Source organism: Piliocolobus tephrosceles, chromosome 5, assembly GCF_002776525.5.
Source record: "Piliocolobus tephrosceles isolate RC106 chromosome 5, ASM277652v3, whole genome shotgun sequence".
Lineage (NCBI taxonomy): Eukaryota > Metazoa > Chordata > Mammalia > Primates > Cercopithecidae > Piliocolobus > Piliocolobus tephrosceles.
The window spans coordinates 15662175-15734263 of NC_045438.1; positions in this window are offsets into that span (position 1 = coordinate 15662175).

A 72089-nucleotide genomic window follows, 5' to 3' on the forward strand; every position below is an offset into this window, starting at 1 on the left:
TCTATTCAACAATCCTGGGTTTTTTTCATTTAGTTCTTACACAGTTTTAACTTTCATTATTGTCATGACAAATAAGGTCAATAACTTATTGGTCATTTAATATTCTTTTTAATGAAGTGTCTTTAATATTATTCACATTTATTATTTATTTATTTATTACTATCCTTTTTTAAATTAATGGTAGGGTTCATATATATATTCTGGGTGCATGTTCTTTCGTGAATAAATGTATTGCAGATAGCTTCTCATAGAAGATAACTTCTGTGGTAGGAAGTATTAAGAGTGTCTTATCACTCTTTTATGAGTGTCTTTTTGTTGTTGTTGTATTAAATTACTATAGTCATATGAATAATAGGTGCTGAGTAAATTTTAAATGAGATATATGTGAAGGAAAAGCAATTGTAGACTCCAAAAATCAACAGTGTAATTTTAAAAATTCCGAGCAAAGGAATATTTATATCAGTTACTACATTGGAGACCATGAATAGAGGCTAATATCAGGAGCCTTTGGTATTATTTATGCACAAATCTTAGCTTTTCTTTGTTTTTGTTGTTGCTTACTGTCATTACCAAGGGTTTTTTTTTTTGTTTGGTCTGTTTTTTTTTTTTACTTTTATTTTAGGTTAAGAGGGTCACTTGCAGGTTTGTTACATGGGTAAATTTCATGTTGCTGAGGTTTGGTATACAGACGATCCCATCATCCAGTAGAGAGCATAATACCCACAATACATGATAGTTTTTCAACCTACACCTTCATCCCTCTAGTAGTCCCTAGTGTTTTGTGGTTGCCAGTTTTATGTTCATGTTTACCTAAAGTTTAGTTTCTGCTTGTAAGTAAGAACAGGTATTTGGATTTCTGTCCCTGAGTTAATTCACTTAGGATAATCACCTCCAGCTCCATCCATATTGCTGCAAAAGACATGACTTCATTCCTTTGTATGGCTGTGTAGTATTTCATGGTGTATATGTATCACATTTTCTTTATTCAGTCCACTGTTGATGGACATTTAGGTTGATTCCATGTTTTTGTTATTGTGAGTAGTGCTGTGATAAACACATAAGTGCATGTCTTTTTTTTTTGCAGAATGATTTTTTTTCGTGAGTATATACCCAATAGTAGGAATTCTGGGTCTAATGGTAGTTCTGTTTGAAGTTCTTCAAGAAGTCTCCACACTGCTTTCCACAGTGCCTGAACTAATTTACATTTTCATCAGTACTTATTTTTGAATTTTTAATAGTAGCCTTTCTGACTGGTGTGAGATGGTATGTAATTGTGATTTTCATTTGCATTTCTCTAATCATTAGTGATGTTGAGCATTTGAAAAATATATTTGTTGGCCACATGTTTATCTTTTTTGGAGAAGTGTATATTCAGGTTCTTTACCCATTTTTAATTTGTTTTTGTATGTTGAATTGTTTAAGTTGCTTATAGATTATTAAACCTTTGTTGGATGCATGGTTGTGAACAATTTCTCCCATTCTGTAGGTTGTTTGTTTACCATTTTGGTAGTTTATTTTGCTGTGCAGAAGCTCTTTAGTTACTTTGGTCCCAGTTGTCTATTTTTGGTTTTGTAGCAATTGCTATTGGGGATTTGGTCATAAATTTCTTGCCAACGTTGATATCCAGAATGATATCTCCTAGGTTTTCTTCAAGGATTTTTATAGTTTCAGGTTTTACATTCAAATTTGTAGCCTATCTTGGCCTAATTTTTGTATATGGTACAAGGAAGAGGTTTAGTTTCAACCTTTTGCATATGGCTAGCCAGTTATCTCAGCACCATTTATTGAATAGGGAGTCCTTTCTCCATTGCTGGTTATTGTCAACTTTGTTGAAGATCAGATGGTTGTAGGTGTGCAGCTTTATATCTGAATTCTCTATCGTGTTCCATTGGTCTATGTCTGTTTTTGTACTGTACCATGCTGTTTTGGGTATTGTAGCCTTGTAGTGTAGCTTGAAATAAGGTAGGGTAATGTCTCTGGCTTTATTCTTTTTGCTTGGGATTACTTTGGTGATGCAGGCTCTTTTTTGGTTCCATGTGGACTTTAGAATAGTTTTGTTCTAATTCTGTGAATAACATTTTACTAATCTGATAGGAATGCACTGAATCTGTACATTGCTTTGGGCAGAATGGCCATTTTAACCATATCGATTTCTCCTATCCATGAGCAGAGAATAATTTTCCATTTGTTTGTGTTATCTCTGATTTTTCAGCGGTGTTCCATACTTTTTTTTTTTTGAGACAGACAAATCAAGAACTCAATCCTATTTAAAAAATCGCACACACACACACAAAATACCTAGAAATACAGCTAACAAAAGAAGGGAAAAGACTTTACAATAAAAATTACAGGCTGGGCTCAGTGGCTCACACCTGTAATCCCAGTACTTTGGGACGCCAAGGCAGGTGGATCACTGTCTTCCAGGCTGGTGTGCAGTGGCATGATTTTGGCTCACTGCAACTTCTGCCTTCTGGGTTCAAGCGATTCTCTTGCCTCAGCCTCCCAAGTAGCTGGAACTAGAGGTGCTTGCCACCACACCCAGCTAATTTTTGTATTTTTAATAGAGATGGAGTTTCACCATGTTGGCCAGGCTGGCCTCGAACTCCTGACCTCAAGTGAACCACCTGTCTTGGCATCCCAAAGTACTGGGATTACAGGTGTGAGCCACTGAGCCCAGCCTATAATTTTTATTGTAAAGTCTTTTCACCTCCTTTGTTAGCTGTATTTCTAGTTATTTGTGTGTGTGTGTGTGTGTGTGTGTGTGTGTGTGTGTGTGATTTTTCAAATAGCATTGCATTCTTGATTTGGCTCTCTGCTTGGATGTTATTGGTGTATGGAAATGCTAGATTTCTGTACATTAAATTTGTAATCTGAAACTTCACTGATGTGTATCAATTCTAGGAGCCTTTGGGCAGTGACTATGGGGTTAGGTATAGAATCATATCATTTGCAAAGAGAGATAGTTTGACTTTCTCTCTTCGTATTTGGATGGTTTTTCTTTCTTTCTCTTGCCCAATTGCTCTGGCTAGGACTTCCAGTACTATGTTGAATAGGAATGGTGAGAGTGGGCATCTTTGTCTTGTTCCAGTTCTCAAAGGGAATGCTTCTAGCTCTTGCCCATTCAGCATGATGTGGGCTATGGGTTTGTCATAGATGGCTCTTATTATTTTGAGCACTGTGAGCAGGCAGAGCAGGGCAGGGTCCCTGGAAGGGGCTGGCAGAAAGGGAGGTGCACAGATCAGACTTGCCTCAGTATGTTTTTTTTATGCCTAGTTCGTTGAGGGTTATTAATATGAAGCAATGTTGAATTTTATTAGAAAGACTTTTCTGCATCTGTTAAGATGATCATGTGGTTGTTGTTTTTAATTCTGTTTATGTAGTAAAGCATATTTACTGATTTGCATATGTTAAGTCAGCCTTGCATCCCAGGAATAACATTTACTTGATCATGGTGAATTATATTTTTGATGTGTTGCTGGATTTGGTTTGTGAGGATTTTTGCATCTATGTTCATGAGGGACATTGGTCTGCTATTTTCTTTTCTAGTCGCTTCTCTGCCAGGTTTGAGTGTCAGAGTGACACTGACTTTACAGAGTGAGTTAGGGAGGAATCCCTACTCCTCAATTTTTTGGAATAATTTTAGTAGGATTGGTATTAGCTCTTCTTCGTAAGTCTGGTAGGATTCGGCTGTAAATCTGTCTGGTCCAGGGCATTTTTTGATTGGAAAGGTTTTGTTACTGATTCAGCGTTGGAACTTGTTAGTCATCTGTTCAGAATTTTCATTTCTTTCTGGCTTAATATTAGAATATTGTGTATTTCCAGGAATTTATCCATTTTTTCTAGGTTTTCTAGTTTGTGTGCATAGAAGTGTTTGCGACAGTCTCTGAGAAATTTTTAGATATCTTTGGGGTTGGTTGTAATGCCACCTTTTTCATTTCTGATTGCACTTCTTTGGATCTTCTCTCTTTTTTCATTGTTAATCTGGATAGCAGTCTATCAGTGACGTTTATTCTTTTGACAAAACAAATTTTGATTTTGTTGGTCTTTTGCATGGATTTTTGTGGTCTCAATTTTCTTTAGTTCAACTATGATTTTGGATATTTATTTTCTTCCACTGTCCTTGGGGTTGGTTCACTCTTATATTTCTGCTTCCTCTAAGTGCAATGTTAGGTTGTTAATTTTAGATTTTTATGACTTCTGGATGTAAGCATTTCACACTATAAACTTTCTGTTATCACTGCTTTCACTGTGCCCCCAAAATTCTGGTACATTGGTGTCTTTGTTTTCATTAGATTCAAAGAATTTTTTGACTTCTGCCTTAATTGTTTTCTTTACCCAAAAATTATTCAGAGGCAGGCTGATTAATGTCTATGTAACTGAATGGTTTTGAGAGATCTTTTTGGTGTTGATTTCTATTTTTATTGTGCTGTGGTCCAAGAGTGTGGTTGGGATAGTGTTATTTTTTTGAATTTGTTGAGACTAGCTTTATATTCAAGCATGTAGTTAATCTTAGAGTATGTGCTGTGTGCAGATGAGAACACTGCATATTCCATTGTTGTTGAGTGGAGTTTCCTTGACTGTCAATTAGGTCCAATTGTTTAAGTGTTGGATTTAGGTCCTGAATGTCTTTTTCTGCCTCAGTGATCTGTCTAATGCTGTCAGTTGGGTGTTGAAGTCGTTACTATCATATGGTTATCCACGTCTCTTTATAGGTCTGTAAGAACTTGTTGGGTGCAAATATATTTGGGATAGTTAAGTCTTTTTGTTGAATTGAACACTTTATCATTTTGTAATGACCTCTTTGATTATTATTGGTTTAAAGTCTGTTTTATCTGATATAAATAACAACCCAGCTCTCTTTCTTTTTCCATTTGCCTGATAGATCTTTCTCCATTCCTTTATTTTGAGCCTATGGTTGTTGTTAATGCATGAGGTGTGTCTCTTGAAGACAGTAGACAGTTGAGTCTTACTTTGTTTTTAAATCTAACTTGCTATTCTGTGCCTTTTAAGTGGGGTGTTTAGCCCATTTGCATTCAAGGTCAATATTAATATGCAAGGACTTGATCCTGTCATATTGTTATCTGATTGTTATGTAGACTTGATTTTACAGTTGCTTTCTAGTGTCAATGGGCTGTGTACTTAAGTGTGTTTTTGTATTGACAGGTACTGTTCTTTTATTTCCATGTTTAGCATAGCCTATAGACCTTTTGTAAGGTCTAGCAATAACAAATTCCTTTAGTGTTTGCTTGTCTAAGAAGGATTTTCTTTCTCCTTCACTTATGAAGCTTACTTTGGCAAGATAAAGAAAAACTTGGTTGAAATTACTTTTGTATAATGATACTGAAAATAGGCCTCTCAATCTCTTCTGGCTTCTAAGGTTTCTGCTTAAAGGTCTGTTATTCTCCTGCTGGGGTTCCCTTTTTAAGTTACCTGCCCCTTCCCTGTAGTTGCCCTCAGATTTTTTTCTTTCATATTGACCTTGAAGAATCTAATTATTATGTATCTTGGGAATAGTCATCTTTAATAGTATCTTACAGGGGTTCTCTGAATTTCTTGAATTTGCATGTTGACCTCTCTAGCAAGATTGGGGAAATTTTCGGACTAAGCCCTCACATGTGTTTTCCAAGCTGTTTACTTTCTTTTCTTTCATGAATGCTAATGACTTGTAGGTTTTGTCTCTACATAACGTCATATTTTTGGGGGTTTTGTTCCTTCTTGAAATTATTTTTAATTTTTTTATGCCTGTGTTTACTTGAAGAAGTGGTTTTTAAGTTCTAAGATTCTTTCCTCAGGTTGGTCCATTTCATTGTTAATGCTTCCAATTGTATCATGAAATTCCTGGAGTAAGTTTTTCAATTCTAGCACATCAGTTTTGCTCTGTTATGTCATCTTCCAACTCTGGAATTGTTTTACTGTTTTCCTTGGATTGGGTTTCAACATTTTCCTGCATTTCATTGAGTTTCCTTGCCATCCAGATTCTGAATTCTATATCTATCATTTCAGCTCTTTCATTCTGGTTAAGACCATTGTTGTAGAGCTAGTGCAATCATGTGGAGGTAAGAAGACATTCTGCCTCTTAGTTTTGCCAAAATTCTTACACTGATTCTTTCTCATTTGTGAGGGCTGATGTTTCTATAACCTTTGAAGTTCTTGTGCTTTGATTGGAGGTTTTGTTTTTATTTTCTTTATTGTCTTTGAGAATTTGACTGTGGTATAAGTTGAATTTAGTCTATTGGCTTTGTTTCTAGATGTTTTAAGAGTGACAAGACTCATCTTGACTCTCCTGGGCTGCATGTTCTAACCCTGAGAGGTTAGTACTGGGTCCTAGCTTTGTCCTCTGGCCTCTCAAAGTCGAGCACCAGCTGTGCTGGGGAGACTGAGATGCTTCCAGGCCACTGGCAATAGCACTCCATCAGGAGCCACTGGCAACAGCACTCTGGTAGGGCAGCAGTGCTCCAGGAGGGTGGCAGGGGTGCTACAGGTGAAAGAGCTCCAGCAGGGGTCATCATTAGTAGTGCTCTATGGGGTAGTGGGGTCACCAGCAAAAGCGCTTTGGTGGTGGCCGTTGGCAAAGGCACTCTGCCAGGGCAGCTCAGGCTGCACTGTGAGCAGGCAGAGCTGGGCAGGGACCCTGGAAGGGGCTGGCAGAAAGGGAGGTGCACAGATCAGACTTTCCTCAGTCCTCTGGGATAGACAGCCTTGCTGTCTCCAGGTCCAGCATTTGGCAAAAGTCAGAGACACCTAGAAGAGTATGGAGAGTCTTGGGGTATGGGAAACCATGGCTGTGTTCCACTACAGCCATCATCATACTAAATTCTGTAGGCAGACACAAGCTCTGACTCTGTTGACCTTCCAGGCAGCGCCCCTTGCCAATTGAAAGGTCCATAGAGATAGTGAGGTTTCCTGAAGGCTTGTGACAAGGATTCTGGAGGCTTGTGACAAGAAAGGGCTGTTCCACACTTATTTCACACACAATTTTCTTAGGAGCCATTTAGTGCCAAGAACAACTCCAGGCACTTAGCAACCCTGTGCAGCGTTCTCCCACTTCAGCCCTGGTGTCTGTGTCATCTCTCTGTCCTCTCTCAATGCATTTTCTCAAAATATCTGTTAGGCATATGCCAATCTACTAGATAGTCTGGTTTCTGTTCATGTGAGAACCTCTTCCTGATTGCATCTAGTTGACCTCTTAAGAGTATCTTTTGATAAATAATCACTTTTCATTTTAATATAGTTTACATTGTCCACTTTACCCCTTTTGTGCTAGGTATACTTGTATTCTGTTTAAGGAGTTTTTGCCTATTTCACATTCATATAAATATACTACCATTCTAGAAGAAACCTTTAGGAGCTTTAATGCTATCCTTTTCATATTTATGTGTACAAATATGCTGGGAATGGTTTTGGTGCATAATGTAAGATAGGGATTAGACTCATTTTGCAGTCATATAATTATATCAGTGATCCAGAATAGCTTATTATTAAAAAGCCATACTGTCCATAATTTAGTTTCACATTTGATTAAATTAAAAAGTATGAGCCGTTTCTGGATTTCCTCTTATATCATATTAGTTTATTTATCTGTCATTGCATCAATAGAGCACTCTCTTAGTTGTTGCCTTAATAATTAATACAACATATCATGTGTTGTATCTCGTTACCAGCTTTGTTTTCATTTTTCACAGTTATCTTATATGTTATTGGCACTTTGCATTTCATGTGAACATTTGAATCAGCAAGAGAGAATTTGTATGATTGCTAACCTGGTGTGAGCTTAGAGAAGTGTTATTCTTAGAGCTTCCTGGTAATATTTTCCCTTCGGAAGTAATTCTTGTCAGAAGTAATAGATAGGATTTTATCCTATATATATACAGGCTGATATTCAGCCAAAGACTCAGTTGGGCCAACATGAAATTACTGGATGTCTTCCTCTGTGTAACCTCTGAAATTTCCCTCACAGATTCTAGACTTTCCAGCCCTCTCAAACTCCTTCTTCTATCTCCTTACTTCAGTGGGATTGCCAAGCCCTGTTTGGGATCCTTCTCTGTCTGATGCATCTTGAAAATTGATTCTTGGCCCAAGGCCTAAGCAATGGCACAGCTTACATCATGTGTTTCCTTTCTCACAAGGATCACAGTCAGAGCTGCCTGTTTCCTAATGTGGGAAAATAGTTGTTTTTATATTTCACCTATTTCTAGATGTTAATGATGACAGATTAATTCTGGACCAGCTCATTACTTCTGAGCCAAAAGTAGAATTCTAAATGTATTTATATTAAGTTTGCGCAACACATATTTATTATCTGTTGTCTTATCTGATTCATGTTTTTAGAAGTGCACTAACAGTCAACAGAGAATTACATTCTTTTGTAGTTTTAGTAAATTTGTTCCAGAGCAAGGCAGAAGTGCAATGTTTACAATTCGAAACATCAGTATGAATTCAGTCCATCTTGGTGATTGTGCATTTGACAACAATCAGTGTATCAATTCTTAATTCCCCTTCAGGTGAAAGAGAATTTTCCTTTTTCTAAATAAATTTCTAAATGAACCTATAGCCTTCAATGCAGAATAGTAAATTGGGTAGATTGTTGTAAACATAAAGCCTGTAAAGTATTTATATTAGAAATCAAACCCAAATATCTTATAGAAACACAATATAATTCTATAATGTATATCCCATGTTAATCAGTTTACCTAAATTTGAAATTTTACTAAGATATTAAAATTGAATGTGTGTTTTTCATGCATGTGCCTAGTGAATGTTTGCATTTATAGTAAGTTAAAAAATCAACTACCCTTTGATATTGAATAACTGTCACAGCAATAGATTAGCCTTTTGTATATGTCCATAAATTCAAAGTTTCAGTATTAGAGTTAAAAAAAATCCTTTATTTTACTTATTTTGTGAGTTTACTCAATGAATATAATAATTAATATATAAACTAACAACTTTGAATAGATTATTTCTAAAAAAGATTTCCTCATGAGAAAAATTTCCTTAATTGTGTGAGCTCTAGCTAATTTCATGTGTGAGTGCTGATGTAAAATTCATTGTTTTAAAAATTAGATATGTGTAAAAACAGGGTGTATTGAAACAAGCCAAGGAATTTTTATGTTGATTTTTTATTTTCCAAGTTGCATGAACATTTAAAGACATTACAGACTGGTTTAAGAAAAATCTACAGTTTAAATAATATTATTAAATAGCTTAGCTAAAAAGAACTACAGCTTTTTGACCAGTCCTTTAAAAATACATTGTTCATATGTTGTGCTTATATGTGGCAAGAATATTGTGCTATTTTGAAGAGATTCCAAAATGGGGAAAATGGGAGCTATATTTATTATCCATTTTCTCCAGCAAAACAATGAAGGCTTCTCCAGCAAAACAATGAAGGCTTCTTTCACATCTTTGAGCCTTTGCTATTTCACTGAAATATATATATATGTATGTACACACACACATATATATATTCTTTAATCTACTGTATGCTTAAATACAATATTAGAGATAATTTAATAAACATTTAATTAGATCACAAAGTGTAGAAGTATTAAAACAATATTAACAGACTTGCTTAACCATCTTTTAGATTTGTATGATCATTTGAGAAATTTTATTTGCCACTATTAAATAACCAATTTGCCTAAATAATGTAAGTTACATGAAGAAGCTACTCATGTTTCTCATATTGTTGATAATCTATATTCTCCACATATGTCTAAATTATTTGTACCAATAAAAAATAAACCTGATTCTTATTATATATAATTTGGCAGAATTCAATAGCATATGGAGGTATCTTGTGAAACATAGGCCTTTAACACAGAGGCTTACAGCTCAAAAACTGCACTGTGCAAACATTAATACAGCCTGCCATTTGCCAAGGGAAATACTTTTGTGAGCCTCATTAATTTAATTGGTCCCTGTCATCTAGTTAAAAAGGAGAAAAGAAGAGCTTTTTCTGACAAAACCAAAGATGGTTAAAAGTCCTATTAGATTGTGTAGCACTTCAGAAATTTTCGAGTTAGGAAGGAAATTGAATTGAGAACATTTAATTCAGCGTTTTGTAACACCTGCCTCCCCATTTTCACTCCCCCCAATCTCTCATATGGTGAATCATAAAATTTCTAACTCAAAAGGAGTCAGAATTCTTAAATATTAAGAGCTTGCACTAATTAATCTCTTCTTTTTAATTGCATATAAACGTATTTTATCTCATGAGGTATAATTGCAAGATTGTATCAATTCCACTGTGAATGTTCTAACATCTCTCCAAGCTCGTAGCCTGAAAATCAACATGGACATCCATCTGCCTCCCAGAGCTGGATGTTTTGGAGATTCAAAATTGTTTCCTTCTTCACTCAGTCTCTATTCCCAGCAGCGTAGTTCTAAATGTCACCTTGCACCCCTTCTCCATCTTGATATGGAAAAGGCAAGACAACCTAATCAACCAGTTATTTCCCTGCTCCTGGCTCCCACTTAGGTAATGCCACAAGTCTTTTGGAGATGAGACGGGATTGTTTCCTTGACCTTAACCCCCTTTGTGGGCGGGAACTGGAGTGACTCGTTTCACTCAGCCCACTGCTGGCCTCTCCTTGTAAGAGGGAGCATGCAAGTAAGCAGGTGTGTGAACTGGAGGAAATGAATTCTGGAACCAGCTGGTCACTCCTCTCTGGTGGAAGCAGGCTCTTTGTGGGTCCTGCAGCAGGGTCCAAGCCCCTGCCCTCTTGGCACCTGGGTTCTTGTCTAGTGTCCAGGAAGAATCAGGTCACATGAATGGATTGAAGTGTAGTATATGCAGAGGATTTTATTGGGCAGTGGAAGTGGTTCTCAGTGAGAAGGGAGTTGGAAAGGGGATGGTGTGGGAAGAAGGTGATCTTTCCCCAAAGCTGCACCATCTAAAGTTGGCCGCATGTATCCATTGTCTCTGACGCTCAGCCGCTTCTATTCCCACCACTCAGCTCCTTGTATTCCTGACACTCAGATGCTTTTATCCCCAATGCTCAGCTGCTTGTGTTACTTTGCCAGCTGAAGTCTTTTTATGGGCACAGGATAGGGGTGTGGCAGGCCAGAAAGGCCACATTTAGATGGAAAGATGGGGTCAGTTCTTTTCACTTAGGGCTATGGTTCCAGGCTGAATGGTGGGGTTTAGCTGGGAGCTCAGCTGTTCTGTATCAGAAACAGTTGTTTGGATGCTTCCAGGAAGGCCCTTCTAGGTTTTGTTCCTGGGAAAGAGCCACAATGAGTGTTCTGCTCAGTGTTTGCCACTCTACTTGTAGAGCATAAAAATCCTTCCAAGGGAATACGGGACTACTTTGGCTTCATCTCTCCTCCAGACCCTAGCTTCCTGAAAGACACTGAAGGCTATGTCCAGTGCATGAGAGTGTTCTTTTTAGGCTCTCTTCTAATCTGATTTTGAATCATCATCCTTCTTGGTTTTTTTCAACATGCCTGCCACTAACTCCTGGAGTAGGGGTCAGCAAACTACAGCCTTTGGCCCAAATTCTGACTTCTGTCTATCTTTGTATAGCCCACAAGCTAAGCATGATTTTTGCATTTGCTAATGGTTAACACAAAATTAAATGGTGAATAATGTATCACACATGAAAATGATATAAAATTCAAATTTCAGAGTCCATCCACAAACTTCTGTGGAAGCACAGCCATGCTCATCTGTTTAGGTTTTGTCTGTGGCTCCTTACCTGTTGTAATCGCAGTTGAGTAATTATCAAAGAGATGATGTGGCCCATAGTAGCTAACATCTTTCCTATCAGGCCCTTTCAGAAAAAGTTTGCCAAACTCTGTCCTAGAATATTACCCAAACACAGATGTCGGGACTTTATATTATTTCAGGCAAGTCCCTTAGGACATTAAAGTTTTGGCCTTTAGAACCAAGAGTTCCCTAATGAGCCAACTAGAGATTGTATTTGCACACAGATCTAGACCTCCAAATTCTCCTAATAGAAGTACCTCTACTGTAATGTCCTCACACACCACTGCACCTCTCCCCTTAACCTCATCAGGTAGGTGGTTGTGGCTCAGCAGCCAGCACCAGCCAAAAAGCGTATTCAGCACTAACAGTTGTGTCTTCTTGTGATAGCTTATTAAACCTTCAGTGCTTTGGTTTCTCCATCCATAAAAATGAAGTCTTGAAATAAATGGTGTCTGTGTTTTTTCTTGTTCCAATATTCCAATTTTATGATTGTATTGACCATGAAAAACAACTTTTAAAATTTAAAATTTCAAACCAGTTGTTGAGTTCAAGTTGGAAACATTTGATAGAAAAAGATAATTTTGTCTCAGTTAAGCATCTCATACTGTGATAATTGTGTTTTATTTCTAAAATACTCCTTTCATTCCAAACTGCCTGGAGCACTTCAGCATGAAACATTAGTCTCTGGAAAGTCCACCAGCCTGAAACCCAACATAGCTTATACCAGAGCCTCATAAGCTTGCTCCTCAATTATTTTATACCTCCCTCACTGATAATGCTTTCTATAGAGGGTAGGTGATACAATTGAACTTGTTCACGTACACAGTCTGTTCCCTGACTCCATTAAGCCAAAATTTGTATTCTACTTTCTAACTTAGTTAAAATATGTAGCAAATTTAGCAATGCTATTTTGGTTAACTGCCCTAATCCAGGGAACACTGGCAGCTCCTCTGGGTCACCAGAGAGGTCTCCTTTGCATTGTAAATGTTTTTTTCCTAACTGAAAATGCAGTTTCATTGGACATTCAAGTTGTACCAGGCTACCTGTGGATTTTAGATGTAGTAAACTACTGCTCCTATATTTTAAAGGACAGTGTTGAGTCATCCTTTAACACATTGTCACCTGCAAGTTGTTCCTTTGCTTTACTTAAGAGCCTTTGCTGAAAATATACTTGTATGAGCAATTATCAGGGTCTTTTTTGATTCAGCAAGTGGTCTTTCTACCGTAGATTATACTTTCCAATAGACTGGCTGTGCCTTATTTTCTCTCTTGTTTGTAACCAAAAGTTGGCTTAGTCATTCAGATCTTCCTTTGTTGATTAGCTGTAGATGTATTGATTCCTCTTGAATTATTCAAATGGGTTTTCTTTTTTGTATAAAGCACACCAATAGTAGGAAAGTTCAGTTCAACATCAAAGACCTACTGCTGCCCCTTTAAGGACACTCTCTTTAGGATCCCTGTATTCACTCTTCTCTGCAGGTGTGGCTGCACCTGCACCTTAATTGTTCAGAGTACTTGGGTGACTATTTTCAATGTGATCTCTAGGAAAAGCAATTGCACCACCAACCTTGATAATTTCTCCCATGATTTTATAATCCTTGCAACTAGGGAAAGTTTAGTTTTTTCTACACATTTAGTTAAAGACAACATTTTGTTTTCTTACTCTATACAAATTGTATCTAGAAAACTGGGCAACATCATGGTTTTTATAAAACAGATATGACTTGAACCACTCCCAATCAGTTAAGCAACAAATGCAGAATAAATATTGATTGTTAAGCAACAATTAACAACAAATGCAGAATAAATATTGATTGTTTCTATGCATTTCTCTTAGGCATTATTTGAAGAACAGTTATACTTGATAGTCATTATAGAAAATCTAAAAACGCAGACAACCTTTCTCTCTGTTGACAATTAAGGCTGAATGGCTTTGAATGGCCAGACATCTGCTCTGTGCTGTTTTTACTTTACTTTCATTTCCTGGAAATTCACTTACAACATCTCTGTTAAATCCCTAAGAAATGGTCCCTTAGTCATAAGTATGGCTCTTCTGTAAACAAGACACAGGTGGAATTGATGAAGAATTCCTGTTTTCCCATCTGCTATATAAATTTAAGATTTTAAAGGTTTGATATGGAGAATGCAGAGCTCTCTATGGGCCACTTGGAATTAAAATGGCATGATAGGGAATTCAGACAAAGAACTAGGGCTCAAATATTTCCTGTTAAAAGTATCTCAACTGAAATCTACTTGTTCACTTACTGCTGTCTCCTTACATTTATCATGTGAGTTGTTAGGAACTTGGAATGGGATTACTGTGGAAAGAGTGGAGGAAACTGACTTGAAACTTTTTCTGAAGTTCTTTCTTCCATTTAGATGTGGACCTGGTAGCCTGTGGAGCTAATGACATTATTTAAAGTCCACTAAAGAAAGCTCTATACTTGCCCCAGATTACAAAAAGTTTCTATGGCATGATGCAGGGAAGGGAGCCACACAGAACCCAGTAAACTTCCTACATCAAGGAGAGGGAACCAAGATCCAGAGAGACCAAGAAGGCTAGAGTTTTCAGAACAAGATACAGGAAAGAAAAGGGTTGTACAGAAAAGGAATCAGCACATGTGTGGGATAAAACTGCTCAAGGCCCAATAAAACTCTGTAAAAGGATTAGTGGGAATAGTAACTGGTGCTCACACAAGGCTGGGAATAGTGCCTCTTTCCACCTGCCATGGAAAATTCATCATTTACATGGCTTGAGTAAAGTGCTAGGGTCTTGTGTTAGAAGAGGGATGTGACTAGCCCTAGAGTAAACTTTGCTCTGATCTTACTAAACAAATCTTAAAGGCAAGATCCAAAAGAAGAAAACAATTCTTAGAGTTATATTTCATATGTTCAAAAAGTTAGAGACATAGTAGATACAACAAAGATCAAAATTGAAGCTCCAGAAATAAAAACTACAATGTGTAAGGTGAAAAACACACTGGATGAGATTAACTGGAGATTAGATGAAAAATAATTTTTAAAATATATGCAAAGCATCAGTGAGCTGTGGGACAATTTTGAAGAAAATATGTAAGTGAAATTTGACTCTTCAAAGGGAAAGGAGACAAAAATTATTTAAAGAATTAGTAGTGGTAAAAATTTCAAAATTTGAGCCACAAAGTTACACATAAAAGAAAAAAAAAAATCATGGTAATACTATCACTAAGCAAAGTAAAACTTGAGAGATGACATTAACACCAGAAAAATATTTAATAACAAAAAATTACCAATGAGAAAGAAGTATTTCAAAATGATATAAGGATCAATTCATTAAGAATATGTAACAATCCGAAACTTCTTAGCCTCTGTTTAATCTACTTTTGCATCTTCAAAATACATGAAGAAAAATATGGTAGAACTGTGAGGGAAGTATTCAAATTGATGATTCTATTTAGGGACTTCAGTATATCTCTCAATAATTGATAGAACATGTAGACAAAACATCAGAAAGAATACAGAAGAAATGAACAATACTATCAACCTAATAATAGATAATTAATATTTATAGAACTCAACTGAAAAACAGTAGAATACACATTTTTTTTCAAGTGCTTGTTCACCAAGATATGTAATATTCTTGGCCATAAATCAGATTACAATACAATTTAAAAGACTTCAAGTGATACAGATTATTTTCTCTGACTGCAATGGAGTTAAATTAGATATAAATCACCAAGGAATCTCTCAAAAATGATCAAATATTTGGAAATTAAAAAATACACTTTTAAATGACTTATGATCTAAGAAGAAATCAAAAAGGAAATAAAAAATAGTTTATATTGAATGAAAATATAAACATGGTATAAGAAAATTTGTGGCATTCCAGTAAAGCTGGGCTTATGCTAAAAGTTACAGCATGAGATACCTATATTAGAAAAAAAGCAGTGTCAGATCAATAACTTCAGCTTCCACCCTCAAAAACTAGAAAAAAGGGCAGATTAAATACAACATAAGCAGAGGAAAGGAAATAATAAAGATAACAGCAATGATAAATGAAATACCAAACAGAAACATAATAGAGAAAATCAATGAAACCTAAAGGTGGTTCTTTGAGAAAATCAATACAATTGATAAACCTCTAGCCAGAATGGTCACGAGAAAAAAAAAGAGAAGGCACAAATTGCCAATACCAGGAATAAGAGAGATTCTAAAAGTACTAAATGGGTAATAAAATATCATAAACACATTTATTTCAATAAATTTGAAAATTTGGATGTAATAAATTCCTTCAAGTACATACATTACCCAATTTCACCCCTTAAGAAATAAATTGTTCAGATAGCTATATATATTGAAGAAATTAAATTTGTAGTTAAAACCATTTTCCCAAGGAAACTTACAGGCACAGATAGTTTCATGGGTAAATTCAATCAAATATTTAAAGAAGAAATAATACTAAATCTGCATACATTTTTCCAGAAAATCGATGAGGAAAGAATATTTCCAACTTATTCTGTGCAACCTGCAGTGTCCTAATATGAAAACTAGGACAAAAATATTACGAAAGAAGAAAAATACAGACCCGTCTTTCTTATGAACATATGATGTAAATGTTTGAACAGCATTTTGGCGAATTGAGTCATGCAATATTTAGAAAGAATGACATATTACCACCAAGTGGGATTCATTCCAGAATGCAAGGATGCTTTACCATTCCAAAATCAACCAATTTAATTTCACCGTATGTATCAGTTTTCTAATGTTGCATAACACATTACCACACATTTAGCCATTTAAAGCAACACCCATTTATTAGTATGTATTCTGTAGGTCAGAAGTTCAGTGTGATGTAGCTGAGTCCCTTGGTCAGTATATTACAAGGATGAAATAAAGGTGTTGGGTGGTTTGAGTGTTTTTTTGGAGGGTCTGGGGAAAAATCTGCTTTCATGTTCATTTTCATCAGCAGAATTCAGTGTGTTGTGGTTGTAGGTCAGAGGTCCCCATTTTACTCTGACTGTCAATTGCAGGGCTGCCATCAGCTTCTAGAGGTGATTCATACTTTTTAATATGTGGCTCCTTCTATCTTCGAGCCAGCAACAGTGCATGAAATCCTTCTCATGCTTCAAATCTCTGATTTGCTCTTCTGCAATTAGTTGGAAGAAACTCTCTGCTTTTAATGAGCTCATGTGATAATCTCTCTTTTTTTGTGTGTGTGTGAGATGGAGTCTCACTCTGTCACCAGGCTGGAGAGCAGTGGTGTGATCTTGGCTCACTGCAACCTCCCCTTCCCGGGTTCAAGCGATTCTGCTGCTTCAGCCTCCCAAGTAGCTGGGATTACAGGCATGCACAACAAAGCTCAGCTAATTTTTGTAATTTTAGTAGAGACGGGGTTTCACCATGCTGGCCAGGATGGTCTCGATCCCCTGACCTCTTGATTGGCCCACCTTGGCCTCCCAAAGTGCTGGGATTACAGGCATGAGTCACCATGCCCAGCCCTCTCTTTCCTTTTTTTTTTTGAGACGGAGTCTTGCTCTGTCACCCAGGCTGGAGTTCAGTGGTGCAATCTGGGCTCACTGCAAGCTCCGCCTCCCAGGTTCACACCATTCTCTTGCCTCAGCCTCCCAAGTAGCTGGGACTACAGGCGCCCGCCAGCATGCCCAGCTAGTTTTTTGTATTTTTTTTTTTTTTTTTTGTAGAGAGGGGGTTTCACCATGTTAGCCTGGATGGTCTTGATCTCCTGACCTCGTGATCCGCCCGTCTCGGCCTCCCAAAGTGCTGGGATTACAGGCGTGAGCCACCGTGCCTGGCCCCAGCCCTCTCTTTCTTAAAGTCAAAAGTGCCATGTAAAATGTCCTAATCAGGGCAGTAAAATCCATCACGCCCACCATATTCTCAGTTCTACAGATTATGCAGGGCCTATATCCTGGGGAGGCAGGGGGAATCTTGGGGAACATAATCACATCCTGCCACTATCACCATACTAATAAACTGTAAGAGAAAAATCATGATTCCTACAATAGATGGAGAAAATGCTTTTTTCCAAATCAAACATCCATTGCTGATAAAAATTCTTAAATAAAAATAAAAGAGAATTTACTCGAACGGATAGAAGGCCTCTATAGCATTCTATTTAATAGTAAAAGAGCGAAAGCTTTTCTTCTGTTATGGACTGAACTGTGTTCTCCCGCTCTAATCCCCAGTAGCTCAAAATGTGGCTGTATTTTGATGTAGGGCCTTTAAAGAGGTAATCAAGTTAAAAAGAGGCTGTTAAGGTGTGCCCTAATCCAGCTGGACTGGCGTCCTTACAAGACGAGGAGGTTAGGACATGGAAGGGACACCAGGGATGCATGCAGACAAAGAAAAGAGCACATGAGAATGCAATGAGAAGGTGGCTGTCTGCACGCTGAGGCGAGAGGCCTCAGAGGAAATCAAGCCTCTATCTTGGACTTTTGGCCTCCAAAACTGTGAGAAATAAGTTTCTGTTGTTTATGCTACCCAGTTTGTGGTATTTTGTTATGGTGGTCCTAGCAGACTATTATACCCTTTAAGACAGGAACAAGATAAGCATGTCTGTTCTTGCCATTTCTAGTCAACCTATACTGGCAGTTCTAGCCAACATGACCATGCAAGAAAAATTAAAAAAAAAAAAAACATGAAAAAAAGTGTGACCAATTCTATCCAATGTTACCAAAAATGAGAGAAAGAAGTAAAATCCTATTTATTTATGTACAATTTTATTTATGTGACATCTAGATAAACTGAAAAAAAAAAACCTATAAAAATCTGGAACTAATAAGTGATTTTAGCAAAGTTGCAATAAACAAGATTAATATACTGAAACTAATTCTATTTCTTTATACTAGCAATACAAACTTGGTAAAAAATTTAAAATGCCATTTATAATAGCATGAAAAAATATTAACTACTTTAGGAATAAATCTGACAAAAGTTTTAAAATAATGTATACACTGGAAACTTTCGATAAGATATTATTGGAAAAAATTACAAAACACACCACAAAAGAGTATGTGTATGTGTGTGTGTGTGTTTGTGTTTTCTTTTTCCTTATGTCAGGAGACAATATTGTTAGGATGCCATTTTTTTTTTTTCCAATTTGAGCTATAGATGCTGTGCAATTTCAATCAAATATCCACAGAACATTTTGTAGAAATGCACAAGCAGATTCTAAAGTTTTTATAGAAATACCAATAAACTAGAATGGCAAAAACTACTTTGAAAAAGCAAATAAACAAGTATAAAGTTGGAAGATACAAACTAGCTGACCTACCTTGTTCCCTGTCCCAAGGCCAATGTCACTTGTCTTAAAATTTTGTTATGGAAATACCCCATTTCTGGTAGCAATTTTTTGTTTCAGGTATCTATTAGCATAAAATAAACTGTCTCAAAGCTTAGTGGCTTAAAACAATAATATTTTATTATTTCTCATGATTCTGTGGGTGAATCTTTCAGTATAGTGGTTGTTTGAGGCCGCTGTAGTGGCTGGAAGCTTGGTTTGGGCTGGAGCATTAAAGAGAACCTCCTTAGGTGTCTGGGTTGTGGCATGGACTGTTGGCTGGGGAACCCTGATTCTCTTCTGTGTTGCTTTTCTCTTTTCCAAGTAGTCTCACTTTTCAGATGTCTAGCCTCAGCTTCATACCATGGTGGCTGGTTTCTAAAAAAACAAATATGTTTCCAGGACTCTTATGGACTAATCACTTTACATGGATCAAAACTAGTCAACCGGTTAGTCTAAGACAAGAAGTGGACTTCGTTGATGGAAGTAGCAGGCATATGCAAGAATGGGAGGAATCAGCCTTCTCTGCAGACCATCTATTCCTAACCCTTTATCAACGTGATCCAAATAGAACACCTATTTTCTACCTCACCTTACCACTGCATGACCGTGGTGGTATTTTTTATTTATTCTCAGCCCAAACTGTACCTCCTCTTCTGTAATTGCTATTTGCTATCCTATTGTGTTACTATAATCACATTCCTGTTTGAAGAATTTCCCACCTTCTTTATTGTGACCCTGTTCTTTCAGCTTCCCTTGCAACTAAGGTATGACTACATCGCTTAGGGTCTGTCAAGTGAATGAACTTACCTCAAACTTTAAAGACAGAGTTGATATAACTCTGACCAACTTTCCCTACAAGGAGTGGATGATGAATCGATATTAATTGTCTTGGAAGGTAACGTTGGTGATGCTAGGTGCAGCATACATGAACATCTAAATATATAAGTGTTACAAGCTGCTTGCCAGTATTGGCAATATGTCCTCATCAGACCAACCCTTTGGTGTGTCTGGGCATTATGTCTGGCTGGATGGCCATAAACCTGATTTTCCAGTCCTCCCAGTGACTCTGGACTGCCTGTTAGCATTCTCATAGTTTTATTCTTCTTAAAGGAGTCAATGGTACCTCCGAACATGGATCCCCTCCATCCTATTCAAAGGTGCTCCCATAACCCAGTTTGCTAGGACAGAAAAACAAGTTAATCAGTATGTTTCCTTTTTCTTCTCCCTTCATATCTAATTATTCAGTGTCTTAGGTTGAGTTACCTAGAAACAGAACTAGAGACAGGGATTCAAGTGCACATGCTTTACTGAGGGAATCTTTACGGGTGGGGGTGTAGCAGGATCGGAAAGAGGGAAAAAGCTGAGTAAGGTTGCGCTCTTAGGTCAAGCTTGTCTTTGGTCTGATCTAGGAGTGAGCTATGAATATAAATCTCAGTTCAGGATTATTCTCTGTGTTGCCAAAGGTAGGGTGGCCAAATGTCCTGGTTTTCCCAGTCCTTTCTGGGTATTAACCCTGAAATTTCCATGTTGCAGAAAACTTTCCAGTCCTGGGAAAGCTGGGATAATTGGTCACCGCAGCACACATTTGTACCCCTGTACCACTCAGCTATTGACTATGGGCAACCACCTATCCAAGGATGGGGCATATCACTTCCTGGGAGAAGCAGATCCCATCAGTTAAGGGCAATTCTCAGGATAGGGGTTACAGCTGTGAGTCATTAGCAGAAAAAGCCAACAGCAGCTGGAAGATGGGTCTTGGCTCTATGAGAGAAATTCAAGCAGGGAACCAACGTAGCATCTACAGCAATCAATGGTGATATTAACCCTTTTCCTGTCTGCTGCGAGAATAATTGCTGGCAGTGCTTGCAGCTGCCACATTTACCCCAAGATGACTTTGCCACGAAATATCTTGCTTTTATTATTATTTTTGCATTGCTTTAGTATATTGACTTTGGAAACAAAAGATATCATTCTATTTACACCATTCTGGTTTTAGTAGTAGTACTTCCATTTACAAAATATAGTCATTCTTGATTGCCGAAAATGTTAAATCCTAGAAAATGTGGCATTCCTATGCAAGATGTTAACGTGGTTCTCAGTTGTTGGCCAAAGATTCATTTGATGAATTTATTTTTTCTGAAGTAGACAATTCTGATGATTCAGGTGATTCTGATGTTAGTTCTCTTTAGAAATAACTCCAAGAACAGTTTTTATATTTTACTTTCACATTGAAAATCCATCAGGGCCGGGTGCAGTGTTTCACGCCTGCAATTCCAGCACTTTGGGAAGTTGAGGTGGGTGGATTACTAGAGGTCAGGAGTTCAAGACCAGCCTGGCCGGCATGGCAAAACCCTGTTTCTACTAAAAATACAAAATTAGCCGGGCGTGGTGGTGGACGCCTGTAGTCCCAGCTACTTGGGAGGCTGAGGCTGGAGAATAGCTTGAACCCAGGAGGCAGAGTTGCAGTGAGTGAGATTGTGCCATTGTGCTCCAGCCTGTGCAACAGAGTGAGACTCTGTCTCAAAAAAAAAAAAAAAAAAATCAATCAGTTTGCTTCATCCTCAATAAGTGTGTTTATGTAAAATTAAATGAGCACTGGCAGTGAACTGCACTTTTTTTTCTAAACAGTTAATTTTCCCAACAAAAGATACCTCTTAACAGTTAACTTTTCTCCATCTCTACAGTCTCTACCTTTGTCTACATCTCCATCATTTACCACTGGAAATACTGATATTGCTTTTTAACAGACTCTCCAAGGAAGATTGGGCCGATATTGACAACCACAGAAGGCCAAAACTGTGCTTTCTAGCAAATGACAGTCTTTTTGTTTACATCTCAACTTTCTCATCTAAGAAACAAAGAAAACAATGATGCTGAAATTACTTTCCCTCTTGGGAGTTTGCCCTGGCCAAATTCCACTCATGGGGCCAAGGCACCCGTCTTCCAGCTGCTGTGGGTGTTGGCTGCTATTGACTCACAGCTATAACCTCTGTCCTGAGAATTACCCTTAACTAATGGGATCTGCTTCTTTCAGGAAGTGGTATGCCCCATTCGTGGGATGGGGAGGGGGTTGGCTGCCCATAGCCAGTAGCTGACTGATACAAGGCTACAAATGCTTGCTGGGATGACCAGCTGTCCTAGCTTTCCCATGTATGTCTGCACATGTTAGACATACATACTCCATGCATATAGGCACCTTTTTAGACATATTCCATGCCCACTATTTAAGGTCCATGGTCCACACTGATGGATTTTATAATCTAGCCACCATTTGTTTATTAAGATCACATAGATTAACGTGAGAGAAAAATGGTATCTACAAGAAATGATGTGGGTAGAATGTGAGCTCATGAGTAGCCATTCCTGTGTCATTCAGCACTTTTTCCCTAGATTGTAGAAATACTCCAGGAAAAGTAGGTAATTAATGAATGCTTCTTGAGAGCTGATGACTGGCTGAATCAAGGGCATATTTGGCATCTTTGAGGACATAAAAGATCGTCATACAGATGCCAGCACATACGTTTCCCGTGCATTGGGGTGCTAGCTTATTTCAAAGTGGCTAAATATTAATTGATTCTGGAGGCTCGCATCATATTCACAGGAGTCATGGCAGCTCTAGTGGAGAAATACTGGCCTTGAGAGTAGCTCACTGCCATGTGCCAGTCCACGGAAGCGAAACTCAGTCTATGTCTCTGGATCTAAGTGTAAGTTCCCAGAGGTAAAGCCAACTTGACCTAAAGATGCTGACTTCTGGAACAAGATAGTTCATTATCAAACAAGAAATTCCAAAACAACTGGAAAGATACCTCATAAGATAATGCAGAATAACAAAGTGATTACATCTTGGCTTCTATCATCCGTGGTGTTGGTTCAAATGCCTGATTTGTTATTTTTCCGGCCATAAGATGTGACCTGTATTGGTGCTCCATCTGCATTGCCTTCTAATATTATTCTGTCTTAGTTCTTCATCCAAGTGTGGAAATGGTGGAAGTACCTACATTATATGGATTCTGTGAAGTTTAAATGAGTTTCTCTATTTGAAAAGTTAAGGACAACATCTGTCATATAATGTCATATCCAGCAAAATATAATGTCATACCATATCATACTGCTAAATGTTAGTTGTTATCAAAGCCATGATTAAAACATTAAGCAACCCGCAATGGCAAAGCTGCCCACAAAGAATCTTCCAGATTATGCTGACTACTTAGTCCCCTTCTTCACTGAGGTTATAAACAGGGAAATGATATCGTGAAACTTCACTACAATTCAATAAAAGAATGTACTGTGAGTGGGGTGATGAGGTGCAGGAAATGCCACTATATGGCATCTTGGCATTCTGAGTATTTTAAGAAGGAAATAGACAACATCATGTAAACACAGAGGTTACCTTCTGGCCTTTCTCCTCTGAAGCAGACCGTAAAAGAATGATCTGATCTACCTTCCATGATAGTAGGTCCTAAGACCCTTGTGTTCTCTATACATGGAGGAAAGGAATGAAGACTCAGAGAAGAGATGCCAAGAAGAATCTGAACAAACTGGTCCTCTAAGCCCACCCCCCAAGTTTATTGCTTTCAGAGTCTACTCTTTGGCAGTCAACCAAACTTCTGCATGACTGTTCACAGACATAAGGTGTTTCCCTGGTCTTCATTTCTGAAAGATCCCTTGCCACATAAAACTTTTATTAAATAGATTTGTTATGCTTTTCTCTTGTTAATCTGTATTTTTGCTATAGGGGTCTAGGTCATGAACCTAGAAATGGGTAAAGATATGTATGTTTTTCTTCTCTATAGAGGCATGCTAAATAATAAAGAAGTTTATAAGAGCTTTCTTCCCAGGAAATAAATTTCTTTTTGAAAAGAGTATTAACTTTTAATAAAACAATTATGAAAATAACTCAGCCAACATAGAAGAGTTAAGTTAAAAATAGAAAAAGAAAAGGAAATATCTTTCTAAATCATTTCACTCAGAAAATGAAATTGCCAATATCTGGTGAACTTGATTTCAGATATAGCTCTAAGCTTACATACAGTTGAAGGCTTGATAGATGAAATACTTTTACAAAAATTACACATAATATACATGATTCTTAAAATAACATTTCAAATGTAATTCTACTTGAATTTAAAGTGGATAATAGACTAAATAGGCACTGACTAAAAGAACTTACATATTACTGAAATAAAAGAGATCATTAGCCTCTGAGAGAGCTCTCAGAAGCTAAGGTGATAAATTAAAAGCTTGACGTTATCATGTTATTGTAGCCATATGAATCCAGTTTGTTCAATAAGTATTGATCTAAAATGGAGTAAGAAGAGGAAATGTGCACACTGCATTTTCCTCTCATCACTGATCGTGAATGCTGTCTGGCTTTTGTTTAGTCTTTCTGTTTTGTTTTGTTTATTAGTGCATTCAATTTTTAGTATCAGTCCCTTTTATGATATTTCTTAAAAAAAGATAATTTGTATTTCGTGTTTTCTTTGGCTGAATATCATATTCAAGATTATATTCTCCAAAATTGTTCATCGGTATAGTGTACTCTGAATTTTTAAATGTTGCCTTTTATTTTTAAATATAATTTGGTTGGTGTAAATGTCTCAAGTCTCTTTCTTTATGAGCCATTTTTGTACAGTGATTCATATAATTCTTGGTTAATGGAGTTCAGAACTTTTCTAGATTATATTGGTGCTAATTTTTTTTGTGTCATTCCCTCCCCAGTACTGACTATACAAATTTGTACAGATTTTTCTCTTTTTGTACCAGAAAAGTTCCCTACTTTTACATTCATGATACTTCTATGTATTACTTGTAAACTTGTCTTCTTAATGTTCAATCACCTCATTGAAAATTATATTTATGTTCATTTCCATTTCAAATCATCTACTTCTCACTTTACTGTATTCTTGACACATTCATTATATATTTTTTCTTCTACAGCAGCTCTTACTTCTATAATAATTTAATGTGTCTTGCATCTATTATTTTCTTATTTCTTCTGGTTTACTTTTCATTCTCATACCATTATCTTACTTTCTTGAAGTCATTTTTTAATGATGAACATCACATTTTAAAATAATTTATTTAAAATAAATCTATTTGCTCAATTCTTTGTTAATTCTTTTCATGATATATGTTCTTCAAACTTTTCTTAAATCACCTTCTCATATCAATGTTTTTTATTATACTCTGTTACGTTAAAACCCATTGCTCTCACATTTTCAAAGGACAATTTACCTGAGGATAATTTTGCAACATCATGCAATGGTGATTTGGAAATTATTGGTTTACTGAGTTATGCAGATCTTCTAAAAGTTTCCAAATTTCATAATCCAGTATCAAAGAGATCACATTCATTCATATCACCACAACCTTATCAAGAAAGTCTTTAAATGATGGGAAGTTGTTGGTCTCAGAATGGTGGATATGATTTTTCCAAAATTTGAATTTTTCACATGAACGCTTGAATTTTATCATTAGCAACAAATGTCAGTTGTTTTCCTGTATGTGACAGGTTCTCTTTACTTATTTTTTTTGACAAAATACCTGCCAAACTCTTAAGTCAAAATAATCAGTTTGTCAGTTTCTCAAGTAAAAATGACATTAAATGAAAGAAGCAGTATGTTTGCAAATGTAACAATGACACATGACTTTCCTGGAGACAACCATCCCACTTTGGTAGGTACCAGAAATCCTTTATGTACTTCACATTCTATCAAACGGGATATTAAAAAAGACATGTACCCAAGGGTTGATTTTAATAAAATTAACACTTTTTATTGCTTCAGTGAGGATATTCTTAAGTGAAACTGGCATCTTTCCCCACTGCAATTGCTATGAAGAATACAATGACTGCTCGTTCAGATTGCTGACGTTTTCTTGATTTGTGCTAAGTCCCCAGCTGTTTTACTCATTGCTTTTGTATCATCATTTGCAAATGTCAGCACAACAACTAATATCTCAATATTGTTGTACAAACAGTTTTGACTTTATGTACTTTGGAGATGGTCTCAGGGAACTTCAGGAGTCTACGGATCCTTTTAATTACTAGCTTTAGCAAAAGCTGTGGAAGAAACTGCTATCCCCTCATGGTGGTGGAATTAGTAGTAAGAAGGAATCAATCTATTCACCTATCTCTTTGTATTTTTAATTGTTTCCACTCATATGTTGCTTTTATAAATTATTTTGTAAAACTCAATAAAGAGAAATAATTTAAAACATTACCATCATAATCAGCAACAGCAATTTAGCCCAGGTCAAAACATAATTTTATCTTAACTATTCTGATATCTGCCTTAATGTGACCTCTATTTTTAAAATAGATGTCTAATACTCACTCAACTGATGCTTAGAAAAATGCTAAGGAATCTGTAACTGTGCTTTCTAATTATATATTTTGTACTTTGGATACATGCTTCATTGATTTATATAATCTAAAGTTTAACAAATAACACCATTCAACTTATTGGCAAAATCAAAAATATAGTTTGACTCTACGATCATCAGTATGTAAATAAATAGGCAGGTGAAATCTTAATTTAATCTTTTAGAAAGAAATATATTTAAAATTGCTTGCTGCATAGATAAGTTAATAAGCTTCACCAAAGCATGCAATAATGTGAAAAAGTGAAAAAAATTTAAGTCCCCTAAGAGTGCCAAATATATGCCATTATTCAACAGCCAGCTCCATTTTTAATGATTTCCCTGAGCTACAAAGGCCAGTTGAATTGAATGATTTAATCAGCACACTATTTCCTATTTTCACATTTATGTATATCAAACTGAGAATATAATCACCAACATTATATAGAAACTCTTTTATGTCCTGAATAGGTCAAGTGTATTATTATGAGCTTATTTGGCTGGAAGAAACCTGGATTGTATCTGTTCTACATGAACTGATTACATTTTAATTGCATTTACCATATTCCTTATAGATTTTGTTTGGTATAATTAAACGAATTAAACTTATAACACACTTACTCACAGAAGGTGCTAAGAAAAAATGAGTAAAGAAAAGGTATATTTTTCACTACCTGATAGTGGTTTGAGCTTTTTTAGTACTAGATTAGACATCATTGCAATTAATTGAGTGTAATTAAAAAGTAAAGTGATGTTGTTACTGTGGTCACTCATCAAGTAGCGTGATAGCAAGTGCTGAGGCACTGTTGACCAAACGCTATTAAGGAGATGTTTTGATGTCATTTATCTCAATAGATACTCATCTGACTTAGGGTTCCAAGGACAAATCTATAGACACAATGGGTATTCAAATGTTAATTGAAAATTCTAATAATATTATAAGGATATGAAATTAAAAAAATTAGCTGTGCAGAAGTTGGCAAACGTTTCATTAAAGAGCTATGTAGTTTCTGTTGCAACTATTCGACTTCACCAAGGTGGTGTGAAAAGAGCCATACAAGATGCCAATAAAACTTGACTCGCTCCAATAGGTAGACAACCAACAGTCATAGTTCACGCAACAGCGTGTCCTCAAGAAGTAACCTCTAACCTAGTGATTGTTATAAACTGCATTCATTCTTAGAAGAAAACATGCCAGAAGTGAAAAGCAGCTATAAGGGTGGAATAATCCACTTCTCTATCCATCTTAGGTTGTCCAGCTGGGGCCCCATAAATGAAATGAGACTGGCAAAAGACAAATTGACAAGAGAACAAACGTTTGTTAACAGGGGATAAGTGACTTGAATGTTTGGTTATATCTTAGACTTATATAATATTTTAGCAAAGGAACAGCAAAGAGAAGGGACAAGACAAAGGAAAAAGGCCTTGAGTCTCCAGAGGTATTAAATTGTCAGAAGGCAAATATATGAGAAGGAATGAAACATAAGGGCTAGCTAGTAAAGCTTGTTTATATATAGAGTCTTCTGGTGCAGATTCCAGGCTAATAAGGGTCTAGAATGATCTCTGCTGATTGACTCTTGTCCTTCCTGGTAGAGAAGGATAACTTTGTAAATTTATGTCCTGTTTTTGGCAAATGGGAAGAAAGCAGAGAGCTTTTCCAGAGGTTTCTGCTTCTTAATTGCCTTCAGCTCAAAATAATTCTTATGCCAAAGAGGCATATTTGGGGGCAATATATTCTGGTTACTTTTATTGGTTTGCATTTTATTTTGGCAGAGGCATGTGAAGCATCATCAACCGTCCCTGATATATAACACCATTCTAAAAGCAAGCAAAAGTTGGATTTAGTTTGGGAACAAAATGAAAGGCACTATTCTATTTGGTCTTTCTTTGAGTTTGTCCATACAAAATAGATTCACCCAAAATTTCAAAGAAACAAGGCAGGAGTTAATGAATACTGCTTTGTTTTCCCTCCTTTTACAAACTGATATAAAGCAAGGGTTAATCAAGACCTTTCAAGGAGGCTGTGCTTAGAAGTCAGCAGTTTCTCTGCTCATTATCTCCTGAGTGGGATGCACACAAGTCAGTCACCCTGCCTATATTTTAAGGGATTAGTGTGGGAAGCTCCTGAGATGCCAAGAGAAACTTCAAAGTGACATTATTTTATGACTGTGGTTTAGGGGAAAGGATGTAGAAACTAAGACATCTGTGTAAGCATTTGCCACACTGATAATGGAAACCCCTTCCACATCTGTTTTGAAATCTGGGAGATAATTGTCCAAGCAGAAGCTCTGTTTCAAGTAACCGTCCAGCCTCCAAACTGAAGAAAGCTCTTCTAATTCAGATTCTAAGCCATTAGCTTTCTTCTGGAAGGTCATGTGCCCATAATTGATATGAAAATATTTCCTGTCCTCGTGGCCTCACAGCCCTGGGCTAATCCAAACTGCTCTTTCATTCCTTGTGTAAAACCTTAAAATCACTTTCTTCTTATCCATGAAATGCAGTTTCTAGGGCAATGCCTTTTCTCCACTTTGAGAGGGGTAACATCAGCTACAGATACAGACATCATTTGAGTTTTTTTCTCCATACACGAAAAGTTTCCTTTTCATACTGGCAACCACGGTGATGCCCTCTGTGTTTGGAGAAGACTCCTGTTTTAATCAAATCTTTAAAAAATATTATTTACACATTAAATGAAGTAAAACACTCTCCAGCTTCTCTCCTTTGCCCTTGCAACTGTGAACACAACACTATGCTCACAAAGCTCCTATGTCTCACCGTACAAGTCATTAAAACGTAATAACTAAGCCTCTATAGCTATTGTCCTCAGGAAAACACACACACACACACACACCAACACGAGCACAGTATACTCAGCTTTGAGGCTAGAAGTGCTCCTTGCAAATGTTTGAACATCTCCATTCCTTAGAATAGATACACAAAGCAATTGTAGATGCCTTCCTTCTTGTTCACACAATTTACTAATTCACATAACAGGTCATCCAAAATGGGTCATTCAGTTATTGGCATAATTATCCAGGTTCAGTTGTTAATATAATTAGGAGTAATGTAACTGTGAGCAATTTTCCAAACCATAATTAATGGGACACAACAATACACAGAGAAATAAAAGCCACAATTTTTCTAAATTGCTAGTCTAGTGCTCATTAGAGTAAGCTGTGTGGGAGCATTTGCCATGCACCAGGCCCTAGGCAGGGGATTTAAACAGATCATATCATTCAGTCCTGGACAGTGCCCACTGTACACATCAGAAACTGGAGCTGATAGAGGTTGAGCCCTTTGTTCACATAATCGGTAAGTGGTAAATTAAACATTTGTAGTTGGGTCTGTCTGATTTCGATCACTGTGCCATAGTACCTACTCCTAGATTAAACTTTTGAAAATAAATAAATGGTTTGGAGTTCCAGGGCCATCCTTTCTGGGACTGTTTATTTGGATATGTTCTTGGGGGAAAATGAAAAGAGGAAAGGAAGTTGAGGGAAAGACCCCTGCCTCCCGGATGCTCTTTCTACCACCTCTGTGGGCTTCGCCACCTCTTCTCACTCCTCCCTTCCATGGAGAATGGTCCACCCGATCCACTACACTGCAGAACAGATTACTCCACATCTGCTAGGGAGTAGTGCCGCCGTATGCTAAGAGTTTGTCGATAGAGCACAGTCAGCCTTCCCTCTCACTTATCCCGGGGTCACTTTGTAAAATGTGGCTGCCCTCTCATCACTCCCTCTTCACTAGCAGGCCTTCTGCCAAGAGGGAGCAGCCCATTAAGACTGAGGCGAACTGCACACCACATTCAGACATCTGTAATCACACCTAAAGCAGTCTTTTTATGTGACTCGGGCTGTCTTTAGTATACTTAGGGCTACAAATGGCCGCACAGACTGGGGAACAGTGAGAGAAAAAGGGGTAGGTGCAAAGAGAAGTAGAATTGAGATACGGAGAAAGAATAGCTGAGTCCCTCCATTTTCTACTTTCCTGAACTCAGGAGATGTTCTTGCCTTGGTTTCCGAGAGACACAGGGTAACCTCACAATAAAATCCCATGTGGTTGTAAATGAACTTTAATAGGGTTTTATTTGTTTCAACAGAAGTGTTCTAAGGCATATATTAATCAATGTTCAAAATGTCCCCACTAATAAACTCGAGTGAACTCGAATCTCTGCGAGGTCCTTAGCACAGATCTGCAATCTGTTCACTTGTTCTCAGGTCCATTCTTTTGAAGGCACCTTCCACAGCTTCACGATGCTTCTCAAACCTTTTTGAGACAGTCAAACAATCTGAGAAATATTTTTTAAATAGTTTAAAACTTATGGGAATTCTGATTAATATACATTCCCAGCAAGAGTTATAGTTCTTAGATGCAGCAGAGTCAGGATATTTTTTTCCTATAATGAGATTCCTAACAATAATTTTTTATACAAGTAACTGCTTCTTTACAGTAAATAATGATACGGAATTTACATGGAAAGCTTTATTCAATAAATCATCTTTGTGAATGGCTATTTTCAACACTAGTGTTATATTTTACAATGCAAAATGTAAACACTTTACTTTTTATGCTTTCTTTTAGTGTTATGAATTATCTGAAAGAATATTTTGTTGATTGTTCTGCCATGGCTTATGCCCTTTTATTCCTGGAAAGATAAATCAAATTTTATCTGCATTAGTCATCTCCTTCTTGGAAATATTTAATAATGAGTAATGACAGAGTATGACTCTATGAACCAAGCTCTAAATGATGGTTCTTCGATACGGAGAAAATCTACAAGCATGTGGTAAAATGTGAGGGACTCTGGAAGGAACATATCATATGGTAAGATGAGGAGAAAAGCTTGAAGATGTTACATTTTGGAGTTTCACAGCTCATTAATCTATCAGATGTGTTCTATGAGCCAAACACTATATTAGGTGCTGAGATACAACTATTAACAGAGGAAGAGCTCATAGTCTATGACAGAAGACTAAAAAATAGAGTGCAGATTTAAAAGCCTCTCCTGTAGCTCATTGCAGCCTCAAATTTCTGGGATAAAGTAATCCTCTCACTTCAGCCTCCCAGGTAGCTAGAATGACAGGCATGCACCACCATGCTGGGCTGATTTTATTTATTTATTTATTTGAGACAGTCTCACTCTGTTGCCCAGGCTGGTGTGTAGTGGCATAATCTCAGCTCACTGCCACCTCTGCCTCCCAGGTTCAAGTGATTCTTCCACCTCAGCCTCCCTAGTAGCTGTGATTATAGGCATGTGCCACCAGGCCAAGATAATTTTTGTATTATTAGTAGAGATGGGGTTTAACCATGTTGGCCAGGCTGGTCTCGAACTCCTGACCTCAACTGATCTGCCCACCTCAGTCTCCCAAAGTGCAGAGATTACAGGTCTTGAATTCCTTGTCTCAAGGGAGCCTCCTGTCTTGGCTTCCTAAAGTGCTGGGATTACAGGTGTGGGTCACTGTGCCTGGCCTGACAGCCAATAATTTTTTATAGCTGTTTACAAGAAGGAAAAAAATTATATATACCTTTATCGTTTGTAGGAATATCTCTTTGTAGATTAAACTTTGGTATTATCCTTCTGCTTTAAGAAATTAATTTGTCTTGTAATGCATGTTTAATTGATGAATTTTCTTTGATTTTGCTTGTCTGAAAAATTTTTTCCTTATTCTTAATTTTTAAAATACAATTTGTGACTGTAGAATTTTGGAATTACAATTATTTTTTTATTTCCGTAATTTAAAGATGCCACACCATTGTCTTCTAGGTTGCATAATTTCTGATGAAAAATCTCCTCTAATTCTTACCTTTACTCTTTTGTAATGCTTTCTGCTTTGGCAAATGTAGCAATTTGAATATAAAGTATCCCAGTGTTGTTCTTTCTTTTTCTTTGTTTTTATCTGGCTTGATGTTTGCTAAACTTTTTGAATTCGTGCTTTTATATTTTCATTTTATCTGAAAAATTCTCAGCTATTATCTCTTCAAATATTTGTTTTGGCCCGTGTTCTCTCTATTCGCCTTCTAGAATTGTAATTACGTATAAGTTACACCTTGGGTGATGTTTCACAACTTGTGGATGCTCTGCGTCTCCAACCACTTTATTTTTTACGTTGTGTTTCAATTTGGGTAATTTCTTGTTTTTATTTCAGTAGCTTTGGGGGGACAAGTGGTTTTTGGTTACATGCATGAATTCTATAGTGCTGAATTCTGAGATTTTAGTGTACTTATTACCTGACTATTATACATTGCACCCAATGTGTAGTTTTTATTCTTTACCTCCGTCCTATACCCCTGCTTCTGAGTCTCCAATATCTGTTATATCACTCAGTTTCAGTAATTTCTATTAAACAGTTTTAAAGTTCACTGATTCATTCCTCAGTTGTGTCATGTTGACTGATGAAGTTGTTAGAAGCGTTCTTCATCTCTCTTAACATATTTTTTATTTCCTATGTGGTAGGCAAAACAATGACCCCTAAAGATATCCATATCTTAATCTCTGGAGCCTTCAAATATGTTATACAGTTAATAGGAATTAAGTTTGCAGATGGAATTAAGGCAGCTAAACCACTGAATTCAAAATAGGAAGATTATCCTGGATTATCTGGGTGGGCCCAATGTAAGCGTTCTTCAGTGTGAAAGCGGGAGGTAGAAGAGTTGGAGCACTATAAGCCTAGTCATTCCTGGCTTCCATGATAGAAAGAAGGCATGGAGCAAAAGAATGAAGTCAATCTCTAGAAGTTGGAAAAAGCAGGAACAGTTATTCTTCCCTGAGAGCCCCTAGAAAGCACTATTATCCTGCCAATACCTTGATTTTAGCCCAGAAAGACACATTTTGGATCTCACATGCAGAACTGTAAGAGAACGCATTTGTGTTCTTACCAATTTTTTGGTAGTTTGTTAGAGTTACATGTTGTTCATAGTTATTTTGTATTCTTTTACAGATAGTTTCAATATCTATTATCATTTCTGTGTCTAATTCTGTTGATTGCTTTTTTCTATTGGAAGTATTTTCTGTCTTTTTTAATTTTATAATTTTTGATTGATGTTCATAGTATACATGACAATGTATTAGACATTGTAGTAAGTAGCATTTATGTCTGGAATTGGGCATGCTTATTTTCTGCTATGCTATTAGTGATGAGGTAGGGAGGATTAAGTCAATCTACTTAAAAGTCAGTCTGGGTTTGCAATTCGCTGTTTTCATGTCTGCCTTCAGTGTACTGCTGTCTTCAAATTCCTCCAGCATTACCTTGTGCTTGGATTCTGGATAACTTTCCTGAGCATTTTTCTCAATGTTCCTCCCCAACCACAACTCCAAGTTTGCCTTTGTATCTAGACCTAAGAGAGGATCTAGTTTCAGGATCCTTTTTTTTCCCCCAAAGTAGAAATTCCTTGTTACTTGGTGCTTGGTAGCCTGGGCGACAGAGGCAAGGGGATTCTGTTTTCCTTGTTTAGTCACTATCTTAGGCTCTGTGTCATAGTTTCCGAGGCAGAGTTTCCAAGTGACCCTGCTCCTCTCAGCAGTAGGGGAACTCAATTTCCTGGGTCCAAGATGGTTTTCTGCAACTCTCTGAGGAGTAGAGAACATTTACTTTTACCCTCCCACCAATCATTGTGAGTCTTCATCAACTCTCTGGTTGATGGTGCTTGTTTCCTTTCTTCAGAGGCAGAAGGTTTTGTTCCTTATGGGAGAAGTAACTGAGTGCCATTTCATTCTCTCCTACAGCAGCTTCACCATCTTCCAGGACTCAACAACAAGTGTTCTCCTCTCGTTGATGCTGCTCCTTCTCATGGGCACACAGTAGGTTGTTGGAGAAAAACCTGCAATGGACTATCAACTTTCCTTGGGTCTATAGCTCAGTGGTATTCCATACAATTGCTTTATCTGACTCTCACTCCTTAAGCAATTGGATACAATTTTTAGCTGAATTATTCCTACCCACATATATTGAGACCTTCTTCCATAGGTGAGTATTCTGTTTCTCCCTGGAGGTACATATCTTTCCTTAGATGTGGGTGGCTACCCTATTACATCAGCTTTCTGATAAGTTGAGAAAAGTTATCACTCTGTAGATTGTACAGCTTTTTATTTTGGTTTGTGTGGGAGTATATTCTAGTACACTATTATATAGCATACTATATAAGACATATATACATGTAGGGTATAATATATAATAATATATGTAAATAATATACAATATACTATACTATACTGCAGTCTATTCTGGTGGTGCATTTGTTGTATTTTTTGTGGTCTGTTGATGTGCTCTTTTAACATGTGTATTTCTTTACTGTCTCAGTGTTGTAGTTTTTTCTTCTATGGCTTGCATGTGTTCCTCAGCTTTGCTCACTGATCCCTTTTATCCCTTGTTATTTCTGTTTCGTTTTTACTTTATTTAGGTCTTTTACAGATGAATTTGCTGACTCTCACTTGTAGGAAAATCTAATTGCTCTTTTCTCATATATTTTCTTATAATATCCGTGTATGAATGCCACACAACCCTTTTCATTTATTTTAGAATAAATGATCTATAGAAATTAGTAGGCAATTCCAATGTTGGAAGAGGCAGATTAGCTTTGTTGATTTTTTAGTTCAAGTGCTCTCCTCTTAGTTGCTATAGAGATAAACCATTGTTTTAAAAATGTGAAACCTCTGTGCATAATTGTGTATTTCATGTTTCAGACCTTTACACATTTCAGAGCCTTCTCAGTCAGCCTTGTGTGCTCATTCTTTCACTGGTCACTGTTACCAAGTAGAGTGACTCCTGTCTTCCAGAGTGATCCATTTGCTTCAGAAGCAGTATTTTTGTTCACCCTTTGAGATCTGTCACCTGTGAGATGCTGAACGTTTTATTACTTTTCCTCTTGTGTCTCTAAGTATTTTACCTTTTTTCAATCTCAGCCCAACTCATAGCAGTTCTAAATAAAGTGGAGCACTCTTATTTTAGAGTGTACATTTTCTGGGAACTTATGACATCTTCCTCTACTAGACCCTTCCTCTTCTTCAAATTCTTCTCTGACTCAATATCACAGCTTTGGTTTATTGCTTTATGAGTTCTTACCCAGCCCTGATGGTCTTAATAGCTTTATACAGCTTTTTCATATAGTTCAAATTTTTTGTTTTTTTCTGTTCCCTAATTTGGCCAAGCAAGCATTTTGTAGTTTATTATTGCATTGTTTTCCCTCATTATCATACATGATTTCCTGGTGAAAAGGCAGAAACATTCTTAAGTAACTTATAAGTTGATCTTGCTGGAAGCTGGTAATATTTTTTAAATTGTTTTGATCATTACAAAATTTATGCAGTTGCATATGATGATTGATGGTTCAGTGATTCTCAAAACGGATATTAGCAAGCACAATTTCAGTTAATATTCTTTTCTGGACCTTTTGATATAAAATATACTGATTACTAAACAGACTGCATTTACAAAGTAATCATTCATTGTCAAAGACACATTTATAAATTTTCAATTAAAGTTCCTAATTAGCATGAACATCATGAGTTACTCTCATTGAACTGATATGGTAATAGACAAAACAAAGAAATAAAGAATTTTAATTAGTCTATGCAACCTTAATGTTGATAAATTTGCATTCTCTGTTGCGGTAAGTCAGGGACCCCGAATGGAGGGACCAGCTGGAGCCGTGGCAGAGGAAGATAAATTGTGAAGATTTCATTTTAATATGGACATTTATCAGTTCCCAAATAATACTTTCATGATTTCTTACATCTGTCTTTAATCTCTTAATCCTATTATCTTTGTAAGCTGGGGATGTACGTCACCTCAGGACCACTGTGATAATTGTGTTAACTGTACAAATTGATTGTAAAACATGTGTGTTTGAACAATATGAAATCAGTGCACCTTGAAAAAGAACAGAATAACAGCGATTTTTAGGGAACAAGGGAAGACAACCATAAGGTCTGACTGCCTGCAGGGTCGGGCAAAAAGAGCCATATTTTTCTTCTTACAGAGAGCCTATAAATGGATGTGCAAGTAGGGAAGATATTGCTAAATTCTTTTCCTAGCAAAGAATAAATTATATTAACACCCTGGGAAAGGAATGCATTCCTGGGCAGAGGTCTATAAACGGTCACTCTGGGAGTGTCTGTCTTATGCAGTGGAGATATGGACTGAGATACACCCTGGTCTCCTGCAGTACCCTCAAGCATACTAGGGTGGGGAAAGACTCTGCCCTGGTAAATTTGTGGCCAGACCAGATCTCTGCTTTTGAAACCTGTTTTCTGTTGTTTAAGATGTTTATCAAGACAATATGTGCACCACTGAACATGGACTCTTATCAGTAGTTCTACTTTTGCCCTTTGCCTCGTGATCTTTGTTGGACCCTTGTTAGTAGTTCTGCTTTTTGTCCTTTGAAGCATGTGATCTTTGTATCTACTGCCTGTGATTACACCCCTCCCCTTTTCAAACCCGTAATAAAAACTTGCTGGTTTTGAGGCTTGGGTGGGCATCACAGTCCTACCAATATGTGATATCATCCCTGGCGGTCCAGCTGTAAAATTCCTCTCTTTATACCAAATATCTTTATTTCTCAGCTGGCTGACTCTTAGGGAAAATAGAAAGAACCTATGCTGAAATATTTGGGGTGGGTTCCCCTAATATTCTCCGCTTGGTTTTTTAAAATAACATGAAAAAATTTAGGACATCAATTATAATCAATATGAATAAATTCTGAAGGAATCAGAATGTATGTTGGGAAGAAATAACATTTAAATTTTCTGGTTTTTTGAACTTTAATTGCTTTGTAGTTTTTTAAAATCCAATTTGATTAAAATAAAACTGCATAAATTTATACATAGTGATATTACAATTAGGAAATTAAAATGACAAATATAAATGTTTAAATATCTTACTGATTAAATAAGAAACTTCTGACAAGAAAAGCAGTTACCACATTGACCAAGCTCATTGTCTAGATTTCTGTGTCACCAGAAATGTCCAGCCTTTTGGAAGCTGATAGTTTGTTTTCCCTTTGACAAAATTTCTCCAAAATAAGTAGTAGCTATGAGTAAATAAATGAGTTTTGTGTTTATAATTTATATAACATAATTAAAATCTTAATGTATGAAAATACTAATGTACAAACAATGTAGTAAGTATGATACAGTCCCTATCCATACTAAGTAATATAACATTACCAATACAATTGAAAACACTTAAGCACTTTACCAACAATAAATCTTTCTGTTTGTTCTGGGTTAAACAGTACCTTAAATTTAGACTTTAGGTCCTTCCACATATTTCTGTCTATACTTACTATGTATGTGGGTTTCTTTGATGAATATATAGTATTATTTTTAATGTTTCAATTACACACAAATAAACTGTGTGTATTCTTTTGAATCTAGATTTTTTTATTATACTAGGATTATGAGATCCATTTTTGTTGAAAAAAATGTAGTGTTGCACTAGTTCATTACTTTTTAATGCAACATACTATTTTAATATATGAATACAACACAATATAGTCCTACACTCAGTTCATGATCAATATTTGTGTAGTTTGCAGTTATTGTTATCACAGTCAATATTACTATGAATGTTCTTTTTTAAAAAATTCTTTACCTATTTTAGATGGTAGCTATTGTCTATTTTATGTGTTGCAAACATTTTCTGGTTTCTGTCTTAGTTTTGCATTTTCTTGAGGAGTGCGTTTCTTGGTTAATGTATATTATTAGTTTTGATGTGGTCAAAATAATCATTCTTATTTGTTATGTTTTGCACTTTTATTTATCTTGTTGAAGAAAATTTTCCCTATTCTGAAGATGTGTAGGTGTAATTCTATATTTTTGATTAAAAGTTAATTTTTTGCTTATTTTGGTAATGTGCACAGAATTGATTTTTATATCTTGAATATGTCAATATATTTTTATTTCTTTCCATATTGATACAAATCATCCCAATATAATTTGTTGAATAGTCCATCCTCTCCCCACTGATCTGCAATACTATTTTGTCGTATATAGAGTTTCCATCCATGCATGAGCCTGTTCCTGGGCGTTTAAATCTTAAACCTAAAATAATCAATTCAAAAGTGTTTGGATTTTGTATGTGAACAATAGGCAATCATATTGACTACTCCTAATGATGTTTTCTTTTTTCCTCTGTAATACCAATACTTTTCATTCTTTTGTTTCTCTGTAGTTGCTAATACTACCAACATTTTGCTAAACATGAGCACGAATTCAATTTGGTAGTAATATATTTTTAACACTGATTTTTTCCAGAAATTATTGTTTTAAATATTTATATCTATGTGAAAATAAAATTTGTGTGTAATATTATTTTTAACTGCCATTGTCCAATTATGGTACTAAAACTAGTCGTGATTTTTAAAGTTATTTAGAAAGTATTCTTTTTCCCCTGTTTTCCTGGGGAATTTTTGTAATATTGATATTGTATTTCTCATGGGATTTGAGTAGAACCTGTAAAACCATCTAAATTCGGTGTTGGTTTGCATTTTCAATGAGTGAGATTTTGGATAATACATTTCTTTAATGATTATGGGAACAGTCAGTGTTATTTTTGTAATATATCAGTTTCATTGTTATCTTTTTCAGAAATATATCTATATTGATCAAATTTCAAATTTATCACAAATATTTTGATGTTATTTACTTGTGCTTAAAAAATAACTCATGTTATTGGTTACTTCTGTCATCTTAAATTTTAAAGACATTACTTATGTCTTTTTAAAAAAATTAGTCATGCCAGATACTGCATATTTGCTAAATTTTGTTATGTTGTTCTTTTAAAAATATTTTGGGTTGGATGTTTAGCTCATGTATTATTTCTTTATTTTCTAATATAAACATTTAGGAAAACAGCTATTTATCTATGTTACATTTATATGTATAATTTTAAGGATTTTTTAAGTGCTGCTAAAATTTTCTTTTACCAACCTTGAATTTAATATCATTTTTATCACTATTGCTTTCTCTCTCTATTTTTAAAATTTCTATTAATGTTACATCTCAATCTATGAGCTATTTAGCATTCTAAAAAGTATTTCCCATATATGGAAGTTTTCCTTAATTCAGTATTAAATTTGCTATGTTGAGAAAATGTGTTTTGTTCCTTTTACATTTATAGTCATTAATAATATTTAAAAAAATAACTTCTATCATTTTATTTTATGCGTGGTATTTTTGCTACTTTTCCTGTGTTTCTTTTTGTTTTTTTCTGCCTTAATTTTATTTTATTCTTCATTTTATTTTGTTTTCTCTCCTAATCTTTGACAATTACATTGCTAATTCAATTTCGTCAGTGTTAGTTCTTAAGTTTTTATTTTGTGTATGTAAAATCAAACATTAATCATTGTGTCTTTCTCCTCCCAAGCAATCAAAATACTTAGACTACTGTAACTCTATACTTATCTATCTCACAAGTTTTCTGACATTTCAGGCCAATATGTCTTTTAATTCCAGAATTCAGATATTATGATTGCTAAAAAGAGTCAATTATTTTTATTCTAAAACTTATTTGCTAATTTGTTTCTTTTCATTTTTTATCCCATTTCAGATCATTATTCTAATATCATTTTCCTTCTTTTTGAAGCATATCTCTTAAGTTTCCTTAACGTCCATCTGTTAAGAGTAAACCCGAAGTTTTTGTTCAAAAATTCATTTATTTTTACTTGGTTTTAAATGATTATTTAGTATTGTATACAATTTTATGTTCATAGTTATTTTCTTTAAGTAATTGGGACGTGTTATTTCTTATCTTCTGGCTTCTTCGCTTCTGCTGGTAAATCTGCTGTTAGGCCAACTATCCTTTTTGTGGCTTATCACTTTCCTTCCCCCTGTGGCTCAATTTTTTTTCTACTCTTTAAGATTTTCGACTTTGATGTCTTGCAGTTTCATTATACCATGGTTTAGTATAGAATTCTTTTTTAATTTATATTGCTTGGATTCTTTTTACGTCTCTTTTTCAAGTCCTGTTTCTGTTTCTCTAATATTCTTTCAATTCTAATTTTATGTTCAACTTAAAGACAGATTTTATTTAAATAGGGTTATGTATTGTAACATTTTCTAAGCAGTCATTTTTCAAATCAGTATGTTTATTAATTTTTATTGAATCTTATTACTTGTTTATCTTGTTAATGTTCTCATGTATTTCTTTATATTTTAAAACCCAATTTAGTTTATAATCCAGATCTGTGGCTATTCATTGTTTCATCTGACCCTTATTCATGGTGAGTTTTTATGTATTTATAATTTTAAAAATCTTTGAATACATCTTCCAGATTACCCAGGCTTGTAGTACATTTGAAGAATGTGTACATCAACTTTCTTGAGGAAACCTTTCTCTAGAAAAGATTTGCTTTTGCTTCTACAGTGTGCTTAAGATGCTAGGAATATGTGATCACTTTAAATGATTTTATTGAATTTTTGTGTAAATTTGAACCCCATGGCCCAGTGATGTGAGGCTTAGGGCTGTAATTTCTCAAGAAAACATCATATTTATTTTCTTCTCACTTGAATGTAATGCCTGTGGCTTGTAAAGTACACTGTAGAGTCCTTTTCCAGTGGGAAGACATTTGCTAACTCACTCTTTCACTGAAGAGTCCTGGCTTTGGTCAGCAGAACCTCTTTTATTTCACTGTTTGGAGTGAGCCCAGCATCTTGTCTCATTGCTGTCAAGTATTCTGATCATGGTCCTGTCTTTAGCCAAAGGTCTTTAGATAACAAACGAGGGTGTCATTGACAGCTTGTCACTGTGGATTCCAGTTTCCAGTGCTTTTGGTTTTAGCCCCTGGAATTTATTTTCTTTCTTGTGAGCACTGATATACATGAGTTTTATTGAATTATATACAAAATTTTCAGTAGGTTGGAGGGGAAAAATGCCTGAATCTAAGGTTTATTATGTTGTTGTGAGTGGAAGGCCATTCTGAAACTTTAGAATTATCAACACTGTTTCAGGAATAAAACTAATAACATTTAAAAACCAGCACAGACCAATCAGAATGGAAGCAGGCCTTAAACAACTTCATGCCATAGAGTTTAATACCAGGTAAATATCCTCCTTACCTGTCCTTTAAGTCCTTTTTATAAGATTAAGTGAGAGATGTAGTCACTTTACATCATCTTCATCAAAATGATATTAATGCTTTCAGTCTTAAAAACAGTTATGAATTTAATTTTCGGCTGCAAATTAAACATTCACTTCTTTATAAAGATTAAAATTATTTATATTCACTTAAAACAAAGATTGGTTGTAAACTATTTCTCAAATGCTGTTTTTAATCCATGTAATTTGTTGAACAATTTCATTCTATACTCATAGGGGGCATGTCCTCATTCATAACATGAATCATTTATGGAGTTTTGTTTTGTGCCAGTAGTTATGCTACACAGTTTATATGCATTTTCTGTAACACTCACAAGAACCTTGCATGGTAGGTTCTTAACATCTCCACTTAGAAGGTTTGTAAACTTGAGCCAAAAGAAATTAAGGAACTGGCCTAATGAAACAGTTCTTGAGTTCAAGTCCAGCTCTTCTAATGTTGTATCAGGCCATGTCATTTATTGAAAACGACTTGGAATCAAGAGACTGGACTTTCAATTCTACCACTATTTATTTCTAGCAAAGTCACCATACTAAGAATACTCATTGCACAATATTGCTACTTATGGTTATTTCATATTTGTGACTTTTGTTAAGTAAGCTTTTTACAATAGAGTCTTCAGATTAAAAACAATTTGTTAAAGTGTTCAGACTAATATACATATTCATTTCTGCATAAATACAAAACATGACAGACATGACCATAATACTGGATTAGACATCACTCTAACATGGGGTTATCAGGGTTCCTATAATAGTTTTAAGTGTACAAGGCAAAATATTATTCTAACAATATTTTAATTTTTCTCCAATGTCTGATTTCATGCAGTTTTTTTAGTCTCAATTTAAATAATTATTTTCAAAAACGCCTAAGCAGTTTTAGAAATTGCTAAAGATAGTCACTTTACGTGGAAAATCATTTGTTTTTCATTCCTAAGTTGAGTAGATACATTAATGGGGACTAATGGTAAACTTAAAAATCAAGCTTTACAATATGTTTAGAACATTAAATAACAATTTCCAAATATACTCAAATATTTAAACATTTTTGTAGTCCCATCATTTTAAAATCATGTTTATTGGGATATACTTTAAACTCAACAAAGGTCAGCAATTTTGAGTGTGTCATGGAATCACTTTGACAAATATATGCAGTCATGGAACCATCCCCACAATCAAGAAATAGAACATTTCCATCATTATAAAAAGTTATCTTGTGCCTTTATGAAGTCAATTCCTTCTTACCACTAATAGTCGCTGGCCAACACTGATGTTTTCTGCCCTTATGATTTTGCCTTTTCCAATGTCATATACATAAAGATCATATTTATATTTATAACGTTGTCTTCTGTGTCCAGCATCTTTCATGTGATCTTGAGACTCATTCATATTGTTGCATATATCAATGGTTCAGCACTTTAAGTGTCTGGATAGTATTTTATTGTACGATTTACTCAATTTGCTTACCTGTTAACCTATTGAACATCTGTGTTATTTCTAGATTTGGGACAGTGTTAACAAAGCTACTACAAATTTGTGTGTAGATTATTTTGTAGGGAAATATGTTTTTATTTCCCCTGGGAAATCCTATATCAAGGAATAAAACTGGTGGGTCATATGGTAAGTGTATGTTGATTTTCACAAAAATCTGCTAATATGTTTTTTAAAAAAACAGCTGCACCATTTTGCATCCCCAATTCCTACGCATCCCTGCCGGCATGTGGTACTTGCAGAATTTTAATTTTAGCCTTTCTAGTGTCTGTGTAGTGGTGTCTTCCTCTGATCCTAATGGCATTTCACTTATAACTAAAGATGTTGAACATATTTTCATGTGCAAATTTCCATTCATATATCTTCTTTGGTGAAGTAGCAATTCAAATATTTTGCCATTTCTTTATCAGATTGTTTGTCTTATTTTTGACTTATGAGTTTTTAAATGTAAAATAGATAAAACTTCTGTGCTATGTATGTGTTTTGAAAATATTTTCTCCCAGTCTCTGGTTTGTTTCATTTTCTTAACCATTTTTAGATGAGTAGTATTTTTAAATTCTGAAGTCAGCCAACTTACGAATGACATAACAAACCTTTGCTTACCATATTGTCACAAATATTTCCTCCCATGTTTACTTTTATACAAGTTGTAGTTACATCTTGTAACTTCAAATATCTAACCCATTTTAAGATAATTTTAGTATGGTATGAGATAAAGGTCAGGATGTTTTGTTTTTGCATATAACCATCTAATTTTCCAACTAAATGCAAGTGTTTGCATATTGCAACATTTGTGGAAAAGGCTATCATTTTCCCTTTGAATTCAGTTGGCATGTTTATAAAAAATCAATTGACCCTGTATAGATGTGCCTGTTCCTGGTACTTCTATTCTATTCCATTGTTCCATATGTCTATTCTTAGTCAGCACTCTTTTTGATACTGTAGCTTTCTAGTAATTCTTGAAATCATGTAATATAAGTCCTCAAACCTCATTCTTCTCTTTTTTTGAAACAGTCTTGCTCCGTTGCCCAGGCTGGAGTGCAATGGTGCAATCTCAGCTCACTGCAACCTCTGCCTCCTGGGTTCAAGTGATTCTTGTGCCTCAGCTTCCCTAGTACCTGGGATTACAGGCATGTGCCACCACGCCTAGCTAATTTTTGTATTTTTATTAGAGATGGGGGTTTCACCATGTTGACCAGGCTGGTCTCAAACTCCTGACCTTAAGTGATCCACCAGACTCGGTTTCCAAAGTGTTGAGATTATAGGCGTGAGCTACCATGCCATCCTTTATTCTTCTTTTTCAAAATGCTTTTGGCTGTATTAGTTCCTTAATCTTTCATATAAAATTTTGAAGTCACCTCATTTACTTTCGATTTTAAGAAAGTATGCTGTGATTTTGATCAGTGTTATGTTAAATCTATTGATATATTTGAGGCGAGTTGACATCTTAAGAATTTTGGTTCTTCTGGTCCCTGGAACACAGGATAGCTCATAATTTATCTACTACTTTAATTTCTCTTAGCAATATTGTATAAAGTTTAGAAGTCTTGTGCATATTTTGTTAAATATATTCCTAAATATTTCTGGGTTTGATGCTATTGTAATTGGTATGTTCTATATTTCTATTTTCAGAATTGCTTTACTAATTTATAGGAATATAGTGAAGTTTTGTTTATTAAATTTGTTTTTTGTGACCTTGCTAAACATACTTAAAAGTTTTAACAGGTTATTTCTAGAAACTCCTTTGGGAGTTCTTCATAAATTATGTTTCCTGAGAATATACAGATTTTTATTTTATTTCCAAACTGCATACCCATTATTTCTTATAATTTAATATTTCTTACTTTACAAAGCACTGGCTAAGTCTAGTACAATGTTAAATCGGTGTAATGAGGACAGTCATTCTTGCCTTGGTCACACTCTTAGGTGGAAAATATTCAGTCTTTTATCATGAAGTATAATGTTAGATATTGGTTCCTTATAGAAGACTTTCCTCAGGATGGAGAGGTTGTCTCCATTCCTAGTTTGCAAAAACTGGTGTTGAATTTTGCAAAATGCTTTTTCTGCCCCCATTAAGAAGATTTTTAAAGATTCTTGATTAACTTGTTGTGTGTTATGGTTTATTATGCTAATTGACATTTGGATATTGAAATTAACTTTCATTCATGGCATATATCCAGTATGGTCATGGTATATTATCCTTTTTACATATGGCTTTTTATTTCCTAATATGGTAATTCTTATGTGCATGAGACATATTAGTCAATACTTTTTTTGCAAACACTTTTTTGCTTCAGTATTAGGGTAATTGAAGGACCCCTAAAATTTATAAGGAAGATTTTTTTCCTCCTTTTTTTAATTTTTGGAAGAGTTTGTGTAGGGTTGGTATTATTCCTTTCTTAAATATTTGGTAGAATTAATCAGTGAAGTAACCTTGGCCAAGATACTTCTCAGAGGATTTTAACTAAGAAATTAATTTCTGTACAGGATATAAAGTTTTGCATTCTTTTCTGAGTAAGGTTTGATGATTTGTGTTTTTCAAGTATTTGTTCATTTCATCAAAATTATCAAGTTTACTGGCAAAGAGTTCAACATAACATTCTCTCATTCCTGTAATGTCTGTAGCACATGTAGTCAGCCACTTCCTTCATTCCACTCACATTTACTGAGGAGATTGATGTTCTCATCTGTAATTGTAGATTTTTCTGTTTCTCTTTTTAGTTCTATCAGTTTTTACTTTGTATATTTTGAATTTTGAATTTTTGCTGCATTCATATTTAGAATTGTTATCTCTTCTTGGGAAATTGATGTCTGGACGTGTAGAATTTCCTTCTTCATCCCTGGTAATATTTCTCATTCTGATATTTAGCTTGTCTAATACTAATAGAGCCTCTGCAAATTTCTTTTGCTTAGGATTTGCACAATGTAACTTTTTTTGCCCTTTAACTTTTAATTCACGTATACCTTTCTACGTAAAGTATATTTCTTATAGAAAAATATAGTTGGATATTGCTTCTATATCCAATATTACTATCTTGTCTTTAGATTGGGCATTTAGACCTTTTGTATTAATCTAATTCTTCTTGATGGTTGAGAATTGATCTTCCATCTTGCTATTCATTTTCTATTTTCTCTAAATGTAATTTATTCCTTTTGTTCTTTCTGCTGCCTCATTTTGAAATAATTAAATATATTTTATTATTCATTTTTATTTTATTGGCTTATTGTTAGAACTTTGTGTTTTATTATTTTTCAACTGTTTACCTCTAGGGCTTATATATATATATATATTTTGTTTGTTTGTTTGTTTGTTTTTGAGACGGAGTCTCACTCTGTCACCCAGGCTGGAGTGCAGTGGCGCAATCTCGGCTCACTGCAAGCTCCGCCTCCCGGGTTTACACCATTCTTCTGCCTTAGCCTCCCGAGTAGCTGGGACTACAGGCGCCTGCCACCATGCCCGGCTAATTTTTTGTATTTTTAGTAGAGACGGGGTTTCACGGTGTTAGCCAGGATGGTCTGGATCTCTTGACCTCGTGATCCGCCCCCCTCGGCCTCCCAAAGTGCTAGGATTACAGGCGTGAGCCACCGCACCCGGCCTGGCTTATATACATTTTTAAATGATCACGGTCACATATAAAAAAAACTTCTTCACATAATTTCTAAGAAACTTCCCAATATATAATTTCATTTCCTCCCCACTTCCTTGTTTTTGTCATACGTTTGAATTCTACATAGTGTAAATCCTGCAAAGCATTATTATTAATCTTTAGACATTTAGTTTTCTTTAAAAGATATTATGAATAAGAAAAAAATCATTCATATTTGCTCACATTTTTCTTATTTCTGCTTCTCTTTATCTCTTTCTATATTTCCAAATTTCCATCTTATATTGTCCTCTTATGGAATTCATTAAAATATTTTTTAGTTTAGATATGCTGGCCACAGTATCACTCATGATTTGATTTTCTGAAAGAAAACTCTGTGCTTTAACTTTTAGAAGATATTTTCACATGTTGTATAAATTTAGATTTTCAGGTTTTTCATTTGGTACTTTAAACATGTGGCTGTATTCTCTCGTGATTTGCATAGGTTCTGATGACAGCCTGATGTCTTCTCATCTTTGTCTCTCTGTGTGTACTTTTTTATTCTTCTTTGATCCGTGGATGCTTTCAAAATGTTTCTCCTCTTTGATTTCTAATAGTCTGATTATGATAAATTTAGAGTTTTTCTTTAATCCTGCTAGGGGTTACTTGAGATTTTTGGATCTGTGGTTGATTTCCTTTCATTACATTTGTCTATTTCTTGGTCACTATATCTTCAACGTTTCTTTTGTCCCACTTTCTCTTCTTTTGAAATTCCAATTACACGTATATAATACCTTTTGACAGGGCTCTTGGATTTTTGTTCCATTTTATTCCTTCTTTCTCTCTGAGTTTCAATTTGAAAAATTTCTATTGACCTGTCTTCAGCTTCCTCCATTTTCTTCCTCTAGGCACATCAATTTTGTGTCTTGCTTTCTGGCATGTCTGTCAAAGGAATTCTTTATCTCTGACATTGTCTTTTCTTTCTTAGCATATTCAATGGACACATTTTAATTGCCTTTCTCTCAATGCTCAGAGTGCCTATTTGTTCCTAATTATTTCCCCCACAGTAGACTGCTGTTGTTTGTTACTCAGTGCGAGGCTTCTGGGGGAAGTCTTTTGGGGCAAGGGGAGGGTGCCATTTTCCAGTCCATCCTTAGTCATTGTCAGGCCTTGTGCATCTGAACTTCAGAGGTGGGGATTTCTTGCCATCCTCCCTCCCCGACAAGGTGCCAGTCTCTGTGGCGTGTCAGTGGGGGTGCTTGAGCACAAGTGTCTTTTTGTTCCTGTCTAGTGTCAGCTGAGCTCTCCTTTGTTTCAGAGCAGGGCTGTGTCCATGAGTGTGTTTTCCCCACACCTCTCTTATTAGTAGATCAGTAGTACATTGTGATGGAGACGTGCAGGTTTTCCACCCTCCCCTGAAGCTCCTGACCTTGGCCTAAGACTAGATGGCAGCAGCACTTCCTGGCTGTCCTCAAGCAGCACATGACATTTGCTTTCTATGAGAGAAGAGTTCACGGTGTTGACAGTTCGGTGCCTGTCTCCTGCAGTAGCTGCTCACCATCTGTGTGTCTGGGATGTGTCTGGGATGGCTCTGGGCTTCAGTCTTCCCCATAAGCATCCAGTGGTAGCTGCAGGCACAAAGGAGCCGGCGAATGGTTGCTGATTCCTTCAGGAGCACACTCTTCCTTTAACCATTTACTGAAGACATTTTTCTTGCCTGGTATCATGGTTGCTGCTACCACTTCCTCTCCTGCTCCAAAAGAGGAAACAATTCATGTGCCCCTGTACCCTCTGAGGGGCATGTCACATACTGGAATTCAGTTCACTTGATTGCTTTGGCTCTCTGATGGGCTGAAACAGTTATAATTTTATAGTTTTTCTGGCTGCTACTCATTGTTAGAGTGGGAGCAAAGTTCTACTGCAGTTTTCTACATCCAAAGTGAAAGTAAAACCATGCAATCTCACTTTTAGAATGTATAAGCACAAGAATGCCTCAATAGCACTATTCTAAGGAAACTGATTTACATTAAAAGTGATGGCTTTGACTCAGTTCCACATTTTTGTCTCTTCAGAATAAATCAGGCCAAAGAATTGTTCTCTGCGATGCACCTCAAGTTAAATTTCTTTTGAGTTGAATATTACCAACTTTTTAAAACTTCCTTTACTTTGATTCATTACATACATGGAGTTTTTTATTTTTAAATCTGTTCTCTTAACTTCTCTACTGGTCTTCTTTTTTTTTTGTCTAAATTTCAACTTTCAGCCACCCATTCACATCAGTATATTACTATGTATTTTCTAATGGTATTGAATCAAATCCTGGTATCTTGTAGCATGTACAAATTATTGTAGGTGAATGCCACAGCTTCTCATGGAAACAAACTCAAAATAAATATAAAGAGACATAATGTATTATGTTCCACTTAAAGCTCCTGATTGATTTTGAAAATGTTGTGGGCATAAGATCCAATGATGATTTTCATTGTTAGTGCCGTATGTTAAAAATGGTATAGAAATATTCATTTCAGAAAGAGTACACAAAAACCAATTGGCTGGGCTCAGTGATACACACATGTAGTCCCAGCTACTTATGAGGCTGAGAAATTGGGAGGCTGAGATGGGAGGACTGCTTGAGCCCAGGAGTTTAACGCCAGCCTGGGCAACATAGTGAGAGCCTGGTTCTAAAATACAAAAGAAAACACTGATATTTCTATACTATAAATTAACATTTGGTAACTAAAACAAGATTAAAAAATAAAACTTTCTCAAAGGGAGAAATGGAGTGAACCAATGTTGTTAGATTCAAAGGCAATATATACACTCTCTCACATGCAATGCAAAAGATGCGTGGAGTTTGTGAGGAAATGCATAATAATTAATACCACATTTTCAAAATTTAGCACTGGGTTTGCAATTTCTTGATAACAAGAAGCATTGGAATCTGCAACTTGCAGGGGCAATTTTTTTGTGTTTTTCTTAATTTCGAAAAGGAGGTGAGAATTTTTAAAAACAAAGTGACATCTTGTCATTATGACTCTAACTCTGTGTGTATTTAGTATTTAGTCACGCCTAAATTGATGTCAGCCAAAGGTTATTTGTAAAAACACCATTCTTGACTGTTTTTTTTCATTTTGTTCCATTAACATACCATTAGAAACATAATTTATAAATGCATTCACTGGTACTTTTAAATAATACATGAAGATCCAAAAACAGTACTTGAATTTTTAGGAGTTGAGCTATTTTTTAAGCGCTTTTCTTTTTAAAAAAAAAAAAAAAAAAAAAAAAAAAAAAACTTCTGATATAGTAAATTTTTCTGGTTTCTTAGGTGTTTATAAACTTGATTACAAAAATATAGCACGGAATATTAGGAAATATCTTGGAAGTTTTATAAAGGCAATAATTTATTTTATTTTTTAAATTTTTATTTACTTTCATTTTTTCAGGGAGTGTGGATTTGAAAACAATAAGGATATTTTTATTAACACTAATTTTTAAAATAATGAGCACTCACAGAGAAAATTATTGTAAATATTAATTTAATTTTCTTATATATTTGCGTGGAAGCTCTATTTTGGGAAATTTCCTTATTGTTTTAGATGACAAAGTAAATTTTTGTGAGATATATGAGTTAAAACAGTTTAAAAGGCAATTCAACATTTTGTGAGATTTAATTAAACATAAAGATCTCTGAATTATGTCTCATTTGGGCCATGATGATTTATAAAAACTTAATACCATATTTGATAAATCATGTGAACTTGAATTATTTGTGACACAACTCTTTGGATAAAGACTTGAATCATAAAGTTAACAAAAACATGTAAACTGACACTATTGAAAGAGATGCTTTTTTTGGCTCATAATCTCAACTCTGTTTTGTTTACACGTATGTAAAGTGACTATCACTCTTTCCTCTACAATCAATGTATTCTCTACCCTGAGTGAGAGTTTGTATACAAGCAAGAATGTACTGAAAAACATCCTGCTTTTGAGCACTGAAGACATTTTTCTGACCTCTCTTCTTATATTAAAGGGGATATCATTTTGAAGCAGTTTGGTTTTCTGTTTGAGTTTGTTTTATTATCATTAGCAGGGCTTTACTCCTTAAAATTTATAATACGGCAATCCTTTCCATATCAGCTATTAATTAAGCAAATTTTCTTTCCCTGTTTTAAAAGTTTATATTGAAATGCATTTAAGTTAACAAAAATTTGCCAAAATAGTACAGTGACTTCTCATATACTATTAGCAGTGTATTCCATTTTCCGTTGCTCTGTATCCTCTGCAGTGAATTGGTTTGGCAGCTTCTTTTGTTTTAATTTGCTTTCTTTTTGTTTTTAAATTAAACATTCTAATCAATGCTTAGTGATATTTTATTTTGATTTTGATTTGCATATCCTTAGTGACTAATGATGTGGGACATCTTTTTATATTATTGGTTACAATTAATATACTTTATTTGGTTAAGTATTTCTCAGTTGGGTTGTTTGGTCTTCTGTTGTTGAGTTTTGAGAGTTCAGTACAGATTTTAGATATAAATTCTAGATTAGAGATGTGATTTTCAAATGTTTTCTTAGTCTGTGGCTAGCTTACTCATGCTATTATGCCTCTTTTGCAAAACTAACACTTTAAATTTTGTTAAGAAACAGCTAATAACTTTTTTAAAAAGTTATGCTAAGCACTTATGCAGTCATATTTGAAACCCCTTTCCCTTGCCCAAAGTTATCTAATATTTCTGCTGTATTTTTTTCTAAAAATTTTGTAGTTTTAGGTTTTACATTTAGGCTTATAGTTCATTAAAACAATTGCATTGATATGAGGCAAAAATTAAGAGGTTTTGTTTGTTTGCTTGCTTTCTGTTTTTTGGACTTCTGGAATTCCAATTTTCCAGCATTACTTTTTGAAAGAGTTATTACTTCTCCATGGAACTGTCTTTGGACATTGTAAAAATCAATTGAGTATTTCTGTATCATTTTCTGTGGACTCTCTGTTCTGTCTAAATTATCTAAAATCTCTTCTTTCCCCCAATATCATACTGTCTTAATCTATTGTAACATTCCAATAGCTTTGAAATCTGATGATAGAAGTTCTCTAATTTTGTTTTCTCAAAATTGTTTTGTTTTTTACAGAGATCTTAGAATTTGCTTGTTGATATGTTCAACTCAGGCTGCTGAAGATTTCCTGATACTGCATTGAAGCTGATCAATCTATATCTCAATTGACATTGAAGAAAATTTACTCTTTCAACACGTGGATACTTAGTATCTAGCTCCATTTATTTAGTTTAAATTTTTTTTTCTACAGTTTCCGATTTTACAATATAAATACTGCTGATATTTTTTACCTCAAATATTTATTTTATTTTTAAAGTTATTTTAAATAGTTGTTTGAAATTCAAATTTCTATTATTCATTACTAGTCTCTAGCAATTTCTTTTTGTATACTGACCATGCCTCCTAAATCCTTGAAAAACTTCAGCTTCTTTTGTAGCTATTACATTGAATTTGAAATAGGCAGTTATAATCTAGAAGCAGCAACAATTTTATTTTCCCCTTCCTAATTGATATGCCTTTTATCTATTTGTTTTTTTTTTACTTGCCTTAGGGCACTGACCATGATTTGCAGTCTGTTGAATAGGAGTGGTGAGATTAGTAGCCTTGTGTTGTTTTAGGAAACAATCTTTCACCTGAGTGTGATGTCAACTATAGTTTTTGGAGATGCCTGTCAGATTAAGGAAGTCTCCTTTTAATCTTTGTTTGCTGAGATTTTGTTTTTTAGTATGAAAGGAGAATAAATTTTGTCAAATGCTTTTCATATCTAAATTGAGATGATAATTTATTTGTTTTCCCTTTATGCTGTATTCTCTTACCATGGTGAATTTCATTGATTGGTTTTTTAAAATATGAGTTAAGCCTTGCACACCTGGGATAAATGCAGTTGATTATGGTTAATATTCTTATATATTGCTGAATTCAATTTGCTAATATTTTGTTGAATTTTTGCATGTCTACATTTATGAGTGTTATTGGTTTGCAGTGATCTTTCCTTATAATGTCTTTGCTTTTAGTTTTGCTATGATCTAAAAAATGACTTGGGAAGTATTCTCTCACTTCGTACACACTGATAGAAATTGTGTAAATTTGGATTTAAAATATTTGAGAGAATTAAACAGTGAAACAATCTGGGCCTACGGCTTTCTTCATTGGAACGTTCTAAGGTATAATTTGTAATTCCTTAGGATATTTAGGACTGTTAGAGTAATCTATTTCTTTTTGAGTGAGTTTTGGTGATTTGCCTTTGCCCTATTACAATTTTTTTTTATCATTCTTTTGATATCTATGGTGTCTGTAGTTATGTTTCCACTTTTGTTTTTGTTAATGATAATTTGTGTCTACCTTTTCAATCTGGCTAGTTTTCCCCATTTGTACATAATTTCAGATTCAGCTTTTGCTTTCATTCTTTTTTGTTTTGTCTCTATTTTCCTTTTATTAATTTCCAGTTACCTTTATTCTTTCCTTTTTTCCACTTGCTTTGGATTTGATTTGCCTTTTTGTTTCTACTGTCATATAGTAGAAGCACAGATTACTTATTGGAGGCCTTTGTTTCTAACGTAAGCAATTAATGCTACACATTTCTCTTTAAGGACTGCATTAGCTGTATATTACACATTTCAATGTGTTGTGTTCAGTGTGTTGAGTTCAAAATATTTCAAAAGTTTGTTCCATACTTCCTTTTTAATTTAAATTTCACTTAGAAGTATTCGAGTATGTTTTACTTTAATCACCAGCTATTTGGGGATTGGTTTTGCTATCTCTTGTTATTAATTTTTTTGTTTAATTCTCTGATGATCCAAGAAGACACTTTGCATTGTTTCTAGACTTTTAAATTTTCTGTGGCTTGTTTTATGGCACTGCACAGAGTGCAGATCCAAAACCCAACACACCCAAAAGCTGCTAATCACGATCAGACATGCTCAACACCAAGATTATGTAAATCGATTTCCTCCTTCATTAATGTTTTCTTTAAACTACCCAGTTCACAACTCTTGCTGGAAAGCGTAACGGAAAACACCCATGGACCTTAATATAGCCACAGTCCCATAGGTCCTCTCTCTCTCTGACTCTCTCATTTTCTCTCTCCTCACTCATTGGCTGAGCTGTCTGCCAGCCTCAGCCTTTCTATTGGTCTCCTGTCAGTACTCCTACCTCTCTGAGACCCATGAGTAATAAATTTTGTCTGCTTCATGCATTTTGATTTTACTTTCTCATTGTGTCTCACGTGACACACACTCTGAACCTAAATCTCTCATCAGACCTCTCTTAGAGAGTGCCTGTCTTGGCTTATGGTTGTCTTCCAGAGAGTGCTTCATATATCCTCAGAAACTATGTGCATTCTATCATTTTGAGTTAGTGAGTTCTATAAGTGTCAGAGTTAATGTTGTTGACAGTATTTTTTTTCTTTTCTATAATGCTTACTGAGTTTTTATTTGTTCTATTAATTATTGAGAGATGAGTATTCAAATCTCTAACTATAATTGAAGGCTTGCCTATTTCTTTTATTGTCTTTTTCTTTTTTGAGACAGAATCTCACTCTGTCATCCAGGCTGGAGTGCAGTAGTGCAATCCAGCTGACTGCAGCCTTGACTGCTGGCCTCAGCAATCCTCCCACCTCAGTCTCCCAGGTAGCTGGGACTACAGGTGCATGCCACCATGCCTGGCTAATCTTTTTGATTTTTTGTGGAAACAGAGTTCTATCATGCTGCGCAGGCTAGTCACCAACTCCTAGGCTCAAGCCATCTGCTGACCTTAGCCTCCTAAAGTGCTGGGATTATAGGAGTGAGCCATCGCACCCGGCCTTGCCTATTTCTTTAATCAATTTTTTCATGAATCATGAAACTTTTTTTTTAGGTGCATACACATTCGAGATTATAATAAAGTCTACATTTTAAAAATCATGCAATGGTAATTTTTTTCCTGATGATATTTCTTGTTCTGATGTCAACTTAAAGCTACATTTATTAGGTTAGTATTTGCATGGTACGCCTTTTCCCAGACTTTTAATTTTAGCCTATGTCTTTATATTTAAAGTAAGTTTCTTTTAGACACATGAGTGTTGCTTTTTAATGCAATTTGACAATCATTATCTATTAGTTGTGTTTAAATTATTCACAAATGAATATTTATATATTTCTACTAAGATATATTACCTTACTGTTTTCTATTTTCTACGTTCTTTGTTTTGTTTTTATATTTGTCTTATTTTGATTCAATTGATCATCTTCTATAATTACTGTTTTCTTCTGTATTAACTTATTTTGTATATCTTTTTGTAAAATGTTTCTCATGATTACCTGGATGTTGATAATACGTATTTTTAACTAATAAAATTATACCTTCAAATCGTATTTTACTATTTCATATTTAGTGTGTGGACCTTGCCTCATTGTATAGTTTTCACTCATCTTTTGTGTTATGATTGTCTTATATTTTAGTTTTAAATCTGCTTTAAACGCACAATACATAATGATAGCCATGTATTTAGTTTGGATAGCGAAATACCTTTTAGAACAAATGAAAGTAGGAAAAACATTAAAATAATAAAATAACAGAAAATTAACCTCTGTTTATCACATTTTCATCACTTTTTATTACTTTGCATAAATCCAAAGTTCACTCTGGTATAGCATTTTTTGAAAACATTCTTTTAATATATTAGCAGTGTACATCTGCGGGAAATTCATTATCTCGATTTCTGAATTCTGAGAAAGTCTTCATTTTCCTTTATTGTTGAGGAACATTTTTGCTGAGTGTAGAATTATATGTGGACTTGTTTTTTCTTTTACTGCTTGCAAATTATCGCTCAATTACTTTCTGGATTTCATGGTTTCTTTTTTTTTTTTTTTTTTTTTTGAGACGGAGTCTCGCTCTGTCACCCAGGCTGCAGTGCAGTGGCACGATCTCGGCCCACTGCAAGCTCCGCCTCCCGGGTTCACGCCATTCTCCTCCCTCAGCCTCCCGAGTAGCTGGGACTACAGGCGCCCACCACCTCGCCTGGCTAATTTTTTGTATTTTTATTGGAGACGGGATTTCACTGTGTTAGACAGGATGGTCTCAATCTCCTGAGGTGGTGATCCACCAGCCTCAGCCTCCCAAAGTGCTGGAATTACAGGCTTGAGCTACTGCGCCTGGACTTCATGGTTTCTTTTAAGGAGTATGCTATGATTTGTTTGTTCCTCTTTATGTAATATGTCTCTTTTGTCGTTTTTGCCTTCAGAAATTTTTCTTTGTGTTTTATTTTCAGAAACAAAATATTCACAAAATATAATATTTCTGAATATATCATTCCTGGGTGGGATATTATTTTGTTCATTTATTTGTTCGTTTTTTGTTTATTTGGTGTTTATCTTATTTTGTGTTCTCTGGTATTCATGGTTCTATAGATTGATGCCTGCCATTAATTTAGGTGCTTTCATAGATAGATAGATAGATAGATAGATAGATAGATAGATAGATAGATTTTTATTGAGATATATTACCTTGCTTACTGTTTTATGTTTTCTGTGTTCTTTGTTTTATTTTTATATTTCTTTTTTGTTTCAATTGATTGTTATTTATAATTACTTTTTTCTTCTATAAGAACTTAATTTTTATACCTTATTAAAATATATTTCCTAGTTTCCTTGAGGTGGTTAACATACTTTTTTAACTAATAAAATTATATCTTCAAATTATATTTTACTGCTTCATATATAGTGTGTAGACTATCTATCCATCTATCGATCATCTATCTGTTCTATTTTAAGATTTCAGTTAACGATTTATTGAGTCATTCCATATTGTCCCACAATTTTTATATACTATGTACTTTTTTCTATCCTTTCTAACCTTTAAAATTGAGTTTGGGTAATTGTATTGATCTATTTCAAGTTCACTGGCTATTTTTTCTCATTTTTACTGATGTCATAAATTTATTTAATATAGTTGTTGCCTTAGCATCCATTTTGAGGCCTGACATACGTTACTTGAAACTCAGTCATACCCCATCACCTTTGGCCTAGTTTAAACTTCCCTCCCTTTGTTTACTTGTTCCTTATCTCACCACAAAACAAAACACACCCCAAAGCTGCTGACCATGATCAAACATAATGCTCAACTCCAGGGTTATGTAAATTAGTTTCCTCCTTCATTAATGTTTTCTTTAAAGGACCCAATTCACAACTCTTGCTGGAAAGCCTAAGGGAAAACACCCATGGACCTTAATACAGCCATAGTCCCATAGGTCCCTCTGGCTCTCACTCTCTCCTTTTCTCTCTCCTCACTCACTGGCTGAGCTGTCTGCCAGCCTCAGCCTTTCTACTGGCCTCCTGTCAGTACTCCTACCTCTCTGAGACCCATGAGTAATAAATTTTGTGTGCTTCATGCATTTTGATTTTACTTTCTCATTGTGTCTCACATGACACACACTCTGAACCTAAATCTCTCATCGGAGCTCTCTTAGAGAGTGCCTGTCTTGGCTTATGGCTGTCTTCAAGAGAGACACCTGAAGACAAAATACTGCTACAGTTCCTAAGACACTGTAAAAATTATAACATTACAGTCTACTTATGATCTTATCAAAGATATTCTTCCTTTATGTTACTGTTTTTCTCTCCATTTCCATTTAGTTTCTTTTAATAATATTCCTATCTCTGCTGAAATTTTTCATCTGATCTTGCATTTTATTCACCTTTTCCACTAGAAACTTTAAGACGTTAATTATGGTTATTTTAAAGTACCTATCAAATAGTTCCAACATGATTGTGTTATTTACGGCAGGCTTTGTTGATTGCTTTGTCTTTTGGACTTTTTTGTTCATTTGTTTGCCTTTTAACATTTTAATGACTCATTTTATTGTTACTGCTTTTAGAAGGTGAACATTCCTGTGTAGAAACAGATAAATATACTTTGTATTTAAAAACGGGTGCTCTTTTTCTTCTTTTTCAGTGTGTGGAATTTGGATTAATATAATTGGAAATTTGGTGGAGTTTGAGAATTTTTATTGTTTTGTTTACTCTCAGTACATCACAGGTATCCAAACTAAATGATAGCTATTTAGTTTAGATACTAAATCCAGGAGCCTGGGAGTACTCTTGGCTTGCCTCTCTTGGTGTGGATACATTACGAGATGAACTTGGTTAAAAGTGATCAGGATCCCTGTAGTTGTAGCATTTGATGGCCAAGGGAGGGCTTCCATTCCATAAGTAGAAACTGTGTGAAAGAGAAGACTAAACTTTCCCAGGACTTAGATTCAACAACAGGATGTGGGGACAGGATAAGAGATGCTACTGTCCTGCTCTTCCTAGGAAGAAAGCCCTTCATGTGAGTACTGGGAGGGCAGGCAACCCTGTATCTTTGGGTCTATCTAGCGTTCTGGAGTGGAGTCTCTGCCTTGTGGGGCTGGGAGTGAGGAGCAATGAAGCTGTCTTTATTCACATATCATAGTCTCTTATCTTTTTTTACCAAAATCTCACAAACATTCTTGAGTAGATATTTGCCCTTAGGACCACTTCTAGAGGCATTAAGTGGTTGTGTGCATGTGTGTGTGTGTGCATGTGTTTTACACTTTTTACCAGCTTCACTAGGGAGTTAGTCATTGTAGCTCCCTAATGCTGTTACACCAGGAGTTGATACCCCCAGACTTTCTTCTTGGGCTGGTCATAATTTCTGATATGAGTCTTTTGACTTACTGTCAGAACATTAGTGTTCTGGTTCTTAACATTCTGGGATCTGAGAGGAAGAAGACAAAAAGGATTGTTGTCATCATTTAAAATTGTCAGCATTCCAAATGTGAACATTCATGAGCTATCCTTCTTTCAATGTGACACTTCTGTCTCCAGCCATCCCAGAGACTCTCTGTTTTGCTGTCACCCATACGCAGTGGTTTCTTAGTTGTGTGGGATTTGGAAAAGGTTTTGAACAAGTTCTTAAGAGCATTTCCAAAAAATTCAACTTTTATCTCTGAAATTCACTTTTAACTCCCAAGGCACTTGAGCCCACTAATTTATGTGTTTTTATGGGGTGGGGAGTATTCATTTACAGTGTAAATTAGATGACTTTTTAGCTTTTCCCAAGGCCAGTTTTTATTTTCCTTCCTGGCTCTGCTATTTCAGTTGCAACTCGTAAACTTGTGTTCCAGGTTTCAAAACTAGGTTCTTTCTGTTTTTATGGATTGATGGTTTAAAACATATATTTCTTGTTATTTTAGAGGTTTTGAGAAATAGATAAATAAATATATGTTTTAAGCCCATAATGTTTAATATAAAATCTACAATTTATTTAGCTGCTGTCACTGTGCTTATTTTTAAATTTAACCAAATAAAATGAACAAATATAAAACAGATATAAAGTTGTTAAAAATATTATTAAAACTGTATAAAAATATTATTTACTTTTCTCTTCAAACTGCATTATTTTCTTAATGGACATCTATATTTTGTTTATATAAATTAAACACTTTCTGTTTAATTAAACATAGAAAACAAATTAAAGGGCTAATTTTTAAAAATATTTAAAATATTTAAAATTTGAAAATGCTTAAAATTTATTTCAATTTATTTGCTCCTTTTTTGTAATTTAACTCTAATTATTGGAAACTAGGACTGCTATACTATGCTGTGAATTCTGTTATTTTAATTATCATATCACGTAAATAACTAATTTTGCTGTGTAAATTTTGGGCAACTCACTTTGTGAGCTGTATCATATTTAAATACTTATGAGAAATAGATGAAAACCTCGATTTTTACAACTGTATATAAACGATTCTATCCTGGGAAATTAAGTAAAAGTAAAGTATTCCCCAAATATTTGACAGTAATTGAATCAAATACACCAAACCTTACATCCAGTCTTTAAAATAGATGAACCTCTTTCTCATGGCAAAAGAGAGGGAAACAATGGATCACCCACCCTCCTTCTTCTCAAAAGGAATGCAGGCACTAATGAGAAAATTCAATGGCACACACTTTATCAATAGTTTAAACATCTAATTTTTTTCTGTATTTCTTTTTGGCAAGGGACAATTACCAGAAAATAATAGTTTTCAGATATTTTCAAAGCCTTTAGTTAATTAACTTAGACTTCTCCATTTGGAATTCAATTGTAGTCATTACAAGTGGTGCCCACAACTCATCAAAAACAGATCGATTAAAAGATGAACTATCTGCTGTAATATAAAAATGGCCTGCATGTTGCATATCTAGTAATTTTTCCATTCCTTTGAATTACCAATATCACTGGAATATCTTCTTATAGGACACTGAAAATGGTCTTTCCATGTCTTCTAATATCATCACAGGAGTTTTCATTTTCTTCTTTGCAATTGTAGAGTTACTTCACAGAAGACTCATCATCTTCAGTTGAAATACTATACTCAAAGAAGACTTCCCACAAGATCATGAACAAACATCTAAAAATAATGGCAGCACTCAGACTGTGCGTTTCAAGGTCCACACCAGCACAGATTAATGAATGCTGGTATTATATAATAAAAGAGAGAAACAGATCCTCAAGGATATCCCGATTTTCATCTTTTATTTGATAAGAAAGGAATCGAAAGCCCAGGTAGTTAAGTGTACTTTCTGACGTCACTCAGCCTATCTGTAAAAAGGTGTTCCAAATTATTACCTGGTCTGTGTCCTCTCAACATACAGCTTTTCAAAAGCCATATTCTGTGACTCTCAACAGATTAGAAATCATTGCTATGACTTGCAAAAATGGGACCAGGTCAAAATATTCTAAAAATGCTCTAATTAGGCCGGGCGCGTTGGCTCAAGCCTGTAATCCCAGCACTTTGGGAGGCCGAGATGGGCGGATCACGAGGTCAGGAGATCGAGACCATCCTGGCGAACATGGTGAAACCCCATCTCTACTAAAAAAATACAAAAAAACTAGCCGGGTGAGGTGGCGGGCGCCTGTAGTCCCAGCTACTCCGGAGGCTGAGGCAGGAGAATGGCGTAAACCCAGGAGGGGGAGCTTGCAGTGAGCTGAGATCCGGCCACTGCACTCCAGCCTGGGCGACAGAGCAAGACTCCGTCTCAAAAAAAAAAAAAAATGCTCTAATTAATAAAGTTAATTAACTGTAATGCTCTGGACCTTCAGAGTTTTAAAGCTAGAAAACTGAAAATTTCTTGAGCAGTTTCTGCCTTCGGGTTCATAGGTTGGCATTTTACTTTAAGGAGGAGAGTCTTTTTGTTCTGGAAAGACTGAATTGAGTGGTCCGTTTTGGCTGTGAGAATTTAAGGATGTTGAATTTGTCAGGAGCCTGAGGCTTATAAACTATCAGGGCAGAGGATAAGTGGACCTCCAGCCCAATGTTCTTATTTCCTTTCACATACCTGGGAGCAATGGGCTCTTGTAGGGTCAGAGTGATGGTCACAGTGATGTCATCCACTTGTGGTTAAAAGTTATCAGGACAAGTCTGATGGCTGGATAGCTCTAACTGAGGCCATATCACAGAGAAGGACAATTGAGAACCCTAGAGGAAAGACACTAAGGGAAAAGGGAGTCTGAATGTGGACTTCCATCTCAGGCAAGTAGAAACTGGATCTTTGCACTTCTGTCTTGTTGGTGCCAGACCCCGGGGTTTTTTAGCCACCTCTTTGTGGTGTTGGGGCATGTCCCAGAAAAAATACTGTATGCGAGTGTGCTGAAGTCACCTGTGAGCACCAAACGTGGTGGAACTGATTCCTGTCGCTTGCTGTGGGGTGCTCTTGACTGAACATGAACTTGAAAGGAACATGATCTACTAAGTGCATGATCAGCATCTGCAGCAGTGGTCAAAGAACAGGGAGGTCTTGTCAGCAACACCCATTAACTGGCCAGACCCTGTCTAAGGAAAACACAGGACATCATGGCTCTCCTGGCACCAGAGCCCGCAGTCAGGGTCCTGAGAGTGCTAGAAGTGATTGAGGAGGCCGGTGCTGGGCTTGCTGAGTCAGCCATGTGGGAGTTCACCACCAGTCCACTTCACTGAGAGCCTTCAACTGGTGCTTAGAAATGAATTCTTGAACACATCGCGGCAGTCCTTGGAATTTCAGGGAGGAGAAGCCCAGAAAAGAAAAAAAAAAAATTGGCTTCTAGTTCATTTATAAGATGGAAACTATTATCAGAATATGTTGTGTTTTCAGAAAGAAGTGACTGTTTCTTTTCTCCCCCTGGCTGGATGAAGCTTGGGATGCATGTTCTGCAACACAATGAAACCTCTTCCATCATAGCTTTTCCATGGCAGCATTCCCACAGCAAGCTCACACGCTGCCCCAGAGGACATGAAACATGGTGTGCTTTGGCACTGATCGCTGTAAAAACTGGAAATTTGGAAGAAAATTGGAAAACAGAACAACTACTGAACACCTGCCTCATGCTAGTTGTTGTTCTGTGAGCTTGGGAGACATGAGTGCAGGACAGACAGCAGAGGCCCGCGGGGGGTAGATTGCTGTTCTTCCTCATCCACATTGGCCATCCTTCCCTAAGGACGAACCATCCGTTTCCCTTCAGTCTCTTCAGGGAGTGGTTCATGTGACCTTTGCTCCATGGTATCTAAAGTCACAGTAGCATATGTCAAGATTGAGCCCCCACTAGCTTGGATCTCAGAGTGACTTTGATGAGCAAAGTCTTATTCGAACCCTGAGTAGGAAGCTGCTGAGATGTCCGTGCTAGTCTGCACAGCTGCTCTGGACTGATACACTACCAAAGCAGAGATGATATTTTTAGTGAGAATAGACACAAGTAAGAAAATTGAAAGGCAGATATGAGTTTAAAAGAAGTAGATCAAGGTAAGGGGCTTAGGAATGAGACAAGAGGGGAGAGGGGAGTACAATTTCAAATAAGGTAGCGATTACGGTAGATCTCCGTGAGGAAGTCACATTCAAGAAAAACAGTATTTCTTTTAGGCTTTAAAGAGACTTTTGTTTTCCCTCCAAAACTGTTATTAACAACATCACATTTCAGTACACTAGGTAGTCTATATTTTTTCTTATATTTGGCTATTCTTTTTGTCCAAGTCAAACACACATTGAACATTTTTAACTACTCTGACGGTGCAAGACACTGGTGATACCACGATGGATGAGACAGACTAGAATTCTGGGCTCATAGCTTAGGATCAGATGTTGGTACAGCTTCCTTCATGGGGGTGTCCCCCAACTGGCTGGCTGGGTCCTATTTCTGGTCTCTACTCACTTAGGGAGACGCTTCTGGCAGGCTATGTCCCCATCAGCATCTGGTTCTCAGGAATTAGTTTTTAATTGCATAAAACCACCCCATAGTGGCTACACAGCCTTTGTCCAGTCTTGCTCTAGCGCTGGTGCACTGGGGTACAGGACCCATTTTGTCTTTTGGTTCTGTTTCAATCAGCCAGATATTTAAAAGTACGTCTTTGACATCTGCTCTGCAATTAGTGACTACTCACTTTCATATTCATAGCTAACTGAGCCTACCCCAAACTATATGGAAATAGCATTCCATTCTTCCAGAACTAAACTTCATTCTTATTTCAAGTATGTATTCAGCTTGGCGGCTGGAGCATAATTTTGATTCGGTCCCTTTTCCTGGGATTTTGTCTAATCTCTGGAGACTGAAGGAGTCGTATTCCTGTTTCCCAGGCACACTGGGACCCCAGGAATCACCCAGGGATCTTTCAGGCCTGATCACAGTCATGGAAAACAAACACAGCAATCTTCCGGACAGGGAGAGAGAGAGGCCGAGACAACGTGTGAGAAAGTAGAAGCAGGTAAAAATGGGTTGTGGACAGGTCAGAGTCACCCAGAAAGTGCAGACTGAAGGGATTGAAATCCAACATTTCTATAAACCCTACTGGTTATGGAAAACATCCCCTCAGACTAGGTTTGTACCCCGGAATGAAGCCAGGCATGCTGGGACCTTGTGACAACAGAGCCATTTCTATTCTGGGGTCTCTACCTGAGGAAGGACCCCCAGGCTCCCTCTGTTCTAGGATTTTTTACCTGCTCCAGGGCTTCCCTCACTGCCCTCTCTCCCCAACATGGGCAGGAGCACCAGGTGCTGAGCCCACTTCTCAGGGGATGCAGTGTGCACACATCTCTCACCTTCCCCTTCCCAGTCCTGAGGACCCCATGTCATTTCTCTTTGTGTGTGATTCTGGCCACTGGGAGAGGGGCAGCCTTGCTCTGAGCTGCACACCTGCTCCTAAGGCCTGCTTCTGCAGCACCAAACCTGAGCTCCAGTCACATCTCCTTTATGCACTCTGCATTTTCTCTGCATCTTCCTTTTCCCAAGGAAATGAATGTACAATCCCCTACCCCCCAAATTGTAAGACAAGCATCACAGGTGATACTGAGTGGCTTTAGGAGGAATTCAGGCTCAATGCATTAAATGGTGTTGAGTCACATTGTGATAAAGTCATTCTCTTTTTAACTCTCTATCACTCCTGATTAGACCAAAGAGAGAAATATTCTGCTAGGATACCCACGTTCATAAAATCACCCAAGTACACTGACTCTCTCTCTTTTTAACATAGAGTAGGGGCACAGACTCAGACTTTCACTGAGAACAGTATTTAGGTAGAAATTAATAGCCTTCTTTTAAAAATTTCATGTAGTTTATGCTTACCTTCTACTTAAAATAGAGTGAGATGCACCTTCCCTTTTAGTTTTGTGTTGTTAAGTTTCCTTTTTGAAATAATTTTTCATGAAATAAGTGAATTAAGAGAAAAAAAAGAAAGCAATGAAAGCATGCAGGTTCTTCACTGAGATGGTGAAAATCACGTAGGAGGGGAGGAAGTAACTAAAGTTTACGAAATATTGCCTTGGCTGCCTGCCTTGGGAAGGGAAGTGGTACAAGGAAATTCAGGAGACTACCATTAACATTTCCAAATAGTTTATTTCCATGGGAATGAAAGCAAATTTTCTTTCTTTGGAAATAAAATATTTCAAATTGTTTGTTAAGACTTTTTCAAAAAATCCATTCTTGCCATTCAAAAATATTTCTACTTCTCCTTAGCCAGGTCCCACCCAATTACTTTCAGAGACTTAACATTTGCTTCAAATGCACCTCATTAACCCACCCATAATCCACTTCTAACTCACTCCTTCATCACTGAGTAAACCAACAAGGTTGCACATGGGCTCCCCAAACCTGAAATTCGGCTGTCCCATGCTTATGAGTAAGTACATCTAAGTGAGAGTGCCCTGTGGGCATTTGGATGTATGATCTGAAACTAAGTAATTACCATAAAGGTGTAATTAACATCACCTTGTTCATGGAGGACATGGTGAAAGGAAGCAATGAAGGAACGAAGATAAAACCCTATGGTAAAAAAAAATAGTATGAAGGGACAGCTGAAGGCTGGGCTAACGAAATATTGCCTTGGCTGCCTGCCTTGGGAAGGGAGGTGGTACAAGTTTCTAGACAAACAAAGGAAAGAGAAAGGATCCCTTTCCTCCATTATTTTGATTCCACTTTCGCCAGAACATTGTTTCATGAATTATTCTCTTTTTAGTTGAGATCCTCATCTTTTCTTGGTCTCCTGGCTATGTTCCAGCAACCAAGAATGAAAACACCTCTTCAGATCCCTGTTGTCCTTGGTGGGCGTGGGGATCTCCGGTGGTGGTCATCCCCTCAGGATAATGACCAGTTTCCCCACTGTCCTGCTCAGCCAAATGTCTTAGAAGATTGGTTTGCATCTACTCTCCCCTCTTCCTGCAACTGGGATTCTCTCCTCCCCTCTCCACTGAAATTTCTTTTTCTACAGCCACCTGTGATCTCCTAATCGCCAGTTGAATGCACGTTTTTATTTCTCCTTCTTGATCTCATTGATTTTCTGTTCCTCTGGCGCTGGTCACGCCTCTTCTTTCTCACATCTGCGGCTCTGTGCTATCCTGCTCCCGCTTTCTCCTCATCCCTTCCATGGAAGCCCTCGGCTATCTCTTCACACTATTTTTTTTTTTTTTTTTTTTTACCATAGGATTTTATCTCTTTCCTTCACTGTTCCCTTTCACCATGCCCTCCATGACCAAGGTGATGTTAATTATATCTTTATGGTAATTACTTAGTTTCAGATTATACATCCAAATGCACACAGGGCACATTCTCTTAGATGTACTTACTCGTAAGCATGGCAAACACAACATATTTAAATAGGTCTCTTCATCTTTCCCTTTATGACAGTTTATTCTAACCCATTTCTTATTTACTTTGGTTGCACTAGAACCCTCAATATCCACAGCAAAAAAAGAGAGATTTTTTGCTCAGGAAGCGCAGGGAATGGGACAATCCCCAGTTTCTTCCTCTGGTAAAAACATCACTTTCCTCCCTCTAATGGTAGTTTTTGTTTTTAAATAATGATAAGGTACTTGCCCTCTTTCTTGTTATTTTTTAGACATGATTTCCTTCACACGCTAACACAGCATCCTTTATGTTGAACCATATATTACATTATGTGGCTATAATATTTTCCCAATGTACTCTCCTTTTCCCATTCTTATTGTCTCCCTTCCTAGCTCAGTCACAAATAATCTTTCTCCTAACTGCATTAATAGCGTCTGACTCAGTCTTCTCTTCCATCCTCCTTTGTACATACCCTTCGTATACTAACAGCAAAATAGGGCCCTCCATTCTGTTGCTCCCTGATGCTAGAAGCATCAGTTAATCACAAGTCAAAGCCTAAATCCCAGGACAGCACAGAAGATGCCACTACTCATCTCTTCCTTCCATGCCAGCCTCATTTTGAGACTCTCTGGTTTACCAATATGCTCCCCAACACCAAACTGATTTTCGATCCCTACATCCCTGTCCCCAGCACTGTCATCATCGGCATTTCCCTCCACTGCCTCAATCACTTTTCCTTGTTCTTGAAGAATAAACTTTGCTCTTACTCCTCCAAGAACACTCCCCAAACCCCACCGCAACAGACCCCAGCAGGCAGGGCTCCCAGTCTTTGAGGTCCCATTGGATCTTGTGCCTAGTTTCATCAGAGCACTCCTGCATGCTGCGGAAAATCACCTGTGTACACTCCTCTTTCTGCATCAGACTGTTCCCTCCTCAGGGAGAAGTACTCTTTTATCCCGAGGCCTTAGCAAGTTGCTTCCTACATGCTAGGCGCTCAATAACTTCGTAAATATTCCTTCATACTATTGTATTATTTGATAACAATGAGGCATTGTTACATAATTAGGGATGTTGAGATAATATTTCTCAGAATTCTTAATAATATTAACATAATAATAAGGCCATATGGCCACTATCATAATTATTCCACTCTGTCATTGTGCAAACCCAGCCGGGGGGGTAAATGAATGGGCATGGATGTGTTGTACACAAAACTTTATCCAGGCTAGGAGCTGGATTTGGCCCACAGGCCATAGTTTGCAAACTCCCCATTTAGTAGATCAGAAGGTACAAATATGAATCCCTGCCTCGCTTTATTGAGGTATAATTGACAAATAAAATTTGCACATATTTAAGATGTATAATATAATGGTTCAGTGAGTTAGACTTTTTGAAAGAGAAATTCATACGTTCCTTTTTTTGTTGATTTAACATAAGCCAACGTCTTATTTTTAAATTTTTCAAATTGGTTAACTTGTGTATTTTGGAAATAAGGTCACATGCTCTTTTAGTATAGTTCTAGACAGAACTATGGGAGTTTAAGAGATGACTCTATAAAGATCACTGTCTTTTGTTTTAAGGGAAAGCACTACATGGAACTTATTAAAAATGAATGTCATGTATGTTAGGAAAATGCTATTCCAGTTTTGACTGATAATCACTTTTTCTCTGGGAACCTAATGGCTGAAAAGAAAATGAGAGATAAGCAAATTCCAATGTTTTCATAACTCAGAAAAGCAAATACTTCACATGAATCAACTGCTGCTAAATTTAATAAGAAACATCCAGTAACCCTCCCTGTTAATTTAGTAGAACATCACCTTCCACAAAAAAACACTAAGTCTGTTCTGTGTGTTTTTTTCCTGCTTACTTTGCCATCAAAAGGAAAAGAAAACAATAATAATAGTTCAAAAAACTTTAATCTCTAGACATGCTACCCTATTCTGCTACTTATATGTATCATTTTTCATTTAATGTCTTTTCTGTTTTCCTTTCTGTCTGAGAAAGGATTGTTTACCTGCCAAACTCTGGGATTGGAGACCTGTGCTTCTTCAACTATTTCAGAGAATATATGTGATAAGACACAGCTCTTTTCCAGATCAAAAAGCAGCCCACGGGGACTTTTCTATAGAGTGTTAGAAGCCACTTAATAACTCCTCTTAGAGCAGTCCTCACACACTCTCTTCAAACAATTTCCTTTCATTTTTCCAAGAAGATACCATCTACGACATTTCTTTTTCCATCTGCAGTGTTTAGAGGCATTGTGCATATTGTTCACCATCAGTGACCTTCCAATTAGAATTTGTCACTCTCTTTCCCCTGGAATCTGCCAGTTTAAGAATATCTTCTTTCTCAAGAGTGAAAGTCTCATGCTGACAGACAATAGAGCCGCTCAACATGCATTTTTGTTCCTCTCTGAGCCTGGACATTTAGGTCATCTATTTTTTCCTTCTCTAGGGCGTTTTTTTCCTTCCTAATCTGCTAACAATAACTATATTCATATTTTCTCTAGCATGTGCTGCAATATCTTTCCCCACAAAGTTTCGAGATCTTGAACAAAGATCAATTTATTAAATTAATCCACATGAGGAAAAGAGGACAGAGAATTACCATGTCACTCACATGACTAAATATAAAAATGTTTGATGTTTATCAGAGGGGACAGGAAGCACGGGGGATGGGACAATCCCAGTCTCTTCCTCTGGTAAAAACATCAAACTCCTCCCTCTAATAGCAGTTTTTGTTTTTAAATAGTAAGGTGCTTGCCCTCTTTCTTGTTACATTTTAGGCTAGGGAATCAGGGAAAAAACCTCTTTAATTCCAATTCCAAGAAATACACTAACAAAAATTTCCCATAGGCCCTAATATTTTCCTTTTGGATCCCTTTTTAGAGTCAAGTTTTTGTTCAAAGCATCTTTTGTAAATTAAGGAAAGAAACTAGGAATATGAGTTACAAAAGTGTAAATCGCGTTTTTGCTTTTTTCAATATAGTTTCTTCAACATGTTACTTACCTCTTTAATTTCCCTTTCACTGACTTCTCCAGTCTAACTTAAAAGATAACTTGAAAAGTATTTGTCTGACTCTAATATTTCTAATTTTTTGCTGTTGTTTTTCTGAGTGAAGCAAGATACAGAAGTTGGTTGTGACACAGAATAGCTCACCTGATTACAATGATCATTTCTTTCAACTTTTCAACAATGTCTTTATGAAGATTAAAATGTCAAATCAGACGCAAATTTTAGTAGTATAGCTAACTGACTTAGTTAACTTACTATTTACTGCATAAGGACAAAATATAAAATAAGTTTACAAGATTCTTGGACATAAACTTTTGAAAATTCTAGGGGCACGGTAGGAAGAGGCAAGATCCAGTGACTGTTTCAACGTCTCTGAGGCAGTGAGTCGAATTACATTTGTTGATGAAGACATAAACGGGTAAGACTGTTTATGTGGGTAAAATGCTTACTCTCAGGAGAGAAGATGGATTTCTGAAAGCTTTTCCTACTTTCTTTTTATGTTACTGTGAGTTCAATATATGGAGAATATTACTTTAGATGTGAGAAATTTTGCACATTTTTAGACAGGAGTAGCAAGTGTGACTCCTTTTTATTACAGAATTATTAGATCAAAATACGGGGAACTTGGATTGTGTTATAGGAAATATACAAGTCAGTTTTAAGTTGAAGTCATGCTAAAATCAAGAAATGTGCAAAATAGTTTAATCCAGTGTCAGTGTTTTAAAATACAAAGGTATTAATATCAAATTGGGAAAATACACTATGAGAAAAAAGCTATTATAAATTTTCCATTTTACCTGGAAAGTTGATGTCGTCATACATTTTAAAAAATAGCCCTACGTTCATCTGGAAAATACATTATTCAGTTTGCACAAAGAGTGTCTGACACAGTATTCAGCAAATAGTACGCCCTTCATAAGTGTTTGTGGATTGAATGGACAGAACACTTTGTGCATTTAAATCATCTCCTCTCTCCTCACCAAATTAAATCTTAGCTAACAACAGCATCCCCCAGGCTCAGCAGCTGGAATTCGTCCTTTGGGGAGTGTGGCATCAAGAAGCAAAGTGAAGGAAGCCTTCAGAAGTGCACTTCAAGTGCCAAAGCAACATTGCAAGGCGAAGGACTGCAAATCTTTGCTGTGTGCTTTCCAGGAGGTGCCATCCTGTAGCTGAAGTGGCATCCCTCTCCTCGTGCTAATTTTCCGGATCTCTAGTCTTTCACATTATGGTTGATCCGATATCAACACATTTCTATAACTAGATTGCTTGAAACTTGCTCAAGTTTGACCTATGACCTTCATTTATGAAAAATGGATATGCTTGCTTGCTCTGCACTGACACTGAGCATGTTCAATTAATGCTTACATTATAAAGAATGTGCAAACAACACAAATGGAAATTAAATCCTTTTCACTCTCCGTCTGCATCTGAGCATTCATAAATTGAAATAAGTGTGAAAGAGCTATCCTCAATCAATTTCAGCTCCGGTCCCTGACCCGATTATGCTATGCGTATCAATATATGTTCCCTTAATTAAATGTGGTTCAGCGAGCATTAATGGTATTTAAAAAAGAGAGAGAATTGGAGCCTCCTATTACTACCCATCATGTTGTTGGGAAAAACAATAGAGAGATTGATGAAAAGGATCATTGGCGGAAGGAGAGATGTTGTATATATTATCATAATGATCTCCTATGCTGAGTGATTTCAAAGTAAGACACTAAGGGTGTCGCTATTTTTTCCTCAGCAATTTCTTGCAAGGTCTAACGATTACAGGAAGAGGCAGAGCGGCTACATGAATTTCAGAAATTCAGTCCTGTTCTTGGTATTCCCACTATTCACTGCTTATTTTGACACTGCTACAAACATTTTCAAGCCTTTTCTGACACTCCATTTAAGCAATACAAGCAAGTTACTTCATAAGTTTCCACTTTATTCCTGACAAATATTTTTTTTAAATGTTCTTTCAGTGTGCTTTTTAAAAAATCATTTTACTTGAAGTTCCGGGATACACGTGCAGGACGTGCAGGTTTGTTCCATAGGTGTACATGTGCCATGGTGGTTAGCTGGACCTTTCAACCCATCATCTAGGGTTTAAGCTCTGCATACATCAGGTATTGGTCCTAATGCTCTCCCTCCCCTTGCCCTCCACCCCCAACAGGCCCCGGTGTGTGATGTTCCCCTCCCTGTGTCCATGTGTTCTCACAGCTCCACTCCCACTTATGAGTGAGAACATGAGGTGTTTGCTGGAAGCCATCATCCTCGGTGTGCTTTTAAGCAGAGCTAATGTCTCTCTTCTTTCTCCTTGCTATCTAAGTTCCTTCTTTCTTTTCTACTTTGTTGTCTGCAGAGCCAGCAGAATGAATTCTGCAGAAGAAAACAGTTGTTGATGATGCTAGAGCCCACCGGGAATCCGTGGCTTCCAGAGGGATTCTTTCCCATCCATACTCCTGATGACGGCAGGCCCTACACTGAGTGCTGCTTTCATCAGTGATGTGCTGCTAGTGGGGTTAGAAACCACTCATTAGAGGGTCTCACAGGGATAGCTTTTTAGTCACTTTACTTTGGAGCCTGGAAGATTAAGATCTGACAGACAGGAAGAGCCACATATTGACTCAGAGGGAGGTAGGAGGAGAAAAGTAGAATAGAATTTCCTTGGCTGGGTTATAGTCCTTTTGCAAAAAGATGTAGCTGCAGCACCCACTGGTGTAATTGCCAGTGCATGGTATTACCTTTGGTAGCCGTATGCGGTAAAGAGCTGCCATGTATGACAAAGCAAATCTTGAAGAGGAGGTAAGAAAAGTAAGAATTGATTATACTTGAAACGACTGGCTTCAGAAAATGAGCCAGACTCACTATGAGTACAAGAAAAATGACAGACACCTGCTTCTTCTCACCCCTGGGGGCTAATTCAGTCGTGAGGTAGAGAATTGTATTATAGGAAAGCTCAAAATTGATGTCAGGGATCTGTTGGCCTTGGCTGGTTCTAAATGTGTCCTGAGCAAAAAGATCTGTGGGAGGTGGAGCAGAAAGAACAAGGCACCTGGTTGCTCACCACAGATGTCATTTAGAGGAATAACTTGGCACTTCTGGGAGTCCCAGAATTGCATATTTTCTTTTCTTTTTTGAAGGATACTCTAAATTAAAGAAAACTTAGATTTTTGGTGACTTAAGGAACTAGATTTGATTAAATTAATTTTAATTGTCATTAGGAAGGCTATGGACAGTTTATGTCCTGTTTTTTCTTAGTTTTTGACAACCAAATATATACCAGCTTAGAGGAAGGACATGGTGGATGCATGGCTGTTGTCTTCCCTGAATCAACTTAATTCTTTTCAGTATTTTTTATCTTCAGTTCTCCCTCTCCATTAGCTGTTTCTTGTCAACATTTAAATGTTTGTAACTCTGAAGCTTAATAAAAACCAAAAACAT